Genomic DNA, 72,089 nt, shown 5'->3' with positions numbered 1-72,089 from the left:
CAGGCAGAAAGCACATCACCAGATGCTTTGTATGTCAACTCTCACGCCATGCTGGACTGCTCTGGAGATCTATATTCCATGGTATAGCAGATCTGGAAGACGTGAGGTGGTAGCACCAGTCTCTACCTGGAAGTTTAATTAGGTAATTCAGCACTAGTGATGTGTATAATATAGTGTTTGTTATAACACTAGCAGAAATTAGCAGCAACCAATTAACGAGGAAAGATATGACCCAGTTGGCAAACAGTGCTCTATTACTGGGTCAGACAATCCAGGAATCAGAGTGGCAGGTGGGTGCAAAGCAAGGCTGCTGCTTTTGATGCTTTCTCTTCGCAAACCATCCAGGAACACTCCATTCCTCACTGGATCCCAAATGGCCACACAAATGCCTGGGTTGTTTAACCCAAGAACTGATGCTGCATGGGAAACAGCTCACTTGGAGAAGCTGACCGTTGTCCCAACAAAGGTGCAAGTCTGGGTATGTTATGGGGCATGGTTTCTGTGGAGTCGTAGCTGCTGGCCCCTTTGTTAGGTCATGTATCTTAGTAGCTCCCTGTTGAGATAAGGAGCGAGAGGCTATACGCTGCTGCTGCTATAATACCAAGGACCATGTCCATGATGTTACAGAGTGCAGAGTACAGGAAGACACTTCCCTGCCTCAAGGACCTTGCAGTTTCAAATCTGACAGAGGGAAAGGGGAGCATAAACAGAGAAGCAATATGCAAATTTTCAAATGTGCATCTTCTTTCCAACCTACGTTATAGTAGGTTAACTTTCTTCAATCTGACGTGCTCTCAGTCTGTTGGGCTGCAACTTGCATCAGGAATGGGATGCGTCTGGAATGCCCCAAGTTGGGAAGGACTACACTAGCACACGGGAAATAGGCTGTGCCAAAAGCTTCACAGAAAAGGTGGTTTAAGAGGGATTTGGTCTGCTTTTCACAGTCTCAGGCCAAAGGGGGAGTGTGGATGCCTACCACCGAATTCGTAAAGCCTATTGCTGAACAAACCCTCAACATCTGCCTTAAAGGACTTCTTCCCCACAAGCTTACACAGAGCCCATTTCTGTCTTGGCCCTTTTAGATAAAAAGAAATTTTAAGTTATCCATTGTGGTTTTGAACTGTCACTTCCAATTGATTCTGCTCAAGGTAACAGGAGGGAGAGCCCTGCAACTCGAGAGAGAGAGAGAGAGAGAGAGAGAGAGAGAGAATGTCATAATTCATTTGGAGCTGCTCCCATTGTCCAGTCTTGGTTATGGCTTAGTGGCAGTTCAGCATCTGCAAAAATTCCATGATGGCCCATATTCTGTCCCATCTCCCAAACTGGATCTAGTTGAAACCTTGATAAGGTCAGACTGAAACTGTACCATTTTGATACTCTGAGTCAAACAATAAACTCCAGTCATGTTGAACTTCAGGGCTCAGGGTACAGCCGACTCCCGTCAGGGCTGTTGCTTTGTAAAGCTCAGCAGGTTCTTCACCACGCCCTTCACTGGCATCCCCAGCATTCGCACTCCACTGCTGCAGGGCCAGCTCAAGGTTTGGAAAGACCCTTCTCTAGGATGCTCGATTCTCCCCCTTGTTACTGCCAGATGCTGCCCCCCCCCCCACAAAATCGCCTGTCAACTTTCTAGAGGCAATAGCAGGTGAGCAAGTGTAAGGTGGCTGCCATTTGTGGTTTGGTTGTCTATTTTTTCCCAAATAGACTGAACAACAGTGAAGTGGTGCACTTCACTAGAAAATAAATATGAAAAACTGTCATACATCCTGTGCGGTCATTAGATGATGTTCTCGAACAGGGTTGGTGTCAAAAGTAGGCATGGGCGGACACCTGCCAGGGGCTTGCACTCCAGTGGGGCCCACAGGTGTCCCCCTGGGTTGCCATTCCTTTTCCCATCTGCAACCTGCTTGTTTTCCTGCCTCTTGTTGGGGCTGAGACAAGAAAGCAAGTGGGAGCCATGAGAACAAAGGGGGTGCAGCTGGTGGCAATGGCGGTGGGAAGGCCAGCTCCCTGAGGAATGGGCCCATAAGGGCTGGGCTTGCCAGGGCCCTCCAAAACCTGGATCTAGCATGACTCTTGAGCATTGCGAGGAGATCCCATTTCTACAGAATGAGACTGAGCAAAATGTTGCAGAGTGGAGTTCCTGTGAACGTAAGATTTGAAAGGGAAGCAACACCACAATGTATATGAAACCCTTCAGCATTTTGCTTTTCTGCAAACATAACGCTGACTTTGGGCACTGAGATGTAAAAAACGCTATTTTTTAGCCATCAGAATGTGCAAGTGCTCTCAGAAGGAGAGAGTCAAAGCAGAAGGGCTTTGGCTGAGCCAATGAGGGATGGTGGGAGAGTGCCACAGACTGCATAATTTAGTTGCTGGAACTATAAGAAATTGTACCTGATGTGTGAAAGGGGATTACACTGCAATCCTATAGGTGTCTTCTAAGGTGTAAGTCCCAGTGGGACTTATTGCCAGAGAAGTGTGTAGAAATGGGTGTCAAACTTCAGTTTAGAGACATTTGCAGGAGGGATTCCAGCAGAAGGAGAGGCCAGAGGCAAAAGGGGTGAGGCCAAAATAAAATACAGGTATACTTAAACATTTCATGCCAGTAACTAAGCTTTATTTACTGGAGGGATGAGAAAGCTTTTAGGAGGGACAGAGAGTCAGAAAAGCTGGAAAAGCATGGGTGGGCAAATGGGGTGTATCCATCTGGGGAATCCACATTTGGTCCATGTGCCCAAACCTTAACACCCTAGGGCACTGGGTTTCAGCCTTGAAATTCTGCAGTGTTTTGTACATCTTATATCTTACACTACCTATGTTGACTCCACTAGCCTCCTAACACAGTCCCCTTTGCATGCACTGAAACAGCACCCTTCCCACCCCCAAATCTTCCTTCTAAAATCTGTTGGTCTAAAGAAGATGATCTCAGCACCTGCTGCACACCCAGTGTTCAGTGATTTCCATGGGCAAAACAGAAATGACAGTATAAAGGGGAACCAAATACAGTCAAAACATTCAAATGGAATATGTAACTAATGGAAATTTTAATGGGAAATAGAAAGCCATTAAATGTCTTTTTAGAGTTTTCAACATAAAGTTTATTGATTGATGTGGTTGGGGCAGGAGAGATAGTTTTTTGCCCATGTATAGCAGAAGGACTACCCAGCTGCTTCTTGTTATAAAGCATTCTTCATTTACTTGCCCACGAAGCTCAATGCCTGTAAAAGTCAGGCTTCCATTAAGCTTCACTGGAGATTTTTCATACCAAGATTTTTCATACCATTTCATTCCCAATCATTAAGTGCAGATATAAAAGCTGGACAGTGAAAAAAATTCTGACAAGAAGAAAACTGATGCATGTGAAACATGGTGGTCTGTGAAAACCCTGGAATAACAGAAAGATGAACAAGTGGGTCCTTAGCTCAAGTGAAGCTGGAGCTTTCCCTGAAGGCAAAAATTATGAAACTGAAATTGTTGAACTTTGGGCACTGGAGAAGGCAATAATGCTTGGGAATGTTTGAAGCCAGAGGAAGACCCACTGTGAGATGGATCGATTGAGTAAAGGAAGCCACCGCCTGGAGTTCACAAGAGCTGAGCAGGGCTGTCAAGAACAGGACACTTAGAAGGACATTCATTCATAGGGTTGCCATAAGTCAGAGATGACTTGATAGTAATTATATAAAGGAACAAAAACCCTCAATGGGATTCCATTTTTTCATTGAGCCAGATACCACAAAGCTCTGTGTAGGGTGGGGCTTGACCAGTTTTCCTACAGGGCTGGAATATAAGAAGCTGCGTGTTACTGCCATGGAATGGCTAGGATAGGTGCTGGAAAGCCATAGCCCACCAGAAGCTGCTGGACTACAAATCCTGTTATGACTGATGACTGGCCATGCAGGCTAGGATTGAAGTCAAATGCCATCCAGGGAGTTACAGGATCTCCACTCCTATGCATGGAACTTGCGTCAGATTCATACTCCACTCAACCACTGTGGACTTGCTGTCCAGTTCCTATCTCTCAGCCTGACCTACCCCACAAGGGCATTGTGAAACTAAGAAAACCAGACGTTGACCACAAGGATCAGGGGGGATTCATGAGCATCGACCCCTCTGTTTGTAAGCATTGAGTTGACTAGCTCATGCAGGAAACAGAATGCTGAACCAAAGGGACATTTTGATTCTTCTAACAAGGTGATTCCAGTGGAATGAGAAATTACAGAAGCACTAGCAGCAGCAGCAAAGACAAGTTTCTAATAAGAATACACAAGCTGCAAAAATATGCAATTAAATCTGTAGGTTACAAGGGACACCTACAGGACACATACTGGTGACCCCTATTTTGCATTCATCTCGGAAGTACTAGCACATTTATTATTTGGAACTAGTTGCACCAAATGGCTAATGTGGCCTGTTGGGCTATAAATGCCAAGAACATCCTGTGTAGCTACAGTATCCAATTGTTATTTGAACTCCAATTTTTGAAACAGAAAGACCTCTTGAATTCCCCTCAATGCTTTTCTAGTCAGGTTTCTACAGAAACTTGCATCATAATAAACTAGTTTTGGTAGCAGTGTCTTTGGGCTACTTGAAGTAGCCACTTGCATCATCTAACACTAAGGGCAGCCCTTCCCCTAATAGCAAACTCTTCTCCCTCCCCCCTTTATTTTTTAAAAATACATACACATTTTACTATATCCATAGCAATGCACACATATACACAGGCAGCAACAAATGCAGACCAGAAAGCCAAAGAAGTATCCATTTGATGGTGGCATCTTTTTGCTATCAATTCAATGTTGAAAACATTATAAGGTCTCAATCCATTGCATTATAGGTATTTATCCTTCCAACATTTTAATACCATTTTTTCAACTGCCAAGAAGGTATGGCAAATCCATTTATACTGATCATTCACTAATTTCCATGAAGCAAGCATATAATTTTAAAGAATGCATGTATCAGTGAATATTAAAGACTATTGCAATATATCTGTTATCTGTAACCTTCCCTGCAAAAGAGGCAATGACTGGACATTGCCACAATGAGTAGACAATGCCAAAACGATGTTTAAAGAAGTATTTGCACCACCAGCAATTCACTGGATCCCTTATTAAATAGATGTTTCAGTGTTAAATAGCTATGAAACAAAAACTATTGCTAAATAAGACACAACCTAAGATCTATAGATGTGATAGGTATGGATGCTAAATCCAATCCACTGCTTAGCATGGGAAATCCCATTCCCTATTCCATTCCTGCTTAAAACCCTACATATCATATTTATCCACTGCTAACAAGTATTTATAGACATGGGTTGTGGGTTGCTTTGCCTGATCAGCTTCCATAAGCACTTCCAGTCATGACAGAGACTCTGATACTTTAACTCTTTTTCCATTTGAGAAGCATATGCAATTATTTGGCCCCAAGTAAAGGCTTCAGAGACCTCCACCGCAAGGCTGCAAGAGCTTGCTTTCCGCTCATTGATAGCAGCATGCAGTATTCAGGAGCTGAGTGCTCACAGAGGACCACCAAGAAGCAAGGAGCTGTGCTCAGGGGAACTGCTAGACTTACAAAACGAATATATATTCTGCCTTGTTGCCAGCATCTACCGCTGTTGTGAAAACTGGGCCCCACCTACACGACATGTTGCATTTCAGAACAAGCGAATGCCTGCCTGGAACCTGAGCTCTCAGTCCTTGAGACACCTAGTGCAGCTCAGTGGCCTGGAGTAGCACTGGCTGTTGCACAAGCGGGGAGGTTGTGCTGCCCTACATTCTTTGAACGTTTAATAAAGGAGTAAGTGTTCTCAGGACATTCCAGTTACAGAGGTGAAATTCTCTCCTCTGGCCCCTTTGTGGGGCATCTCACCGGCCTTTAAGGCCCACAGGAAAATTTAAATCATCAGAAGGAGGGGAACCAGGACAGGGAAGCAAGGAAGGGCCTCACCTTTTAGAGGGCAGTACACGTTAATTGGCTTTCAACTCACTACTATCACTTAACTTGGTCAGTAAGGACCGTCCTTTTCCTGCCAGCCCATTTTGCTTCATCTCTTGAATCCTTGCACACTTGCACCCCCTTGTGGTTGATATGCATGTTTGTTAAGCTTTATAGAAGTGCTGCTGCTGAGGCTTCACAGTGCTCTGCTTACCTGCTTCTTCATTCCTTCCCAATCGCTTAGGCAGGGCAATTTCTCAGCAATTAATCATGCTGCCACTATTCTGATGCTATTTTTCTTCACACCTAGTTGTGGGTATAAAAGCCTCAAAATCATACATCTTCTCTAGCAGGCTATTTAGCAAAACCCCCAACATTCTGGGACATGGGGGTAGCATTAGCATGCCCAATGCCTAAAGAGGAGCACATCTTAAATCAAAATGTAACAAAATTACCTACTGACATAGATCAAAAGAGAACATTCAGAAGTCATTGAATAACCCTATGTTAACTTGAATGTAATCCATTTTGGAAAAGTATTTTACTGTGGAATCCTTTTATCTAGCTACACATCACATGCTTACCTAGTCAGTGTGATTTTTGTGGCTATTTTCTGTTAGCCAAGGCATTGATGACCAAGTCAAGGTTTGTGGCAGTTGCCCTTAAAAGGTAATGATGTTCATCTGTAAGTCTTGACCTACACTTGGATTTCACAGTTTTCATTTTGGAAAAAGTTTGTTCACAGATGTATGTGATGCCATGACTGTGAACATGCCTACAGCAAATGTCTTTAGGTTGATAAATTTATCAGGTAGACCACAAGAGAAATCTAACAGACTAGTTTCTTTGTAAATGTCTTCTCCTTACACGCATATATACCCTTCAACATGGTAATGCATGGCAAGGGAGTGGTACAGGTACCTGAGTTCTACTGGCTAGCAAAGCATCCAGAATGGCTAAAATGCTAGTATGGAGGATAAGGCCAAGAAGGAACCATGGAGACCAGAAGAAAGAAATACAGTTGCTATTATGTGTGAGAGAGGGTTTGTTTGTTTTTAGAAAGGGACAGGAAAAACAGCAGTAGATGGTGCTGCATGAGGCAGGAAGAACAGTGTAGGTCTGAGAGAAAATGCCTCGAGGGTGACAGCAGTAAACAAGCAGGTTGGAGGACCACACAGAAAGAGCTCCGGGACTGCAGGTTGGGAGCCCCTGGTCTGGAAGCAAAGGCTGGGAGACTGCTGCTTCAGCCCCTGGTCTTTGGCCTCTGGCATGCATCTTACAACTGCTCCCTCATGCTGCGTAACATCTACATGAAAGCTTTGGGAGGGCTCACACACCATAGCAACCCTTTCTTATGATTTATCGTGTTGGTTGGTTGTTCCTCAAAGCATGACAAACCCACCAGATGTTCAGATTCATCATGCATGCTTTGCTCTCTCTTTCCCTCTAGGTTTGCTCCAGAAGAACCCCAGGGACACCAAGGGAGGAAGGAGTTCCCTTTTCCTTGCTGCTGTGAAACCAAGCCTTTTTCAGCTGGCCACAGTTGTTTTCTTCCAGGGGGAGATAGTATGCCTAGCTTGACAGCCAGCTTCCCATCTTCAGAGTGCCACAGTAGCATCATGGAGGGGCTGCCCAGGAATTTTTAATTACTATGTGCTATTGGGGTTCAGTGTCAGCAATGCAGTGGGACTTCTATTTCATGGCTAGTGCCAACAACCTTCAATTGCTGCCTGGGCATTTTGGGGACAGTGGATATAGGGTAGGGCTAGCTTGGAAAGAGCAGCAAGTGGCTGAGTGGCTTGCTAGAAGTTGGGAGTGACCCACAATGGGACAACCCATTGAGGGAAAAATTCTAGAACAACCCACTGATTCCTACTGTAAGTAGTCTGAAGAAAACTACCTATCCTGGGTTTCACATGACAACAAGCTGCTGTGACAGTTGGTTGTCCTGTGATGTGGACCCAGGCTAGGAATGGGGCTAGCCAGAGAGTTATATACACTCAGCTTCACTTCATTTTTAGCAGCTTTGGGTGCTGTGCAGCTGCATCCATACCATGGTCTTTCACACCCATTATGTCCAGGTTGGGATTAGTGCAACTGTATCTACAGGGAGCTGCCTCTGAAAAAGGTGTGCAACTCTCACAACAAAGGTACTCTGAATAGTGCAAGGTGTTCTGGTCACATCATCCCAGGGTTAGCTACCAATTAACTGTTGTTCTTAAGCTTTAATACCCTAAACTTAGATCTCCAGTAATTTTGAGTAGGTGGGTATTTTGACTGTGTGTCATGGACATTGCCACAAAATAGCTGCTGTGGAAAAGGGCTTTGTAACTATCACAAAACCTCTATTTCTTAGAAGTAAAACAACTCACTCAAGAGTCTATGAACAAGTGGAAAGTGAGCCCACACACAGGACTACCTATACCGCATGTCATTCCCAAAGAGAAAAGGCAAGCAAAACATATGCCACACCAAGCATTTCCCCTCACACACAATGACAGAAACGCTGGACCAAAACAAACCCACACTATACCAAAATAGGCAATCACATCACACACCCCTCCAAAGAGAGATTAAAACCACCACTCCGTAAGTAAAACAACTCCTCTCACTCCATGCCAACCCATCTACTACCCCAAATGCATCTTTTGCTTTTCTCTGGGCAGAATTCAAAACAAAGTGCTTGGCTGCCACCACTTAGCATTTTTGTTTTCTAAGAATGCCTCCAGCATGGGAGCCAATTTGCTTTTCGGAGAGCCTGCTTCCCATTAAATGCTGTTGCTATTGTTTGAAAAATAAAATCAAGCAGGAAGCCTCTATATTGGGGACCAGATGCCAGCCCTGAATGGCCTGATTGCAGCATCAAAATGACCTCTCTCCCTTGTTGGTCTCCTGCCTGAATTTATAGTTTTTTTAACTACCCAGAGAGACCTTTTGATTGAAAAACAGAAGTGTGTTCTTCAATAAAAGCTATGAATTAATTTGATTTCCTGAGCATGAAAAATGTAAAAAAAGAACATTCCTTTTCATAACATTGCTGTATTATAAGCTTTGGTGACCTCTTCCTAGAAAGGCAGGCAGAATAGCAATAGTCAAATGAATATAACAAATCAAAGATACCTTCCAGAGCAGAAAAGGATTCAGAAGTCAGTGTTTGTTTTGGTTTGTAAAATGGGGACCATTGAACTTAGATGGTGCTAAAATGCTTCAGCAAAATGAATCCTTGTTGCTCTCTCCAATCAGAATGTTTTCAAAATGAAGACTTGCATTTCCCCTTGGATTCCCTGCAATAAAACTCTAGTCCAAGCATTCCACAGTATTTGTTTTCTCTTTGGGATTAATTACATGGTAGCTGGTGCAATAGGGTGGACTTGCAGATACACTGTTGTGCAATAGGCATATCATTCCAAAGAAATGTCAGCTGTGCTCAGAGACTTGCAAAGAAAAGGTTTCCAAATCAGATCAAAATGGCAGTATTTCCTGGTCATCTGGAAAACAAACTGGTTGTAAAGGCAGGTTGCCTTCAAATTGCCACTTGGTGGACTGCAGGAAAATTGCACAGATGTAGTAGTTTCCACTGTGGCAGCTTGTATTTGTTTTGCTGCTACATTCAGCATAGCCCTATCTAGATTTCCTCAGAGAGTGAGGGGAGGAGAGTGTGGGAAGGAGGTATAAAAGATTGTAGGAGGAAGCTATCAAAATGCATTTTACAAATCATACTTTATATTGGTATTTACATTGCATACTGGTCTGACATAGTGGTTGAGAGGCTGAGCTGTGAGGCAGCTGCCAATACACTTTCAGTCTCAGTTCAAGGTGTTAGTGATGTTTAAAATCCTATAGAGATTAGGGCTTTGCTATCTGAGGAAGCACCCCTCCCTTGGGGAGAACTGCTGAAGGAGCTCTCAGGCACTCTGCTGTTAAGAGCTGTACAAGAAATGCAAAGGCATTCTCAGCTGCAGTGCCCCAGTTACAGAACGGCCTCATTTAAGATCCAGCTATTCAAACCAGCTTTGGGATCTTATTGACTGAGGCTTGGTTGCTTGGCCTGTTGATGATTATAATGGATATGCTTTAAGCTGAATGGCTTTATTATTGTACCTAACCCTAAATTAAAGTGAAACAGGGCAGGTTAGCAACATTTTAATAAATCTGTATCATTCACCCATCCACCCTCTTTTCTAAAATATTAGTACCATTGTAGGACTTCACACTGAAGTGTTACACCAAGTGGTTTCTTCATTAGCTCTAGACAGCTCATCTTGCACAACTATCTTGCTTTCTCCTTTCAAGGATGGCAGGCAGCCTACAGATTTAAGGTCACTGCAAATTTAAGTTGTTCCTCACCCCCACAATGTTTGTGATAGGGCAGATTTTTTTGCTGGATTTCTTTAGCACTCTTCTGAGAAATTTCTCCAGCACCTGTCTACACCAAGCATCACTTTTCTAATTCAACATGAAACAAGCAAAACATTTCTGAGCTCAAGTTAATTGGGAATGCCAATGAACTAGGGGTCATGATCAGTAACTTGGAAGTGTGGGTGTTGGGAGTTTATCACCACATAAAAGATATGGCCTGTCATTCCATCATAATTGGAAAGAGGTATTTAGAAATATGCAGGACAGAGTCTGCAAAGGATGACAAAGCAAAGAATGGTCCTGAACAGCTTCCATTTAGGTGCTGAGGCTTCATCTTACTTGTATCTCTTTCCTATCATTCTCAATTCCCACTGTCCCTGCCTACCTGTTTGTTTCTCCATTACTTCTCTCTCCTTTCATGCTTTTCAACTCTAGTCCACCCTGGAATTGTTAACATTTTATGAAAACTTCAAAGAAATTATCAAAAGTTACTGACAATGCAGATATGCAAAGTGTTCTAGGTATAGATTTGGGGTAGGCTGTTACAGTGTTTGGCTGCTCACTGCTAATATTGAGCAGAAAATACATGCTGCAACAAGGCTAACCAGTTTCATATGAATACACTTTGATAGGCCGTCTCCATTTCTGTCAGAAAAAAATAGTACTAACCTTACAACCTCTGACAGAGCTAAGAATAATAGACAAAATGACTAAGCATAAATACTAAGTAATATCAAGAACTTTCTCAAACACTTCCTTTTGCTCTATGTGGAGTTAGTACTGCATAAGCTTTCTAGCATATAGATTTGGTTTTTTTTGCATGTTTTATGGTTGATTATAGTTTTTAGCCACAAGATTCAATCAAATCAATACTAAAACCTCTTTACATGGGACAGAATTTCTTATTTATCTTATTCTATTTTATACTGCCTAACAGCCAAAACTCTCTGGGCAGTAGAGGATATTCATCTTGCACAATGCAGTCCAGAGTTTCCCAAGACATATTTTAATTAACATTTGATACAGTAATAAAAATAGCCATTATATTTTTTGGCTTGTATGCATTTCCAGATATCACCTGAAAATCTGAGTCAAAATCAGTTCCAATGAGCAAACATTAAACAAGTGCTCAATGCCATATAAACTCACATTATTTTAAGACTGAATTATTTAATATTTTAAGCAAGTCAGCTGGAAGTAGAGGCTTGAATTTACTGTTAATCTATTTCAAATGATGAAGTGAATGCATATTGACAAGAAGTTAGAGCACATTAATCTTCTCCGTATTGATGTACCAGCAGCTATAAGGGTTATAGCTATGGAGAGAGGACAGATCACCCACAATTGTTTACCCAAGCAGCTAAATAAAAATCCATGGTGAGTAAGATTAGTAACAGAGCAGCTGCACTTCATTCTGGACTCCTTGGCACCCACTCCACAGCTTATGCCATTGGAACACAAACTCTCAATGAATTCTTTGGAGGGAGCATCATGGTGCTTCCAGAACCAAAGGTCAAATTGAAGAAACTCGATAGAGTTGTCAAGAGTTTTGGTTTTCTCAGCCACACTAAGAAATTGATATCTTATATATGTGGCAGGCACCCTCTTGGGCCATGATAATCCTGTGGAAGTATCTCTTAGGCTTAGGCTTCTTGCAAGTGTGACAGATTTAGACAGTAGGGGGAAAAACCCTCAAGCCACTTCCCAATGAAGCCTACCTTAGTGGGCCTGTGAACAAAAAGCTTGGCAGCCAGGTGCCAACTTCTAAATGCTAACATTGTCTGAAGATATTGATCATGCAGCAACTCATGAGGGTATATATTAATAGGTTAAAGAAGGATCCCACTCATATCCAGCATTTTCATTCCCCAAACTCCCCAGGTTTCTTATCATCAATGATCAAATTAATTTAAAAAATTAGGAACTGAGCAAATAATTGACATATGAATGGCTTAATTTTAGAAAATGGTTCCCCTTCTTCCTAATTTTTTCTCTACATGTAGCAATGTTTTCTTTTCTCTGATATAACTGAAGACAGAAGTTTATGTTAAACACTGAGGCAGGATCTATCCTAACACATATAGACTGTCATACAGACAATGCTGATTTGACAAAAAATGAGCCAAGTTATGTCTGCAGGTTGAAGAATAAGTTTAGAAACTTTCCCTCTTGTAAGAATTACTTGGCTATAAAAACTCAATGAAACAATCAACTTAACACACTATTATATAGCAAATTCTAATAGTACCTACTATCTCTGCATACTTTGACAAACACATCCTGCCTGCCATTGGTTTGAATTCTATTGAGAGCCATTTTGTTTTACTTCTTCAAGAAACTAAGGAGATGTCATAGAAATCTGAAGGATCTGGTGAAATTCTGTCCAACCAACCCTCTTCCTGCCTATGTCTCCCTAATGTTAATGCGACTTAGATGTGTCTAACTAAAGCTTAGATTGGTTTAAGGCACTGGAAAGCCACATTCTTCAACACTTACTTTATATGCAGCCACGGTCAAAACTTTTCAACAAAAAACCAGTAATGCTCAGTATATTCCACGGCCTTTGGAAAATAACAGGCGAGAACCCCTTCCCTCCCCAACAAAGTCTGAAACTCAGAAGCACACCAGCAAACATCCTTTTTATTACATTTGTTCAATAATTCAGATTATAAGTGTAAGACTCAATGTTTCAATGAGCATAAAGATCAGTACAAAAGTATTATTTTAAGAGTAGATCAACCTGGGAAACAAAGGAGGTGTTACCTTTTAAACTTCAAATGTTACACAATTGGTTCCTCAAATAAAAACCAAACAGAATTAAAATTCTTTTCAAGTTCTCCTCATTGCACTTGTTGCCACCAGAATTACATGGAGGACATTACAATACAAAATTACAACAGGGGCATAATTTACTAGAACAAAAACAGACATGGGCTATATGGAAACCTTGCAAAACTGTGGCCACACTAGCACAGGAACACTAGTACTACCTCTAGTCAGCTCACAAGACAGGTGCCTAATGAACCTGAAAAACAAAAACCTAGTTTCCTAAGTGGGGAGGGGTTTCTTCTATGCATAAGACCAACACAGCATGTGACTTGTTAAGACGGGGGTGGGCAACTCTGGCATTCTGAGGGCTAATTTCCTCCCCCACAAATTCAACAAGCACAGCACTACCCCTGCCACCACTGAAACTACCACTGAATTGCTGATTTCGCTGCCAAAATTCAGCAGGGTGGGAGCAGACTCCCACCCTAAAACAAGATATACATGCAGCACATGCCTTCTTGGGAAGTAAAGCCATGCTCCCAGTGCTCCTTGCTTTAAAGAAAAGCACATTTTTCCCAAGACCACAGCAAAGTCAACTGTGACAACGGTTGCATGTGGCCCATGTGTTGCCTGTACCTGTTTTAAGATGCCCATTAATATCTAGTTACACCAAAAGTATTCCTTATAACTGAATGGATAAATCCTTACATTTAAACAGCCATTCATTGACTAAGCAGCAGTATATTATGCACAAATTAAATAAGATTCATGTGACCTCCTTCATACCGATCATCGTGAGGCAGAGTTCCTTTACTTATTTTATATGCTAAAAATTACCTCACTTGCTGAGCTTTCAAAGATCCATTTATACAGTTGCTCTTTTTTTGGCTTGGGTGAAAGTATCCATTGTTTTTGAGAACATTAGTGTCCTTGTAGCAACAAGGCAAAGGCAGGCTTGTTTTACCATTCAAGTATCATGACAAAAGGGAGCCAAGGTCTGTGCATTGTGCTTTAACCAGCAGCATTTCTGAGATTTTTTGGGGAGATGATGGCAAGAGGAGGGCTAGTATTTTAGCTTATATTCACTTCAAAACAAAAGAAAAGGCGTATTTCAAAACAAATTTCCAAAACTGACAACTGATTTAAGACTGTGTTATATTATTAGCAATAATGTAGTGCTACATGTAAGGAGAAATCCACCCCATTGGGTTTGGAATGCAAAACAGGTTCCTATGTCAACTGTATCTGTAGAGAAGATGTTCATAACACAAACACCATTTCTGTTGGATGGTGAAAGACAGCCAGTACAGACTGGAGACACCTGACAGACGTTAACTGTAGCCTTTTAGCATTTAATGCCTGACTGTTACCCCTTGCAGTTGCCTGCATATATCCTCACTTTATTTAGTGCAATGTAAACTCCAGGAGTAACAAGACTGTTCTGTGGGATTATATGATACACTCTGCTGCCTAGTACAACTGGGGTCGAAGACTCAAGGAAGCATAACCTTGGAAGAGCAGAAAGCAGCTCATAGGCAGAAGTATAAGGCAATGAATACACAACTTTGGTGGATTAACTATTTTCTACTTGCTTTAGACTTTCTTTGCTCTATTTGGCTAACAGACAGCAAAATTAAAGATGAACTGAAAAGTATTTGGTATCAATAGAATGTATTATAAAACTAGCAGGCTGTTTCAGTGTAATGCACCTTTGCTTTGAGACATAGGCAGCTAGATCCAGGAACTCCCAGGGCTGTTGCAATGGTATAATGTGCAAGTTATGCAGTTTTTTTTCTCATGCTTCAATAGCAACCCTCCACTTACTTTGTTGATGTGTATCCTAATTGGTGAATCAATCAGGACGACAGGAAAATTGCCTCCACAGTTCAAGGTAATTCCAGCAAAAAATAACAAACTATTTTTCTCAGTGCACATATTTATTCCATGAAATATGTTTGTGATACCCCAGATAGGAATAGGTTTCCAAAATTGGGGCCACTGGATTCCCTTTGCATTTGTTTCCACCTCCCCATTCTTCTCTGTGTAAGAGGACACAAACAGTTATAACACACTTAAAGTGGAGGTTCCCTTGTGGGAAGAGCATTGCTTCTAATGTTAGTTGTAAACACTTTCCACAAAAGAGATTAGGTGGCACCTTTTCCAACAGGATTCTCACACATGAGAAAACATTGACAATTGAAAAACTAGGGAGGGTTAAGTTTTCAAGTCAGGAAAAATAACCCTCATAAGCCCTTAATTCATTACTTGAGTTCAAAGTTTTTTCTCTCTTTGTTTATTCCCACTGTGCTCATCTGCACGTGCAGAATGTCCATCACCATTGCTTAAACACTTGTCCTTTCCATATTTATGTTCTTGCTTTTGCCTTCTTATTTCTTTATACCGTAAAGTGATGTCACTAGAAATAAAACAAATACATATTTATTTAGTTAAAACACCGTTCTAAGTTCTTAAGTGACAGTTCTGTAGCTACTATAACAGCCTTCCATATACTCAGTGCTGGAAGACTACTCTCCCCTTCACTTGCTTGAGTCTTTTCCATAACACCAGGAAAGAGCTGTTGTTATCATACACATTCCACTCTTCAACTCACAAAAGACACAGAAGAGCAGCTACAATGATTAATTCAAGGTGTGATAAAACCTTCAAGCACTGATGTCAAAATCCAGGTATTCATGTATTTGACCATTTCTGTGATATGTTTTTCATGGAAACCTTTTAAATCTAAGTTCCCTTTAAATCAGGAAGACATCTACAGGATTAGACCAAAGATCCATCCAAGGCAGCTAGAAATGCAGGTTTCCCTTACCGGATGAAGAAGCGCCACACTGTCCAGGTAAGCACAAGCATTATTCCAAGGATCCAGCACTGGGTAATGTAGAAAGGAAGTGACAGTGTTAGAGTGTAGGGATCATATTTTACCACAATAAGGAACTCTGTAGCTGTAATAGCAGCAACCAACCAAGCCTGCTGACCCAACTTCTTATGGAACTTCCTGCAATAAAAAAAGCATTGGTATTAGTATACAACCATTTCTTTATTGAACATGGTATTTGTAAAGCAAAATTAACAGATGCATTATGGTTTTGAAAATCAGACTGAAGTACTCTGATAAATATGAGCCAATGTTATCAAACTTGTTTTCAGAAATTATTGTACACTTCAGTGCGGATCCTAATAATGACTTCTGAAACAACTGCCTTAGGGATCTACATCATGGTGTTGAGGAATCCTGTTCAGAGTGATCTGCAGCATACCATGAAGAAGTACAATTTTTAAAACCTGGATATACCTCACGATGCATACAAATGAACTTCAGCATTAGTTCTCAACATTTGCCTTTCAATCTCAATGGATCTCAAATGAGTTCTAGCCCATCATAAAATAAATTTATTGTATCCATGGTGCCAGTGATGGTCAGGGTCTGCAAAAGTTGGTCAAATAGTCCAAAATTCTCTGTTAATGAGACCAATTTTCGCATAAATTCTCTAATACCAGTAATCTAACTAAAGGAAGCCACAGTATCATTTTAACAGCTTTCCTTTTCATTTCTAGATTGAAAAGAATATAGCAATTCTGTGTGACCTGTGTGCAAATACATAGCTATGCAAATTATCTTAGTGTGCTATGTCCCCTTATTTACAAAGTTAAATAATGTTGTTCAATACTATGACAATTCTAGTGAACTCTGAAATAATAAAGAAGTTGTAACAGAGTAAGTGGCTTATTCAAGACTTCCTTGTGTTCTACTATGGAAAATAAAAACTCACACCCAGTGTTTGTGGCTTTAAACAAACACACTTCCTGAAAAAAAAATCTACAAAAGCAATTCTGAAAGCAAGAGACACAGTTACAACAATGATTCAAGACCTCCACTAGCATTAACATTTGTCAAATGAGAGGGAAAGGAAGCATGGAGATTTCCTGCCCCCTCCCCCTCCCCCCACACACAATACCCACTCCATGAATGGCATAGCTTTCGATAAAGCAACAGCAGTGCCAGAAGTGTTTTTTCCAAACTTCACTTCATTGTGTGTTTCCATTAACCAAATATTGCTTCCAGGTCATTGTGGCGGGATGGGGAGTCGTCTGGAGGAAACTTTCTCCCACTCCCAATGCAGCTGCTACATTCAAAAGGGATGTTTATTTCCTTCGCTCCTCTTGAATCCATCGAGGTGAGGTTAAAACATTAAAAACATATTACCCTTATGTTGCCTCTCTCTCCAACCCCAAATTGGACACTCTTTTAGTGGTGACCAGGCCAGCCAGAGTCAGAGATGGTAAATTAACCCCATTCAAGCTATATCAGAAATAGGGGAACCTCCAGTCAGTAAGACTAGTCTGGCCTGCTGGGGTTCCCAGCCTGGTACATTACAGTGCCCAGGACAGGCATGTTCCTTCTCAATATTAACACTAGAGAAGGCTAGCAATAGCACTGGTAAGAAAAAGCTCACCCTGGTTATCAATCAGTATTACATATTCATATATAGATAGGAATGATCACCAGTTGTTCCCAGTTATTAGTTGTTTCAGAATTAGTTGTTTCACAAAGTGCAAAAGGAATTCAACCATTGTTTCAAGTTCTTGCAAATCTAAACCTCCACTCATTTAAAATGTTCCTCACTTGCATCCATTATAGGATTTCCAAGATGGCTTACAACCTACTATTTAAGAACAATTTTAAAAAATCCTCACAGGCAATTTTCCATGAAAAAACTTGTTTTACACAGGACACTGGAAAATACTGAGTTTTAATAAGAAAAAGTGGGCCAGTGACATCACAATGCACATGCGCCTGAACAGCACAGGGAGTACAGATTGAAAGTTTTCAAGATTTTAGGAATCACCACCCAAACTGGAGAAGTGGCCTGTCTCACTGTTCTGTCAAACCTTGATAAAGAAAGACTACGGCCAACATTGTGTAGCTATTCTTTATACATCTGCAACTGGATGTTCTAACCAACTTTTATATATGAGCACTATCCATTTGCATCAATATCTAGGGAGTGGGAAGAGAAATACGTCATAACCAAGTGGCAGAATATAGTCTTTGCATGCATAAGGTCTTAAGTTCAACCCCTAGTTCTCTAACTGAATGGATCACAAGGTCTGAGAAAAAAACTTTATCTGCCAATCAGATTAGAAAGTATTACAGTAGATACTTTCTAATAGACTGCCTCAGTATAAAGTCCATCCATATGCAGTTGACATCATGTACAACATGGAATCGCTGAATTGGAAGGCACTACAAAGACGTTCAAACCAAGTCCCACCCTTCACTGTAAGCTATAAAGCAGGATTATCCATGCATGATCTCTTTACAGATCATTTTATAGAATTCACACTGGAAAATGTCACACACAGAGAAGGAGCAACAAATTGCACTGCTGTAAAATAGGCTGATAAGATGATAAATCCAAAAGGCTCGAGATGGGTAAGCCACACACTGCAGGAAATGACTTAAGCCAAGAATAAGACAACCAAGTGGAGCCCACATGTGAGAAAACTCCAGCCATTTGTTCTGCATCCCATGCCATTCAAAGCACTCGGTGCCCCAAAGGAAGAAAGAAACTCCCTAAATTGCTGGATCATCTCCTTGCCCAATCCTACAATGGATTTGATTTAAATCAAATCAATTTAAATCATGATTTAAATCACTAGTCAGAAAGACTAGATTTAAATTATGGTTTTCTATGTAATTTGCACACATGCCTGCCTTACCCATAGGTAGAGGAACTTCATTAAAGTATTCCCAAACTGGGCCTCTTTTACAGCCTGCTGCCATTATAGGTTTTCTCTTCCAGGAAAATAATAATATGGTAAACCTTGGGCTATGCACAAAAAGATCCAAAGACTAGCGGAGCATTCTGCTCAAAAGGTTTCACATTCATTTTTACTGCTTGCCCCTCCCCGTTATGCTTAGTTCCTTGTGCAAATCTATTCCACTCCCAACAATCATCTTTTAGTCAATGAATTGTTTGAAACTGAGCACTTAAGAGGTAAATTCTGTGTACATAGATTTGCAAAGCAACAATGGGATTAAGGTCTTTTTCTCAACTTTGTATGCTTCTTTTACAACATTTTTGGTGTGAAGAAGAGGCATGTGATCTCTGTAGACACAAATTCACAGTTTCTAGAACTCTAAAACCAAGCATCTGTGATAATATCTTCTAGACAGAAATATTACCCAATAATCTTACAGAAACCACTGGAAGAGCATGACATTCTGAATGGATTAATGGAATTCATTTACCAACAAATGTAAACATTGCATGAATATCCAGCTTCATGCTACATAATTAAAAAACTAATGCTTATTTCATGATGAATAACCTTTGGAAATAATGTTTCTTGAATGGACAACTATCTTTACATAGATTTTTCCTCAAAAGCACTTTATTTTAAAAATCCAATTTAAATTAAAAAATCTTTATCTTTTTAAAAAATTGATTTCTATACATCCTGCTTAAACCTAGAATCTCATTTTCTGCTGTCCTCTCACTCAGAACTACAAATTGATTATTTCTCAAAGCATGAATAAAATACAAAGGCAGGTTGCTTACCTTAACTGTCGTTATTCGAGTGGTCATCTGTGCATTCACATATAATGGGTGCTGCGCCTGCACAGTGCCTGTTGCCGGGTAGAATACAAAAGCTTTAACGGATTTTGGCAGGAACTCCGCACCACTCCCCAGCAGTGCTATAAAGGGTGGAGCGCCCACCATTTCCCCCAGTCTATGGAGACCATCAGATCAACCCCTAGCGGAGAGCATGGATGACTCGAGGAGTCGCTAGGGAGAGTCTCCTGTCCTGTCCTCCGACACCGAATGGGGCCAGCAGGCGGGTTGTGTGAATGCACAGATGACCACTCGAAGAATGACAGTTACAGGTAAGCAACCTGCCTTTCTTCTTCGTGGTCTCTGTGCATCACGCATAATGGGTGATTAGAAAGCTTACCAACCAGAGGTGGGTCGGTGTCGTCAGAGGAGAATCAAAGAGAGGATGGCATGGCCGAAGGAACAGTCTGGCCCGAACATCGAGTCTATAATGTCTGGTGAAAGGGCAAGGAGTCGTCCATGTTGCTGCCTTGCAAATGTCTGGTAGCGGGACGCCCGCTGAAAAAGCCGAGGAGGCAGCCACAGCTCTGGTGGAATGTCCCTTGGGGGCAACCAGGAGGTCCAGCTTGGCTAACTGGTATGCCAGTTTGATAGTCTGAACGATCCACTTTGAAAGCCTTTGGGAGGAGATGGCAGCACCTCTGTTGGATTCGGAGTATTTAACGAAGAGGCACTTGGTCTTTCTGAAACTCTCGGTACGGGACCAATAAAAGGCTAGGCATGGGCGTACATTGAGAGACTGGAGGGATTTCTCTATCGGGGTCAAGGGAGTGGGGAAGAATGCTGGGAGGACAATGTCCTGATTGACATGAAAGGCTGTAGCGGCCTTAGGTAGGGACGCTGGCTCAGTACGTAGGATAACCTTTTCCTTATGAAAATTAAGGTAGGGTGGGTCTACGTGGAGAGCAATAGTTCACTTGCTCTCCCGGTGGAAGTAATGGTGACCAGGAAGGCAGTCTTCCATGATAACAGTCTTAGGTCATTCATCACCAATGGTTCGAAGGGGGCTCTGGTGAGGGCCTGAAGTACCACCAACAGACTCCAGGTTGGGACCGAGGGATGGGTTGGTGGCTGGAGATTCTGCAATCCCTTGAGGAAGCGACGCATGAGCATGTAAGAAAACACCAAGAATCCAGATAAAAGGCCCCGAAAGTGGGAATCGCTGTGATGTACACTCTAATTGAGGTGGGTTTAAGGCCATCTTGCTGTAGGGAGAGCAGAAAGGAGAGGATATTTTTGATGGAAGCGGAATGAGGAGGAAACTGGTTGGTCTCCGTGAAGCGTTTCCACTTAGCCTCATATGACCAGCGGGTGGATGGTTGTAGGGCGGATTGCAGTATGAAGGTAATCTCCTGCTGTAGAGAAGTCAGAACGGAAATGGTTTGAAGAGGTTCGGTCAGTATCGACCATGGTTCCAGTACCAACGGACGAGTAGTGGCCCTCAGGACCGATGAGTTTTCTGGGACAGAAGGTAGGTGACAGGGAGCAGTCAGTGAAGGAACCACGAGGTGAGGTTGAGGGAATCGAGATCAGGATGGAGGATCACCCCCATGTCCTGCGTGATCAGGTGAGGGACCCGCGGTAGATGGAAAAACGTTCAGTGGGAGAGGTTGAGGATGGTTGGGAACCAAGGCTGGCATGGCCACCACGGTGTGATAAGAATGCCCTGTGCCCTGTCGTGGGCAGCCTTCTCTAGGGTCCGTGTAATTAACGGAATCAGAGGGAATACACAGAGGAACGAATCCAACCAAATCACCATCATGGTGGGCGCTCTGCCCTTTATAGCACCACGGGGGAAGGGTGTGGAGTTCCCACCAAAATCCTTTAAAGCTTTTGTATTCTACCCGGCAACAGGCACTGCACAGGCACAGCCCCCATTATGTGTGATGCACAGAGACTACAAAGAAGAAAGGATAGGTCTCTCACTTTTCATATTAGTTCCCTCACAAAATAATAATCTTACTTTGTGTTAAGTACTGTGTTTAGCACTGGAGCTAACAGGATTTGTTCTTTATACCCCCACTGTCTTTAGATTTTAGCTTATCCTGATCTGTCCTCAGTCCATGCTTTTGCAGAATGGGTGTGTGACCCTTTCAGGCAGTGGAATTTCTATGGGTCCCAGCTTTTCATCACAGACCTTGCCAAAAGTGTTTCTGAGATAACAAAAGACCAAACAGCTCCAATGCTCTCTCCTTAGCAACATACCTGTTAGAGGTAAAACAGAGTCTGACCAAGTTTGCATATACGAGAACAAACTGCCAGCAGGAATTGCTAAACAAATTACAAACATTTGTCTATGGTCTATTTAGTGTATCTTCTAAACGTAAATCTTAGGCTTGTCTCTCCCTGCTGACAAGCAGAAAAATGGGTTAATTCTCCTGCTTACCTGGGGAGAAACAAGCCACAGAAATAACCCAAACCATGTTTAGCCAACCATAAACTGGACATTTACAAGGAACCATGGCTTCTCTTGATCCTCCCTAGCTGCTTTGATCCCACCCCCTCCTGTCTTTACTTTTTAAAAGTTGTCTTCTTAACAGAACATTATTGATACATTCTGATACTAGTACTTTCCCCTATCATCTCAATCCAAGTTTCCATCTATTTACAAGCATTCAGCATATCACAAACTGAAAAGTGAAACTTAATCATGGTAGCCATAGTTAAGAGCATGAGAGAACTATAGGGGAAGGAATAAAAAGCAGCATGGTGTTGAAAAGGAACTAAAAATCTATTTAAGACTGAAGGGATGATAATGAACATGTCTGTATGACTGGCTGAAAAAAAATAAAGAGACCGAACAGCAATACAGAACAACTGGGTCTTCACTTTCCTGCTCTATTCACAGGGGCAGGGGAGAAAATCACAGAGAAGCAGGTAAGTCAAAGGAATGTTTGCTTTTCTTAGCTACACAGGTTGATGCAGAAGTTCCTCCAATTATATCTAGAAGCTTCTTCTAGGAGCAAGTCAAAAACCTGACTAGAGAATACTTGATGGGCTATTAAAGTTGAAGATGTCTATTTGGTTCACCCTAGAAATGGCAAGATGGTCTGGAGCCAGGGTTTGCTTGTCATCAACTTTTCTTCTTTGCCTCTCCAGGCTTTCTTGGGCTGAACTGAGAAGTACTGGAATGAATATGATGGAAATTCTTTGGCAAATTCAGAAACATCACATTTATCATATTTCCCTGGATCTGTTCCTACAATACTGATAAGCTGGTTATGGAGATGGAGCAGCAGAAGTTTCTCATGTTCCTCTCCTCCAAAGCATGCAGTCAATAAGGAAAGCACTAATTCAAGAAGCGGCAGCGGAAGGCTTTCTGCTGAAAAGCTCCTTTAAGGGAAGGGATTATTAGAAATCCATATACTGAACATACGGATGAGACTTATTCAACCAGAGCTGATTACTTGTACGGCATCTATTTTTATTTATTATTGAAATGCCATTCTTAAAGAGTTACACATGACATAAATGCCAGTGCTCATATTCCATAAAGCTTTCCTAACATCAGAATTAATCAATTAATCAGGGCATATACTTATGTTGACTTGATGTGCTTGAGAATAGTCTCTGTTGCAGGCAACTTCAAAACTTCAAAGATAAAAACTGTTTTATTTTTGACTGTACCAAAGATTAAGAAGTTTAATGATCCTAAAATGAATTCAGAAGTACTACATTTGCTGAAACTTTCAGAGAAGCAAGAAACTACTGATTAGATTATTTCTGTAGAGTTACTTTCTTCTGAAAAGTAGTAGGAATAAAAAAGCAGCATGGGACTACCATACAACCAAGGAAGATCTAAACATTTTGCAAGATTCAACTACAAGTTGTAAAAATCTTCAAAGAAAATCAGAGATTAAATATACAATTCTATACTAGCATCCTATTTTTAATTTCTCCAGAAAGTTCAATGTTCAGTTCTACGTGCTTCTTCACTATCTTGGCCTTTGTCAGTCAGCAAGTCCCCCAGCTCTTAGTGAAACTTCCTCCCAGTTGCTAAGTGCTGCTCTCACTGCTATCATCATCTTATTGTTCAGAGTACAGTTAGCTTGTCAGACATAATGATGTAGGCAGGCAAAACCTTTAGCTTTAAGTACACCTGTTTTACCATTTTCACAGGAAGTTTTGCTTATAGTTGTAAGGCATCTAGAGCTTCCTAGCAGAAACATATACACAAGCAGGAACCTTTTCCAGAAAGCAATGTTGCTCAAGTTTCACTGCCACTTCTGCCTTTCTGGCAATGGCTTTGGGCAGGAAGAAAAGGTAGGCTGTTACTGGCCACAAAGGGTGCTTTCTTGGTTTATTAGAAACATCACAGTCCATTTGTTATGCCTTAAACTGAACAACCTTTCTTGGCAGAATCGGGATAGCTCAAGAAAAGCCTTATCCATGTGAGCAGGACAGTGATCTGTCTCATCAATTATAGGCAACTGTCCATGGCCAACCACCCAACCCATGCAACTGACTCTCTAGGAAAAATTAAAACATTTTTTGTTAAGTAGCTCTGAAGTAGAAAGACCTCAGAGAAAAAAGACTTGTGAATATAAGATGAGTAAAAGGAAAAACAGAATGCAAAGCTAACTGCTCAGTCACATGACAATATGTGCAACAGATACTTATCAACTAGGAAGGTAGGGAAGAAGTATTCCCACTTGTGTTTACGTTCAGGAAGATTGTGCCCAGACACTCCCAAATAAGCCTGCAGATGGAAAATGAGTGAGAACTACAGGTTGTACATAAGCATAGACCTAAATAATACAGAAAGTAGAACTTTAGTGGAACTGGGAAGCAGTGACAGCAGTCACTTTACCCACAAGAAAGCAAGAAATAAGTGATAAATGAACAGTTTCCTATGATGGATCTGTTTGTTGGATGAAGTTTTCAGTTTCTGCATCTTGCATTAGCAAAGAATGGCAACACAGCGAATCAATGAGGCACCGGTGACTGATGATGCTCCCCTGTTCCAATGTTATGCCATGTGGTTGAACAGAGGGCAAAGGAATAAAATACAGATGTTTTTTCAACTCAAACACAAGGACCAGAAGATGGGCCAGGGTTCTGAGGAGAGGAGCTCACTAATGAGAAACAGACCTCTTCTTACCTTGAAGCAGGAAGTACATCCCAAATCATTGGTCCAGCACGAGGGGGCAGGGGATGGCCTGTCACTGCTGAATGTCCTGAAAGTCGACTAAGTTATCAGGTTTGCCCCTTCTTCCCAGTTCTAGAAGTCAAAGACTTGCAAGTGAAACTGATCTTCATAAAGTATTGGAACCCTAGATACTGAACACAGATGCTTTTTGTGCTGGTGAGTGGAGAGACAAAAAGCTTAAAGTTGTGGGGTCAGCCCATTTGTTCCATTATCACTAAGCCAAAAACAAAAAACACAAACAAAACCAATTCTGGGGATCTGGGTGCTACTGTTTGCTAAACAATGAAGCAGAAAGAACAAATTGTAATCAGGCAGGTGTTTAGTGCATGCATTGCTGTGTGAGGGCAGACGTTTGCAAAATTCTAAGCATGTACAGGAAGTTAGCAGCAAACATTAAAGAGATCCATTGGAAGATATCAAGGAACATGATTTTTAAAGGGTCATGGCTAGACCCTTCAGTCTTAACTACTTCCTCAAGCTATAGCATTCAGTCCCATCTAAAAGTCAATGCATGGCTGGCTGTTCTGTGCAAAGGCTAACTGCATTCAAATGAAACTGAATCATACAGATTGTTGTGCAATACTCCACGTCTGAGGACAGCACACAGCAAAGTGACATTGCAATTCAAAGCATATGTATTTGTAAATACTGTATTCTTTGAGTCTGAAATTTAAAAATGCAAGTAGTTATGACTATGGTTTCTTTGCAGCAGCAGACTGATCCATTCATTATCCAGTTATTTTACCACCAAGTTGCATCCATCTCACCATTTCTTTAAATAAAGCAGCTGAGCTCAAATAAAACAACTTACGGATCATCCATGAAGTCATAGATTTCTCTCATGGCTACACCTCCTACATTCACGTAAAAAACAAGTCGCAGGAGGACCAAATAGTGTTCTGGTGGCATCCACAGGACGAATTTCAAGTAAAACGTGTTCAGCTCTGCCAATAAAAACTGACACATATGGGCCACTCAGTCATTTAATTCCAGATTCTGGCTTATTCAAATCGAAAATGTGCCATAATTCCTGAAAGTATAGGAATCTGCATGTATCTGTTGCACCCTGTACACACACTTCACCCAAATTTAACTAGAGAGTGTTTTTCACTCTACAAAACTACATTTACATCCATTGTTCATATACATATTCTGCTCCCTTCTGCATGCTGAAATCCCCCTATATAAATGTATAAGGGAATGGAAGTTCATTACAACTACCCTAGTACTCCTATATCCAGTTCCTGAATCATGGGCCACAATTTAAATAATGAAGGGTTTTTAGTAGAAAGGGCCAAAACACATTGTCAAATGCTTTTTCAGCCTCTAAAAACATAAATGCAGCTTTCTGCTGCTTTCATTCTCTTACTCCTTCTGCCTTTATTGATGTAAAAAGTTTGTAATCCACATTCAGAACATTTGGAATCTATAAAGAAGTAGGTCTATAGAACTGTGGAAAATGTGATCATTGCCTTCTTTATATATCAGTGTTATATAAGCTTCTTGCCATGGTGAAGGCAATGATTCATTTTTATTAATTCATTACTTTCTGAAGTAGTATCTTTAATTTTTCTTCTTAGTATTTGTAATACATGTTGTAAAACTATCTGGGCCAGGTGCTTTATCTTTTTAAATTTTCTTTATAACATGATACAGTTATTGGACGTGCCATTATTTACAGTGTCATTCAATGTATCTCTATGTTCAGATGTTAATTTTTCAGTATGTGCTTCTTCTATATATGGCTCAATTCAATCTCAACTACTCTAGTACTTCAAAGTTCCACCGCCACTCTCAGGTGCCTCTTGAAAGAACCTCTGAGTTACTGAACCCTTGAAAAGCAGGAAGTTTCTTCCATCACCAGTTGGAGTCTACAATGTCTCCAGTAATGTCTACCCACATTCTGTAACCAGAAGTGCCATGTTCACATAACATGCTAAGCCATCCTGCAAATAAAAGTATGCAGTATGGATTATTTGCAGAAAAACCCACAGTGAACCTGACAAGCAATAAGGCTCATTGTGGCTTGTTCTCCCTCTCCTTCCCCGGGTCCTCTAGCTCAGTGGTTCTCAAGCTTTCCACAACTGGGGACCAGTGAAAACAGGAAAACTACCTTGCGGACTGCTGAGGCAGAAACAAAAAGTATCATACATATAATACAGTATTCTGTGTATTGGTTGTCAAACACAATACCAAAAAAGAGGAGGAGGAGGAGGAGGAGGATTCTTCAAAACCAGAAATTGAGCAACAAAAAATGGCAACAAAAGAACAAAATACTGAAATCAGCACAGCGTAGCTCCCAGCCAGGTCCCAAAAAGCCATCCCTCCCCTCTCTGGCCCCCCTGGAGGCACTGGCGCGCACCCCCCCCCCATTAATGTGATGCCAATCAAGGAAGAAGTGGTGGAGCAGGGCCAGCTTCTGCACCAATCCATGGTGAGCGGGATGTGCCCCCTCCAAGGACCAGCAGGAAATCTCGTGCTTACTGGCACCCAGCCATGGACAGGTGGTTGAAAACCACTGCTCTAGTTGATTTCTCAGCATAACCAGTCTTATCTCCAGCTTCCTGCTCCAATCGCTGCCCTTTTAGTTTACCACTGGTGTTATTGTTTTCTGGCACTTTAAAAATAGTTTAACTGAGTTCAGGTTATTTTCAGTTCCTGCAAGTTGTGCATCAATGTTCATAATTGTATTGTTGTTGGTCTTTTGGAGATGCAGAAGTGTGTATGTATCTGATATGTGTAATCTTGCCTTGTAAGCTGTCAAAGGAAAATGGGAGTAGCTAACAATGGAGGGACTGCATATAGGCTAAAGGGGGAAAAATAACAAAACGTAGTGGATCAAAAGAGGTTGGCAATATTATCACCCACCTAGCAATGTAATCCTCTAAATGTGGAACTGATAGTTCTCAGGACCTTCTACCTTTCAGAACTTCCCCAAGTCTCCAGCTGCTCCAGAAAAAGGAGTTAGTATCTCCTACACCATTTCAAGGCTCCTTTTCACAGCTGCAGTTACTGTGGTTCTCTTGCTATTCTAAAAAATACACATTTGAGGGGACTTGAAAACAAATCCAAATTTAACAGCTGGATAGAAAATGGAAAGGTAATTTACACATCTGAAATAACTCCTGCATAACTCACCTCCATTCACTGCCCTATCTTGAAATCCAGCAATGTTTTCCCCCCAGCTATTATATTTGTGCATATTTTCCAGTTCTCCAAAGTGTGCAAATATCCAAAACAGTTAAAAAAAATGGAGATGGCAGAATACGATAGAACAAATGAAGCGTAAGCACCAACTGTACTTACACCTGCCCCTCCAGTGAAAACCATTCACTCAGCCCCATTTTGCTGTATCACCAGGCTTTTTAAAAATAATTTAAAAAACAAAAAGCCAGATGATTATATTCTAAGAGAGTGTATTGCTGCTACCACTTTATGGTGTACTGATTATTGCTACTTTTCAGTTGACAGCAAGGAAAGTGACAGTTGGCAAATGAGTGTAAATTAGCTTACATGCAGTGTTGTCATGCAATTTTCCATGTATGTTACCCAGTCCACTTTCCTGTTCTGTTTGACAGCTGAAACATAAAAAGTGATTGACAAGGCAAGAGTACACATATCAGATAGTCCTAAACTTAAACTTGTGCACCTCTGAAAATCTGACAAAAGCAACTGTAGTTAAAAAAAAACAAAAACAAAAAACCTTAGTGAACACAGTTGCACAATTTTCAAGCCAAAAAACCCCCAGGTTAAAAGAAAGGGAAAATGAAAAGTAAAACAGTGAATGAAATTTTTAAAAAAGAAAAAAGAAAGAAGGTGTCAGACCAGTGACGCTCACTCCAAAGTGCTGTCACTGCAGCAGCAAGGGCAAGATCACAAAGTGGCAGGGTGTTTTGCTGTTCCTGCCAAGCAGCTCAAGAGCCAGTTCCTGTAATTAACTTGTGATGGAACTGGTCTCCCGGAGTAGGGATTGGGGCCACTTTTCCCCTTATGCAGCCATTAAAGGTTGTTGACTCTGATTATGATACAGAAGTAAGAGAAATAGGGTTGGAATTCATGGCTGAAGTGCCAAGGCCATTACACCCAGAGACAGAGCAGGCCAGGTGGGGGGGGGGGCAATTCTTGGGGGCAAACTGACATTTTGCTTACTTACAAACTTAACATTATCAAGCAAATTATATAGTAACAGGTTAAAAGGGTGAACCAATTGAGAAACACCAGAAATAAGATGACAAGAACCATTTTAGAATAGCTATGTCCATTTGTTGCACCTGTAAGAAAGAAAGTGTTCCTTACTATAAAAATAATACCACAGACTGCTAGCCATCTGCGAAGGCTGGATGCTGGCTTCCATTCAAATTTAACCCAGCTGTATGGTGTAAATTGAAAGGCAATCCTCTTCATTTTACCTCTAGGGGAGAAAAACATAAGTACCTCATGTTGTTGCTGTGGTGTGAACTCTGTGCATGCCAAATTATCATTTACATTTCAGTATCTATTTAAATTGTCAAGAGTCTGTGCTGTAACCCCAAAGAAATCTCTGACTGAGGGATGCTGAGGATACATTTGGGAATTTGGTTAAATACTAAGCTATGAGTTAGGTAGAAAGGCTGAAGTTAATAGATCGTCTATGGAGTTATGAAAAATGAGCATCAGTCAGAGTTGTGAACATTTATGCTCATCTGCACATTTATGTGTGACTCCTTGCATTACAACAGTAGTATACACATAATGCCAAAAGCATTAAGTTTGGAGATCCTCTGGCCACAGGCCTGACAAGGCCTTCCCCATCCTCTCAGCAGTGTCTTCTGATCCCATCCACTCAGTCATCAGGAAAAAGCTCTAACTGCCATTTAGCAACTAACTGGAGATAAATGTTTTTCCTTGTTTAGGGATCCCCCTCTCCCCAATTCCCCTGCCACCTCCATTCAGTGCTTAGCAGGAAAAAGCACTTGTTATCTCTAATCTGGTGCTGAATAGAGAGAATAACTTTTCCCTGAGGGTCAGAGGGGATGGGGCCAAGGTACAAAGCTACTGATTCAGTCCTGCTTCCTTCTAAGCTTTATTCTGCTTACTTCTGAGTAGACATGATAGTCACAGTTACTTCTGATTAGCCAGTCAGAGGGGTGCTGTTAATATGCTGTTTAAAAAAGCTGCTGAGTGATTTCATCTTGCTTACATCTAATTAGTCATGCAGGGAATTATTCTGAATAAGCAAGCTAATCTTGCTTTCTCCTGAGCAAACAAATTTCCTATTATAACCTGGAATCAGTGGTTCCGGGAGGGCTGAATTTTGCTTTGACCCCAACTCAGCTATGAAGTGTGGCCTCTGTTAACAGCTAATAAACCAGAGTCAATGATATTGTCACACCTGATGCATGAATTTGTTTAGAACTGAGTATGAGCTATGCCAGTTCCTATGTAAGAAATGGAATCACTAGTAATACTGTTTATTCTGTAAATGGTTAATATGGAAACTTGGTCCTTGGAAGCAGTGTTGCCTCAAAACACACACCTGTAATGACTTCTGAATTAGCACATGGGAAATGTTAAAGATTTCTAAGAAAGCATTTAGATTAAAATCACCAGAACTGACTTGGTTAAGCTTTTATACCTCATGCTAAAATTTGGTTCTTAGCAAAGCAGAGATGTTTGCTTGAAACACTGCATTTCAAGATGCACTTAATATAAACTTGAAAGCAACAGTTTTGTTCAAGGAAAATATATTCTATGTCATGCTCAGTTTTTATAGCCCAGCATAACATAAAAGACAAGCAAACACTGCCTCTCCCTCTTCTCCCATACATAGAAGTCAACTGATACAATTTTATCAACATCCATAGAGAAGTTAAATATTTATCTTATATATTTCTAGTGTTATGGATTTTTTTAAAAAAACTTGTTTTTACAAATATTGCAATTATTATGCATTTATCCTAGCTTAATTCTAGTCTACATCAGAATGAATTGCTTTTATCTCCCACAAATTAGGTTTCGGACATATCTGCTTATGTAGAAGTAAAAGCTCTTGAGAGTTACATTTTTCTGTTTCAGGTATGAAATCTTGCAACATACAAGATGTAACATACTTGTATGTGGGAATGTTCCAAAGTCCTTGCCATTTATATGTTTTCAAGGAAAGCCACCCTAAAGTCTTCATTCCACAGTAAATGCCAAGTCCATTGCATATGATTACATCCATAATCCACTGAAAAAAGCAAGAAAGACAAATTTAAGCAACCAGCACAGATCTTTGTATCATAGTAACAATGCATATTTCTATACATATAATCAGGGCTTTTTTTTTGTCATAGAATGCATCGGAACGGCGTTCCAGCACCTTTTTTTCCAATGGATTTTACGAAGTGATTTTGAATCGTTTGTCGGAATAGCAGGTCAGCAGCAAACATCATTAACATAGTGCCTGCAGGCGGCGTTTGTGTCCACGCTGCCCGGCTTGGGATTGGTGTGTCTGGTTGCGCGCGGAGTGCTTACTGCTGGCGGCGATGTGAGTTCCGGCACCTTTTTTTTTTTTTACAAAAAAAGCACTGCATATAATTTATATATGCTTCCATTATCCAGGAATTCTAAAATACCCCAAAGATCTCTGAGGTGTGCTTCTAAATGATTTCAATACATAATAAATCTTTAGACAAGACAGAATGTTTTTATGAATGATTCTCAGTTCATAAAATTCAAGAAATGATTTCATCTATAAAATTAGTATGTTACTTCTTCATAAATATTAATAATTTACTCTACCCCATTCAATATTCTGATAATTCCCTATTTGTTCAACTTATATTGCAAGGCATTTTGCTGTGACATTAAGGGGTTCCTCTGATGATCAATTTGTTACTTCCTATACTATGATATGTCTACCAAATTTAAAGTGTGAAGCTTGTGGCCAGCTGACTCTTTGTTATGAATACTTCCTTCTGTCAAGATGTATCTATTCTTTCTCCCTAGGCTTGAAACTTTCACTTCATCTTCGATTCCTTCTTTGATGGCCTTCCCTGTTCTGCCATATCTCCATTGTTCAATCCTCAAATGTATCATTAAAAAAACAAGCCTTTTTTTAAACATCTATTTTCCAATATTTAGTTAACATAGCACTCCCCTACCTTTCCTCTGTCTACAGATTGTGGTTTGAATTGTAGTATCCTTGTATGAAGTTGACCTGGTATTGTTTTTTTTTAATTGAATACTTAATACATGTATACTTTTATATTCCTGTCGCAGACAGGAAGTTAAGATGTTTTTGCTTTTGGTGTTGGTTAACCAGTTTTGAGTTATGTCAGAATAAACTGTGGACAATTATTACTACAATGTATTGAAACAAACCAGCTTTGGAAACCAGTCTTTGAAGTTGGCTTCTTTTGTTAATCACAGTTAAGACTAACCACAGTTTGTCAGAGCTTCAATGAATCTTGTCAAAGTTACCAAAAAAAAAAAAGGAAAGCAAGAGCTTTTCATCTCCTCTTTGCTCATGGTACATCGCAGAACTGAGTACAACAGAACTTAGCAGACAGTTTTGAGTGCAGATGGAGGAAAATTCCCAGCAAATGTAACAGCAACCTGGTGTGTGCCTACAGTTGGGTATGTTTTGAGGCAGTGAGAGTGGCAAAGAAACACTATCCCACTGTCCTAAATTCATTCTTCCCTCCAGCCCCAAGTGGAACTTTTCAAGGTTGTCTGTACCTTATTACATTCTGACCCCAGAGTTATCTTGGAACCATCTCAGGCCCACTGTAATGTCCTTGCTGTGTACTTCCAAGAAAAAATTGCTTGCATCTGTCAGGACTTGGACTCTAGTGTTAAAGCTGCTGAATCTGTAGAGGTATCCAGAGCACAGCCTGCTCTGGTTTTATTGGACAAGATTCACTTGATACAGCTCAAGGATGTGGACAAGGTGCTTGGACAGGTTCATGCAACCATTTCTGTACTGGATCCTTGCCCCTCCTATAAGCCAGCAAGGAAAGAATATCTGGCTGGACCAGAAAGGTGATTAATGCCTCATTGTGCGAGGGAGTGATCTCATATTGCCTTAAAGAGGTGGTGGTGAGACTACTTCTGAAGAAATTTCCCCTTGACCTGGAAGAGCTGAATAACTGTAGGCCAGCAGTAAATTCCTTTCCTGGGCAGGTTTCTTGAGAGGATGGTTGCCAATCAAATCCAGGCACTCTCAGATGAGACTGATTATCTGGATCTGTTTCAGTCGGGTTCCAGGTCTGGTTTTGGCATGGAAACAGCCTTGATCACCCTGTATGATGACCTATGTCAGGACAAAGACAGGAAGTATGACCCTGTTGATACTGCTGGATCCCTCATGGTATTCTTCTGGGACAACTGAGTTGGGAGTGGGAGGCAATATATTGCAGTGATTCTGCTCCTACTTGGAGGGCTTTCTCCAGAAGGTGGTCCTTGGGCAATATTGTTCAGTCCTGTGGATTCTCCAGAATGAAGTTCCTCAGAGGTCTGTCCTGACCATGCTATTTAGCATCTACATCAGACCACTGAATGGGATCATTCAGAGTTTGGAGTGCACTGCCGTCAGTATGTTTTGGGTAGTGGCTCAGCTACACCCCTATCTGGACAGAGATAGCCCAGCTTCAGAAATCTACACTCTGGTAATCTCTAAATTAGATAACTGCAATCTACTCTACATGAGACTGTCCTTTGAAGATGGTTCAGAAGCTGTAGCTGAAGGAGAATGCAACAGCCAAATTAATAACTGGGACCTGCAGGTCTAAACACACATGACCAGTTCTGGCCTGCTTGCGCTGCCTGCCTGTATATTTCTAGTCCCAATTCTAAGTGCTGCTTTTAACCTGTAAAAACTGACACAGCTTAAGACCAAACTGCCTCTCCTAACCACAATCTACCTAGATACTACAGTCAATTTCAGGGGGTTTCCTCTGAGTGCCAACTCCAAGGGAAGCATGGAGAGTGGCAACAAGGGAAAGGGCCTTCTCTGTGGTGGCTTGCTACTTATGCAAGAACCTCCCATAACTGTTGCCCAACTGGTGCCAAATCTGTCATCCTTATGGCAGCAGGCTAACACAGTCCTCTATGTTAAGGCTTTTAAAGACATATCTAGGTACCAGAGTCCTGACAGGATTGCCCATCCTGAGTGTTTTACTGAGTCTTTCTTTGTTGTTTGTTGGTTCTAGCTAATTTAAACTTTAATGTATTTCTGATTTTATGTATTTTATTGTATTTTGTCTGTTGGAAACTGCCCAGAGAGCTACAACAGTATAGAAAAAAACAAACAAAAAACATTGACCATAGAATTGGGCCCTAACAATTTATTGGCAGAGGAATCTGGTACACTGACATCTTAAAACATTTTATTTCTTTAAAGACTGGTACTTACATGGTCCCACCAACATTCACTGAAGTTTGGAAGCTGATGCTCTAGACTGTACTCCAGAAATTCAAACATTACACTGATAATCATGCACATCCACCAATCACGAATCATGAGTGTCTGAACAAGTTGTAAAAAACAAAAGAAAGTTAATCTTGAAGATTATTCCGAATCTTAGCTACTCATCATCAAAACCTGTTGAAAGAGTGTTATCCAATGTATTCCACAAAGGGCTCAGAACAGTCCCTGAAGCTGAAATCCAGACTTAAAAAGTGACAAAGGCTTGTAGGCATACAGTAGGGATGGACTAATTTGTTTGTTTTGATTTCTATATCATTCATTCCTGTTCAAGAACACATTGATTCCAATTTCTGCCACGGTCTGCAAAAACATTTTTAGGTCCACACAAAAATGTATATGCATTTTCATACACACAAACATGCATATGCAATTATGTATATGTTTTCCCTAATACACCTATTTCGGCAAACATTTTCCCCTAGTGAATATGTTCTTACACAAGAAAATGTTAATTTCTATATGCAATTGTTTAATGCATGCAATTTTTTAAGAGAAGAGCATCACAAAATTCAGAGATGTAAGAAATCAAAAACATTGTGTCTTAGCTTGCATATTAGTTTAGAATGCATAAACTATGTCTGTTTGTATTAAAATGTGAATGCTGCACTGTAGAATGCAATACAGATTTCTTTGTTTATCCAGTAACAGCTCTGTATCCAGGAAGTGAATGACCAACTCCTACAACTGCATTCCAGCCCAGGGCTGTGCTGCAACAGATAGGGCTAATTGCTCATTAAGTGGATAATTGATTGGAGTCCATCATTTAATTTTATTTTGCTTCACTATTTACCTTAAACTGTATATCAGAATTATCCCAATACTTTCCTCCTATCTTTCTCATTAATTAAATAAATCTTTAGCAGTGGATTTTTAAAATGCTGAAAAACAAATTAAAAATGCTAGAAATTTCATAGTAGTGATTTCTTGGACAGGTAAAATTGAACAGCAAAGTTATACATAACTGGACAACATGTCTTCATAATGTTTTAGGAAGAACTGGTAACTTTTCCAAGGAGCACAATCCTATGCAAGCCCCAGTGAATACACACAGATGTATTTCTGTGTAAACAAGAGTAGCAGCAGTACTTTTATGAGATTGATTAAATTAAAGAGACAACCAAAAACCACTTACTGCAGATGCAAAAATTACTCTTTGTTAATCAAGAAGTTTGAATACTGCAGCAGCAATGTAAGGATTACAGTATTCTGTCACATGTTCTTCTAGGTGAAGGAATGCCCTTTGGTAGACAAAATGATACTGGGATATCATCCAGAAACCCCTGTAAGAGCACATGTACACTCCATTATGTGTGAATAACCATACATGCGTACAGATCAGCAATCTGTGTACACATGTACACACACTGAATGTAACGTGTGACTACCCCTCATATTAAGTTCTTTATGTTAAGAAAGCATTTTCCCAAAGTTGCAATGATGTTAAAGTTGTTAAAGTCAAGGATGTTAAATTATAACCTCTCAAGTCAGTTGTTGTCAGGAAAAACATGTTGCCAATAACAATATGCAAAGTTTTTGCAACAGATGGTACAGTACAATCCTGTACTGTGAAATGTATTTAAATATGGTAACTAATCCATGGCTCAAAGACATAAAACAGCTTCCTTATACCAATATGAAATTAAAGTTCCAAACAAATTTTGCAAAGAATGTAAGATGCTAGCAATTCAGAGTTGAATAAACTCTGCCCTAAATTCTAACAAAATGGTGCTCTTCCATTATTTTATGGAAAATCATAGGAAGGAATTTAGCTTTCAGATACTGATATTTATGGTATCAAGAGGCTAATATTTGTTATGACTGATAGGCATGAATGTCTGCTCTACATAACTGCATTTACAGTGACCTGGCTCACTTGTAATGATAAGCTGTCCACTTAAAATAAAAATGGGTTCTGTTGTGCCTGTAGTGCTCCTGCCTCTTCCATTTCATGGGCAACTCATGATTAGCTACTTTGTAGGCTGCACAGAGTGGCATGCAAATCTGCACTGCTGGATTATTTAGGGCCTTAAATGCCCAGTGGTTAACCCATGGTTTGTTGTTACGTTGCCCTTAAGTCCCTGAAGAACCTGGAATCTGAGTCTCCTACACTACACTGTACAACCTATAAAGGAGCCAACTGGGAGTTTTACAGTAAAACAAGATAAGCATCTACTTATACATGACAATTTTATCAGTTTTAAAGTGATGGGTTGTCATTACATGTGAACAGAATGTGTGTGTACATTATTTAAAATATTTTAAAAGAAGGGCAAATGTTTTTTTTAGCATGCATCTGCAGAGGCTTCTGGGGATTAAATGTGGTAATTTAGTGCAAACACCACCTACAAAGGCACAAAGATCCAAACTGGGCTTCCAACCACTCTGCACAGCAGAGGCAGCAAAATATGGTGCTGAAGTTATCAGTCAGCAGAAGTTTTCTTTTCAGATGAGTGGCAAGAGTTTAGTCATTGATGACTAGAAAAATTAAATGCAAGTCACACTATATATAATCACAAGAAATTAATTCTGGCTTTAACACTTGCAGAGGAAACCTTAAAATTATGCCTGATGTGCTTCCTAAGCAACATGTACAAAGTGAAATCACTGTGGTGGCATGATGAAATGAAATATGATTATTACATTTCTATACTGCCCATAGCTGAAGCTCTCTGGGCAGTTTACAAAAGGCGTATTAGGCAGAGCTGCATTTTTATTTACACTGTATGCATGTCTGAACATGTGTGTGTGTTAGCTTCATCACAGCCTAGAAACAAGCAATTTTTATAAGTCACATAAGGAGAACAATGCTGGATCAGAGCAAATGTCTATCTAGCCCAACATTCTGACATTCATACAGTAGCCAACTGATTGCCTGTGGGAAACTCACAAGTAGGGCATGAGTGAAATAACACCCTCCCATTCATGTTTCTCAGTAACTGGTATACATAGGCACACTGCTTCTGATACTGGAGGAAGCATTTAGCCATCAGGATTAATAGCCATTTATAGCCATATCCTCCATGCAGTTGTCTAATTCCCTTTTTTAGCAACTCGTGTTGGTGGCTATCACTATATTTTGTGGTAGTGAATGCCATAGTTTAATTATGTATTATGTGAAGTACTTCTATGCTGAATCTCCCACCAATCGCTTAAATGGAATTGGCTGGGTTCTAGTATTATGAGAAAAATGTCTCCCAATCCTTTCTCTATACCATGGATAACTCCATCATGTCTCTCCTGTCTCACTGTTCTTCTAAGCTAAATAGTCTCAGCTTTTTAATCTTTCCCCACAGAAGAGGTTCCAGCTCCTTTATTATTTTTGCTGCCCTTTCCCCAGCTATATAATATCCTTTTCTAGGTGTGGAACTAAATGAAGTATTCCTGCTGTGGTCACACCATAGATTTATTCAAAGGCATTATGATATTAGCAGTTTTATTTTAGGCCAAGCATGGAATCTGCTTTTTTCACTGAGGTGACATTTTCACAGAACTGTCCACCACAACCTCAAGATCTAGCTAGCTCAGCTGGAATTCCCCCCTCCCCCAGCCCCAAACATACATTACTTTAGACTTGCTTACACTGAACCACAATCGCCATTTGATACCTGTTCTCCCAGTTTAGAGAGCTCTTCATAATCCTAAATAATTTGATGTCATCAGTAAACTTGGCCACCTCACTGCTCATTCCCAACTCCATATCATTTATGAACACATTGGAAAAACACTAGTCCCTGTGCACATCCCTGTGAGAACCTCACTGGTTATATCCCTCCACTGGAAGACTTTACCATTTATTCCTACCCTGTGCTTTCTGTTATTTAACCAGTTACTGATCCATTGGTGGGTGTCTTCTCTTATTCCATGATTGCTAAATTTGCTCAGGAATCTTTGGAGAAAACTATTAGAAATTTAGGAAACAATGTCTACTCAATCAGATTGCTGCACATATTTAATGACACTTTCAAAGTACTCTAAAAGGTTAGTTAGATAAGACTTACCTTTGTGGAAGCCAATATTATTCTTTTTCAGAAGGGCTTGTCCTTTTATATTTTAATCTATATTTTACTTAATGTTTTCAATCAATTCAGCCAGACAGATCTTAAGCTAACTAACCCGTAATTTCTCAGATGTCCCTTGGATCCTTTCTGAAACATGGATGCTACACTAGCAATTCTCCAGTCTTCTGGTAAAGAGGCTGATCTTATGGATATGTTATATATTTTAGTTAGAAGAGCAGCATTTTCAAATTTGAGTACTTTAAGAATTCCAGGTTGGATACCATGTTGACTTGAAGATTTATTTGCTTTCATTTTGTAAACAAGAGAACTTCATCTTTTGTCACCAACATTTGCCTTGGTTCCTCAGACTTCCTTGCTGCAAGTTTCAGTTCAGGCACACTTATTTCTCCTACATCATCTGCAATTACTACAGATTAAGGGCACAATCCTGTGGCCTTTCAACTTGGTAGGGGAGGAAAAGAAGGAGACTGGGGCCAAAGGTTTACACCATTTACAGATGGCCTTCAATCTTCCCTGCCCTCACTCTGCACTGCTTCATCTAGACAGCAAAAAAACCCAGCCATTTTGATGAAATGTACTAAATGAGGCACATGGCAGCAACAGAGATTGCTCTCAGCATACCTCACTTCATGCATCAGATGCACATTAACCTCCAAGGTCAGGAGCTAAAGAACATCAATTGGGGCACAGCACTGTACCCTAAGATAACTCAGCAGTCTCATCATAAAAAAGTACTCCTTTAAACTTGGTCATCCAATTGTCCAACTGCCTCCCTACCTAGTTTCCAGTTTCTGATATATTTAAACAATTGTTTATTGTTGGCCTTGTTGTTAATAAAATGCTCCTCGAAAAGTTTTTTGTATCTCACATCCTGTCTGCTTGCATTAACTTTGTGCAATTATGTATTTCTTTTTGTTCTCATTTAAGCAAGTTTTCCATTTTCTGAAGGAAGCCTTCTTTTCTCTAGTAACTTTCATGACTGTGTCTATGTCTATTAACAATGCAGGTAACCTGCTGGACTTGGTGCTACCTTCCCTAATGTGTGGAATAGATTCTAGCTGAGTTTCTGAAAACATTTTGCAGGGATTTGTTTACCCTCTTGATTTACCCCTTCAACTTTCTACAAGTTTCTCAACTGCTGCTAATGATTGGAACACTACCATTATGTCCCCACTTCATCAAGCTCTCTGTTTTGGTCTACCCCTCTAAGTCAATAACCTTGGCTTTAAGCAAATTAATTTGTTCCTTAACAGTCAGGAATCCATAATACCAAGCTGTCCAGACAGTCATACATATGGCATTCAGTGCAATATTCTGGATAGTCCTCATGTACTTGCAAGCTTTTCAACCTTCATAGCTGATTGTTATTATTGGGTTTATTTACCTGGAAAACTAAATTAATTACTAAGAGAAGGCAGGAAATTAAGTTTTATTTATCAGGAAAGGAAGGGGAGATTCAACTACCCTAGCCTCATCACACTGCTGAACTTGCTCAGGTACTTCACACTAAGGACACTGAGCTCCTTTGCAAGCCTGTCTCCTTACACAGCTCTAGCTAGATTGCCCCAACTGTTGTTGCAGCCAATCAGATTAGAGGCTCTCATTTAAAAAGCAGGGGGGCATGTAGCTCACCTACCATTCTACAATAGATTCCAATGAGCACAAATCTAGGGAATGGAAATCTGCTATTCAGGTTAGGGTATAGCTGACAACAAGCCACTAGAGAGGGCAATAGACAATGGGTAGGTGATTAAGAAAAGGAAGTAGTTTGAATTCCCCTGGGAATGCAAGTGGCTGAGTCACTGACCTTGCCTCAGTGTACACTTTCCACCACTTTGTTTTGCTTTTGTTTGCTTAAAATGAATGAAAAGATGCAACTCTCAACTTAAGGTGGGTCTATTTCTGAACTTGAATGTATGAGTTGCTGCACAAGACCTTGCCTATGCTGAGCTTGAGTTGAAGCTATATTGCATATTTTGTTTACAAGCGGCTCTTCCACTAGTTAGGTCTATACAGTAGCCTTGCCTATTTAAAACTATATATTAATTTTACTGTCCGTTTCCAAACTTTGGTTTCATTTTAATTACGTGATGTTCTTTGAAACCACTCAGGAATCATTTGAAGAAAATTGTAGGACGTGTAAGTTCATATTGGATTCTACTGGACTTCCCTAAGACTTAGTTCCCAACTGTATGTTTGTGAACAGTTACCCTTCTAGAATTTAGTTCCTTTGCCATGCCCTTCTTTTAGCATCAGATGATGATTTATGCATTATTACCTGAGCTAATTTAGTAACAACTTTATTTCTTCTTGGTTGCTTAACTCACCTGCTCAAAAAGACTTTTTATTTTGATACTTTGTTGTGAAGCTAGGATAACTAGAACTCCTCATGCTCACTGCACTTGGTGAATCTTATATGGAAATAATTTATGCTATGCACATCTGCTCAGAAGTACATCCCACTGAGAACAATGGAACATTCTCCCAGGTAATTGTTCACAGGAATGCAGCCTACTTGTGTATGCATTAAAATACTAAAAGGAGTTGGAAAAATTATTTGAGTTTATATATCTAAAGGTATAAAATGACTATCTGTAAACAGATTGGCATTTAAGACGGAATGCAGATAAAGCTATTTCCTATCATGTTTGGTTAAATTGGACACACATGATTTAAACTTTTTCACAGATGGCAGAATTATATAATTGATTTTGTGCATTGCAACATGGAAAGAAGCACTGAAGTTTCAAATGCTAACAGCAACTGAACCAAAAAGTACCAATTCTTACCTTTATATACCAGCCAAGGAAATGAGCAGGAACAAATCCATCTAGTTTGTCCTGTAATTCAAGCAGAATAATAAGTTACACAGATATGACCCATTTTCCTTGTAAATATAATGAATCAAGATAAGTAACCACAATCACTACTGCCAGATGGATTACTGTGGTTCTAACTTGGAATATTTCCCTTGAAGTTTCTAAGATGTTCCAGACATATTAGTCCTTTTTAAAATAAAGTTTTTATTTTTTACATGTAAATTTTAAAAAGCAAGACAAATCTTCCTACTGTTATTCTGATACACAATAATGCTAACTCAAGATATATTTGATATTCTAATACCATTCTTGGGAAACAAATTATTTAAGCCCAAATTCTGTTTATATTTCATTTCAATGAGGCTGCAATGTGCTTAATTTATCTAAAATTAATGCTGTATCTAGCCATATAATTTAAGTGTTTTTGTTAGATTATTACCCCACCCCATTTTTGCCTCCAAAAATGCCAAACCTACAGTACAACCAGAGAAACTGCAATTATTTGCATCTTGCTTTTCAAAAAATGGACTAACTAAAAAGCCACATCCTTTGATCCAAGCTGTCTGGAAATAGAGTAACAGTTCTAAATCTACTGGTAGTTCCTGAATGTTATGCCAGTCTTGTGAATTACAAAGTAAATTCCAAGCTTTCTGAAACCCAGAACACACAGAAGCTTGAATCAAAACCTTGCACTTCTATAGCCTTAGTTTCAGCAGGCAAAAGACTCTAGCTCTGAAACACTAAAGCAGGAATAGAAAAGAATGGATATTATTGCTTTCAAGTATATTTTGAAGGTAAACACCAAATAAGACAATGATCCTATTGTATCTGGAAAAATGTTTCAGCACTCCTAAGTCATGTCACAGTCTCCTTCATGAAGCTGTAGGCACTCCTACAATTTCAGAAGGGAGACAGAATATGTCTCTCAAATAAGGGAGAAACGGAAGTTCCCCATTATTACACCATGCCTCCTTGAAACACTGGCAATTTCCTTCTCAAAAGTTTTATTCTCCTCTTCTCCTTGACTGGAGTGGTGGGTAGTAGTCTCCAACAACCATGTTCCTTTTATTCTTTGCTCCATCTAGACACTCCTGATAGGGCTACTAAGCACATCCTTCCATTATTTCTGTGCTGACTTATGTATCTTTGACATATATTGCAACTTAACCTCCCTTACTGTTCTGTGTGTTCCTCTTGAACAAGCTCTAACTTTCAATTGTGTAATTCCAGTCATGGGAATCATCCCACCAATTCTGAGTTATACCTATACAGTAATAGTCACTCTCCTGTATTAAGAGTTTAAGTCTGTGCTGTTTTTTCCCATACTCTGGACATAAGTAGTCAGATATCAAAGACCACATGCTTTATACTCTAGCTTTCTTCATACATTTTTTGGAAGACTATTACTGGGAAGTATTAGCATTGCTCTCCCTGTCGTGGTGCATAAACCTTTGTCCAAAGTTGGCCCAAGTTTACTTCTCTCCCCTGTAGAGTTCAGTTTAAAGTCCTTTTGATCAATTTCTTGATTCTGAGACATAACATTCTTCCCAGTTCTTGTGAGATGAAACCTATCCCTTGCCAGCAGCCCATCTTCAAGGAAGTATAGCTCACAGTCCCAGAATCCAAATTTCTCACAGCAGCACTACCTTCATAGCCAGGCATTCACCTGGAGCATTTTTCTTTTCCTTTCTATTCCTCTTATAAGTATTGAAAGGATGGATGAGAAAGCCATCTGGGCCCCCAAAGTTCTTGAGCTTCCTTTCCAAAGCTTCCAAGTCTTCAAATTTCTCTGCTGTTTTGCTCCTACATGGTTGAGAAGAAAGGGACATGTATCAGTGGGCTTTATGAGTGCTGGAAACCCTTCAGTCACATTGATAATTCGTTCTTCAGAGACAGAGCATATCTGGAGAGTCCATGAGTCTTCACAACAGCAGGTAATTTCCTACAACAGCAACTCTTCTTTTTGTTGTAGACCTTGGTTTCATTACTTCTGCTTGGCTGACCTTCAGGCTCATGCGTGCTCCTGCATGGGATGCCCCATAGCTTTTCCTCTACAGGCTGTTCCCCAGTCTCATCCTCAGGTAGCTGAAAGGAGTTTCACAGTTCCACTGCTTCCACTGGGGCAGAGTGTCTTCCAGTTCTGCTCCTAACTATCCCCCCGACTAACAAATTTTCCATATGTCACTTTCCCTTGCTTCAGGATTCTCCTCTTCTACCTTAGCTTGTTGTTGTTCTTCTAGATCCTGTACTACACACTGCTGTTGTAGTTCTACTGCTCTGTCTCTCTAAGAACCATTCATCTTCTTGTATTCCCTTGAGAGTGAACACATCCTGCATTCTCACCACTTCTCTTCCAGCTTGTATCTGTTGCACATATAGGCCATACTGATATCAGGCAAGAAACCAAAAGTGGTACTGACTTTGCAGGTCACCACTACTAAAGAACCTTTTCCATCCAGAGTCTCTATTCCCTTTTTACATTGGAATGGCCTGTCCTTTGCCTTGTCTTCTCTGAAGGTTAACAACACAGCCCTCCCAGTATGTAAGCATACGTCACAAGAAAAAAAAAATGTTAAGAATCTATTCATTTCACCAAATACTCAGAAGGCTGTGAAATTAAACCTTCCATCTAGTGGGTGATAATCCCACAGAATTACCCCCCCCCCCCACTTCTAAAGTGCACAATTAGTAGATAGCATGGTTTTGTCAATGCAGAGCTTAGTTGGAGCATATAAGCAGAATATGTATACTCTGTGTTATCTAAAAGAATAAAACAAAAATCCTGCACCAAGAATCCAAGAACTGTATAAATCAAGAAATTAGTAGGACTTGCATCATTTTGCATATTTTACACAATTTTTGCTGCTTTTCCCCTAGGAAAAGGCAAATAGCTATGCAGGCCGCTGAAGCCTCAACACCTGAGCATCAAAAAGCACAATCAGCCACTATTCTGACTTCTACTATTTCACTAGACATTCACTTTCAAGCCTATCATACCAGAGAAACGGGTTGGGAACTCATATTTTTTTTAAAAAAGCTTGAAATTTTCAAAAAGCTGTATGAATTTCACTGTTGTTGTTATGTGCCATCAAGTCTTCTCCAACTTAAGATGTCCCTATATATGAAAGCCCTCTAAAATGTCCTATCCATGACAGGACATGGGAGTGCTCAGCTCTTGTAAATTCAAGTCTGTGGCCTCCCTTATGGAGTCAATCCATCTTATATTTGGTCTTCCTGTTTGTTTTCTGCCTTCAAATTTCCCTCGCATGACTGTCCTCTTCAAGGAGTTTTGCCTTTTCACATATAGAATTACAGAACACATATTCCAGATGATGTTGGATTAAGCACCAATAGCCATGCACATGTAGTAGCATGGGGTGAAAAATGGTCCAAAATAGAAAATTTTCTGATGCTATTATTTTTTTTCTAGGAAAAATTTCCACACCATGTAGGGTAAATATATCCATAATTGTCTGGGCTGTTGTACTGCAAATCAATGTTAGATGTCTTATCATGTGATAGGATATGAACTTCTATATTTTTCTAAGGCAAGCACTGTTGCATTCCAATGCTCACTTGTCCATGACAGAACTGAAAAATAAAGTATGAGAACTTCTTCCAGTGGACAACAGAGTTGGCTCCAAACTGGGTTTGGACCATATTTATATATCGTATATTTGTCCTTTGTTGCTAACACACTTGAATAACAAACTGAAGGAAAATTGAAACTAAAATGAAGACTGTGATTGTTGTCTATTTCACTTTCCTCAGAAAAGTGCCTTACTCCTTCTCTTGAACTCAGGAAGTTAGAAGTGTTTTCATAAGATCCTTTAGCCATCTAGTGCTTGTAGTTACTTTGAGCTAAGTCATAATGCTGAAACACAAAAAGTCTTGTGCATGGCATCACTAAGGAAGAAAACAGAAGAAGGAAAGCTAGTTGGCAAATGTAAAAGTGGGCAGGAGTATGTTAACAATGCAACAAGAACAGAGAAGCATTTAGGCAGAAACTGACCTGAAAAAATACAAGACACATGGAGGAACTCCTACAAAGAAATGCTGGAAATCACTATTTAGAGGACTGGAAAAATTTCTAGTTCTACTTTTTCTGGAAAACCCACATCAATGTGCACATGATAACCATACAAACACAAACTATTAGGGTATAAATGTATTGTCAACTATGTAAGATTTCTCCAGTCAGTATCTCACCCAAACATTGTGAAAGGCATCTGTCCCATTGTCTGGATCATAAATAAGGCAATTACCACCATAGTCTCTTTCTGGCAAGGGAACCCCCAAATTAGGATCAATGAATTTCATAAACTGTCTTCCATCATGAACAGTCTGCAGAATTAAACATATTTATTAGAAATAGTTAAGACAGGCTCTAAAATACAACAGAATGTGAAAGTCTTTTCAAAAAGTTATTATTAACATTTGTTAAGGTGAAAGTACAGAGGAAATGGTCAAGTGCTTTTAATGGAGTAAAAAGAATGTACACATTTGGCTTGATAACCTGTGAGACAAAACTGAAGAAATTTAGGTATCCATTCACTGCTTTAAAATAAAAGTTATATAATAGAAGGTGTATAATCTCTACCACAGGTAAGCAATGTCGTGCCGATGGCCCTTGGACACAGTGATTGGTGCTCAATGAAGAATTCTACCCCCAACTTTTCTTATTGGCAGCTATATTTCCTTCAAATCAAACTGAGGGCCTCTGACAGATGCCATCTTCATTTCCTAAGAACACTTCAGGGTTATGCAGTGACTAGCCTTTGTAAGCACCAAGCTTCCCTTAACAGCCATTTTGTGGTGATGCCCTGGATCTTCCCACATTTCCAAATGTGCCCACAGATCCACAAAGGTTGCCTACCCTGATCTAAACTGATACGACTCACGGAAAGTAATTTTATCAATCAGTCCCCACATTTGGCTGCCTTCTAACTCTGCGTATGTAGCACCCCATGCCTACACCTCCTTTATATTTCCATCCTTCTCCAGAGCAGGCACTTACTGAAAATATACATTGTTTCTGCTCAAAACACAGAACCAAGCTAATTATGATCCTCTTGCATTTGAGATAAAGGTGAAGAACTGGCACTTTGCCATCAAGGAACAGTAATGCACAATTTAACAGCAACATGTCAGAAAAACAGATTTTTTCCTGTGTAATAGGGCCACTGTTAACAAAGGGTTGCATTAGAAAAGTTGTGCTTTCTTGGAGAGTCTTTAAAAATATTCTTACCTGAAAGAGTATGAAAATGAGGAAAAGCTCATAAACAACACTGACACACAGCCAAAATCTCCAGTAGGCTTGAGACAAAGGAAGAAAATTAGAGTATATGAATTTCAGTTGTTGGGTGTATTTCTTACAGATTATGTTTAACTCAAGTTAAATATCTCTTTAACACTTCACAGGACTAGACTGTGATTGGGTTCACACAATGCAACAATCCATCATGTGCAGGAATCTATAATGGGTTGTCATGTTGTTCAAACCCAGATGGATTTCTCCAGTGCATCTTTTTAACAGGCAACACACCACCTGAACAGCCTATGCTATTGTTCTAGGTGTTGTTCTACCCATGATGATTGTGCTACTTGAATCAAGACAAGCACGAATCTGGCTTCCTCCTTTTACTCTAACTCCCAGGGATAGGGAAGAGAAGAAAATCCTCTTTCAGGTATAAAGTGTAGAACAAATGACTGATGATGACTTGATTCAAACATAATGACTACAAATTGTGGACTGATTAATCTACAATTTGCTGCAGCACATGCTGGGTACATTCCACAGCCATTCTGAAAATGCAGTTCCTGGCTGGGCCAGTCAGGATTTTCCACATAATGTCTGAACTACAGATTAACTACAGGTTAATTATGGGTTAAACAACACACAGGTAATCTTAAATTAGTAAGGCTAACTGTGGCTTTTTAACCCATAATTAACCTATAATACTTGGGTTCAGATATCACAAAGCAACTCTAATCAGTCCACAGACATCACAGTAAACTGTTTGTTAATTAATCTAGAATTTCTTGCCATTATGTGCAAACAATACCAATGCGTCATAAAATTCTACTGAGTTCAATGAGACCTACTTCTACAATGAGCACAGAATTCCACATGTTGTCTTAAAAGTGACCACACATATAATTTCAGGTGATGCCCTTCAACATTTAGCTATAGTCTGTAAATGAAACAAGTAGCTTTTACCCAGTGGACATATGCCATGTAATAGAAGTTACTACTTTCAAAATTTATCTATAATTTTAGGAGTTATTTTATCAGAAATTTTGAATGCGGTGTACAATTTTGATTACCTGGATGAGGTCTTGAAAATGGCCCATCTTTAGCTTGTGTAACTCCAAAACACAAGAAAACTAAAATGCTGGCAACAATACCTCTGGGAAAAAATCAAGAAGAAAACAAACTTCAGCGTTTGAGCATTAATAAAAAGACAAATTGTTGACATTTATTAAGCAAGTCCTTTTAAAATATTCATACAACATTTACAATACAACAGTTATTTTTTTAAGGAGGCTAACCTTGATTGGACTCAAGAATTATAAAGTCTAGCTCATACTACACTAATAAGCCGACTGATTTAAATACATTTCAGCAATTAGAAGCATATAGTGAAGAAGAGCACTAACTCTGCCTGGCTCATCACAGAATTCAATTATAGCATATTAAAATCCACACTCAAAATAAAAAATAAAACAAAAAGAAAAACCTTCACAACAAAAATATTAATTTCTCAACAAAAATATTAATTTCTCAGACATACTTATACATTTTGCTTTGAAGGATATCCTGGATGAGGAATGTTTTGGCAGCAACTGACTTCCTTCCTGGCAGTGTTTCCATGAAGAGTGTACTGGTCTAAATGTGTTTGGACAACAATAGTACTGAATAGAGCAAATGTTCTAAAGCTGGGATTCAAGAGAGTTGCAGAACTGAGCAAGGTTTCACCATTTAGGATAGATTTACATGGTCACCTTCATCAAGTAACATCACCTTTAGGCAACATGACATGCTTTTATTTGCTTCAATCCATAAAAAACTACCTGACTCTTTAAAAGATTCTGAAAGACAAATACAGTAAAGTATGAATCCTTAGAATATGCAGCAAAAAGAACAGACCAGAGCCACAGAAAAGTGCAATACTATGACAAGGCTAAAGTCCACAACTATTATATAAAACGGTTCTTCAAATGCACGGAACTGTTTTAATTACAGGGGAGCACTGAAAATACAGTCCAACTGGAAGCTGTAGGTCAGGTCAAACAGGGTGTACATCTAGTCTGCTAGCTTTTTTTCTCAGGTCCTCTCCCAACCTGAGATCTTATCTTGATCAGCAGCTGATCAGAGATAAGAATCTTTCTTTGCTGAGCACTCCCTTTCTAAATGCTGAGCAAAGAAAAAATTCTTATCCCTGTAATGCAGCAGAGAACTTTTTTCTGGCAGGGCAGAATCAGGGGAGGAAGCTGATTCAAAACTGTCTTCTTTTGAGTATGGTCCTGCATGTACTGCCATATGATTCCTTCCTTGTTACTTCTGAGTAGAAGCTTGTCTTTAAGCCTTAAACAGGTTTAAAATTGGTACAAATCACATTTAGTACAAGTCTATTTAGCATGACTTTAAGATCACCAGCAAAAAGCACACAAAGCACTGATACTAGAAAGGTTTTAGTAACTGAAGGCAGAAATCTATTAAAGTCAATTCTGTTACTGAGCTACAATGCCGAAACCCAATGAAAAGATTAATGTCTGATAATGTTCTTTTTAAGGCAGACTTTAAATACTGAACTATTGAATTTATGATAGGTCATCATGTTCAGCCAAGGTTCTGATCTCTTGCAGAGGTACACTGCCTCTATTTTTTAACTGTCCTAGTTGACGAAATTACTAGTAAAAGCCTGACAATTTAATTGGCTCAAACTATCAAGGGTTAAGAATGAATAGTCAAGAACTGCTACTCTGCTGAATAGAACTGAATGCCCTCAAGTTTCCATGTATTGAAAACCGGCATAACAAGCTAGAGACAAATTTTCAGAAGTGAGAAACAACAGGAATCCAACCCTATGAAAAGGTTGTGATTTGACCATATGTGTGTCTAGGGGAGCAAGGTACAACATTTCATACCTTGAGGGCCACAGGAGTACTTCAACATGGAACCCAGGGGCCACACAATGAATTATATTTCCATATTGTAAATTTAAGTGTTTACAGTATATTATTTAATTTAATATACACAATTAATATATTTCATTAGCCATTAAACAAGGAAGAAAACTGGTATAAGGTCTTAAGAGTTGATTTTAGAACTAATTGAATGGAAAAGCATGCTCCTTCTCCGAGCCCAGCCCAAGCACAATGATCACTCTTCTGGGGTGCTCCACCCCTTTCTTCCCTGTTTCTCCTACCCAGAAACCCTCCCATGTGACTCCCTGGGCCCTTCTTTCTTCTTGGAATTGGTACGCTGAGCCTTTTGTACTTGCACTGACAAACTCTCACCAGCAGGTCTCATCAGCTCCTGCAATGGCACTCAGGAGCACTTGTCACTTTGCACTTGTCAGCTGGAGAAGCGCAGGAAATATACAAAATATATGGAAAAGTTTCAATGGGAAACTTGATTTCAACTCAATCTTTTTCTTGCAGATTTGTATCACTGGTTTAAATTGCCTTGATTTATATCAATCCACCCTGGGGAGAAGGGGAAGGTCAACAATTTTATATAGAGTAAGTATAGTCACACTTGGCAGGATGCAGGAAAGGTGCTGAATGAACATATACAGTATCAGATGTAGCATAACCAGACAGTTCAGATTAATGGACAGTTCACAGAGTCTAGTAACTCTGTACAGTCTAGTAACTCTGTATAGGGAATCCAATTCACATAGATTATTTATAAAACTATCTAGTCATGGAAAATTTAAAGAACTAAATTAAGGACTCACACAACAAAACCAAAGCACCAATATTTTCAATTGCAAATTTCAAGCCTTAAAGAGCTGGAAATGTACATTCAAAGATCTCTTAAGGAAGTTGATAAACCTGGCTACAAGTAAGCCTAAAATTGCATTTGGACACAATGCTGGTTTACTGTTACAAGATGACACCTCAAGTTGACGCATTGGGACTTGCACATTTTCCACTCCCTTGGTATGCAAATAGAAACATGGAAACATAGAAACAGAGTGAGTCAGAACAGGCCTCCTGGGCCATCTAGTCTGACCCCTGGCTCCAGCCTACTCCACTCATGACATGCCTACCATGTGCATGTTCATCCTATCCTTGAACACCCTCACCAAGGGGGCTTCAACCACCTCCCACGGAAGCCCATTCCATACCCTCGGGGTCCTAACTGTCAGGAAGTACTTCCTTTGCTCTATTGGAACTCGCTCTGCCCTCCTCTGCAGGTTGTAGTGTGCAGTACTTTCTGCTCAAGAGCCTAGCTACTCTGTTCCGTTTGCCTGCCTCACCTCAAGGTTTTCACTTTCTCCCCATTGCTGCAACAATCACCTTTGTGTGGCTATTTAGCACAATCAGTCCTCACTGGACTATACTGAGGTTTCTTTCCCCAGACACAGTTCAGCAAATCTTGGGAGTTCACCCACATCTGATACCTTTCACCTTGTGTGTGGATGGTGTTGTTTGGCTACATAAGGACCAACACAATTGACATTACTATTTTTATACACAAATGGGGCCCTACAACAAAATATTCTTAGCATGCCATGCCAGGGAAACCTTCAGCGCTCCCCATTCTGAGTCAGGATATTGTCCAGAGTGGGTGAAAAAGCAAGCAATTGCTGGCAAGGGCATGAGTGAACTAGATAGTACATTTTTATCTATGTAGCTCTTCCTCTTTTTCCAGCCACTTTATTCCATCTCCCTCACCCTTAGATTTTCAGAGGGTTTTTTTTTTAAATCTCAGCATTCCTTGGGAACTGGGCATGCTCAGTTTTGGGGATATTTTCCACAAACTCCAAGGTTATACTGCATCTGTTGGTAACTCCCTCTTGTGTTGCCATGGACATTTTGAATCTATAACAATGGCATGCAGAGAACTGAATTAGACTCTAATGTGAAAATGGTTTTAAGTCAACTTATTTCAGCTAACAATAGCTAAAATAAGCATTTCCCAAACTGGTGCCATCCAGATATGTTGAATGACAACTCCCATCAACCTGCAAGAGCCAGCAGAGTGGAAAAGGCCATTAACATGGCTTAACATTATGTACATGACTTAACATTACATATGAATAAATCCTAAGAGTTATTAACCAAAATGCTTTTGAAGCTTTAGGGAGGACATTAAGAGGTCCTCCCTAAAGAAGCTGGGCAATTGCTAAAGGAAGGAGCAGCCCAAAGTATGATGGGGGGAAAGGGGGGGCAAAATTAAAGAAAAATATAAGTCGCTCAAAATCAGACAAGCAAAAGGAACAGAGATGTGTACCCCCCCCAAAAAAAGCCCTTTCTGAAAGCAAAGAAAATTGTTATTTTATTCTTGTCTCTACCTACATGCACACTGTACCAAGAGGTCTATGAAAAGCTTATATTTGCAGGGAATTTTGACATGTCTCAGATCATTTCCCCCCTTATATGGTAGAGGTAAGCAACCTTTCTTCTATCTTTCATGGATAATTTGTCAGGGGCTGCATATTGACAATCAGTAGGCCAAAGGCAGTGGTGGACAGGGTCAGAGCCAAAAGCATGAGGTGTTGCTTCCTTTCATTTTTCATTTTGTGCCACTTCTTTTTCCTTCTTCTTCCCCATGTAGTAGGCCTCCAAGAAAAGCACAGATAGCTCTTGCTAGAAGTCTGGACTGACCATATGTGGAAGGCTTCTGAAAATCAGGGTGAGACCCACATGAAATTAGGCTGAGGGCCATTAGTTTTCCTCATACTTTACAAATATAATGGCCACATACAGGCCGTATTTCTTCAGCAAAACAATGGTAGTACTGCAGAGCTGTCACTGTCCATGGCACCCATACTAATTTGCTAGCTTCCACAGCACTTCAAACCATCTAACAAAACACTGTGACCAACTCTCACTAACACATCCAACACTGCTGCCACAGACACATGTAAAATAGGGTCTAACTGCTCCATCACAAGTCTTGCACATAGAAACAGCATCCACTGAACAGTTTTGAACCAGATTTTGTACTTTAAAATATTACTAGACAGCACAAAGATTTACCTACACATACAGCCCATTTTCAAGATGATGTAGGGTAAGGAAGTAGAAACTAGAGATAAAAATGGAAAGTAATTGCCCCCATTCCCAATAGTGCTCTAGCATTCTCTAACATTTTCAGATTAAGAGTAAAATTGGTAAGTCTAAAGGCTCTCTGTGGTCAGTATTACTACTCCATTAGCTGGTATGGGAATTTAATAAAATATTACTTTATTATAATAAGAGGTTCCCTCCAACTTACCAATGCTGGATTAAGTACAGCATTGCCAGAGTGTTAAGAAAAATACTGTAAAGGAATTGCAAAATGTGTTTGGTAAAGTACATGTATGAATCCTTGGGTGCGTACTGGCTAATAGTTTTGCTCAGCCGATGATTCAGATATACATTCTTTTCTAATCACATGTTCAGTTCTCTCTGTTTTGGTGTTTTTGTTCAGCTCATATGGTTTGTGTCCCTGCACAACCTCATGAATAGTAAAACAGCTTTCTTTAGGAAGTTGTGCACGAATGAGATTAAAATAGGGATACAGAGTTGAACAAAAGAAATACAAGCAGAAAATAAGGGATCCGAAAAAATGCCTATTGCTAACAACATTAAGTCCAATTGTAGCAAAACCTGGCAGATAAAACAGTACTAAGCAAGGATAAGCCAACTGCAGAAAAGCTAAATTAATTCTTCACATCTTCCCTCATTTTGGAGAATACAGGACAGATACCCATGACTGAACTGATATTTTCAGGAAAAGTTTGAGGATCTAAGTAGTGACACAAGATGGAAGTTATAGATCTTATTTACTAATTCAAACAAACAAATCACCAGGTCCAGATAGCATCCATCTAAGTGTTTTAAAAGAATTCTGTACCAAAAGATTGGAAAGTGGTTAATTTAATAATCTTTTAAACAGGATCCAGGGAACAAACAATTGGGCTACTTCAACATTTCCAGAAATATCTACTTCAGGACTCAACCTGAAACTCTTCCATAGACAGCATTATGAGTATACCACTAACTAAATTTGCAAGATCCAATAGTTCTCACACTTGGAGAGATGGCTGAAGCTTGTAACAGAGCTCAGGGCTTACACACAATCACAATGTGAGCAAAATTTCTGGCATTTAAAGAGAGTGTATATCAGGACGAGACAAGACCCCTGCCTTAAGACTACTGACAATTGGGTGATATTGGGCAGGACTGGCCACTTACCTGACTCTGCAAAGGCTTGACAATTGCTAGTTTATTGCTCAGCCTCATTCAGCTTATATTTTAACAGTAATTCATGGCACAACTACCACTGAATTCTAGAAATGAAAACGAGGATATTTCAATTATCTTGAATGCATAGTTATCAATTAATTCTTTACATGCTTATATAGCACTGTCAGCATGCATGGGGCCTTGCAAACAAGATAAGTCTCTGCCTTGAGGAGTTTACAGTCTAGAAATTAATACAAGGACCTCTTTAAATCCAGCAAGTTAACACCCTGTATTATTTTCTCCCTTTTCAATCGCAGCTGTTACTTCAAAGATCTAAAAATATTAAATGACTTATTTCCTAAGTTCACATTGGAAAGTATTTTCCCATTTATGAATGAGTGCAGGAACACAAACTGATAAGCCACTTGTGGTACATGCAGTCAATCTCTGAAGAATTCACAAACTTGACTGAAGGCATATCAGGAGGACCAAGATTCTTATCAGTATATTTCTGGTAGTTTAAATGTGGGAAAATCTATCACAGTTTATAACCAACAGCTATACATAGATAGAAGATAATAATGGATTATTAACAGACAACGTTAAGAACATGCAGCCAATGATCTACAGTGAGATTATACTGAATTAAAGTTCAATGCTCAACTGAGAATATTTATTTGAAATGCTTCACTGTACTGAGTTGGCATTTACCAGAGAGCTGATACAGTTATGCAATTTGTGGAGCAACAGATAGATTGCATTTGGATGGTCTTCTTTAATGAGAAGAGATTAATTTATTTTATTTAGGATTTGAAGTAATGTTGTAAGCCGTCCAGAGATGACTGTGATGGATGGCCTACACATTTTCTAAATAAATAAATGAGCCTCCCAAGGTAATTGGTTCCATTGTCATACTGCTCTAACAGGCAGGAAATTTTTCCTGATAACTCGCTAGAATCTGGCTTTCCATAACTTGAGCCATTATTCCATGTCTAGGATTACTGATATCTTGCCCATCCTCTTTGGGATAGCCTTTCAAGTACTTGTAGAGTGCTATCCTTTCTCCCTTCAGTCTTCTCGAAGCTGCCCAGTTCTTTCATTCTCTCCTCATAGGAGGAGGGGAGATCCAGTCCCTGGATCATCCCTGTTAACTTCCTCCGAACCCTTTCCAGCTTGTCTGCATCATTCTTCCACTGTGGTGCCCAGAAATGGATGCAGTACTCTGGATGCGGTCTGACTAGTGTTGAGTAAAGGGGAACTAGTACTTCATGTAATTAGGAAGTGATAGTTCTATTAATGCAGCCCAAAATAGCATTGGTCCTTTTTGCAGCTACATCATATCACTGACTATTATCCAGCTTATGATCTACAACAATTCCATGATGCTTCTCACTTGCAGTACTGCTGGTGCCAAGTATTCCCCATATTGTAAGAATGCATTTGGTTTTTTTTTCCTAGGTGCAAGTACAGAAGATACAGACTAGGGAGGTTGTAGGCTCTCCCACACTAGAGGCATTCAAGATTCCTCTCAAGTTTTAAGAGAGATAGTTTAACTTGGAGTCCTGTACTGCAAAGGCATTGGACCCAATGGGCATCTGGCCCCTTCCAATTCTACTATTGTATAATTGTACATAACATTTGCCACACATGTAGAGATGCCATCCTTACCATTTAGACAGAACAATGTCCTGCAATTCCAAGTATTCCCTTGCTGGCTGTGGAATGCTGAGAATTGCAGGACTTTTCTTGGCTCAATTTGCATAGGATTGTGCTCCTAGTTTATCAATATTACAGCGGTGACTGATTTAAACCAAGTTAACTTAGAGCACACTTCCCAATGAAACCTTTTCATATATTTCCAGAACAATATTGCAATTGAGCCACTAAACCATGTAAATTTACAGCTACATAGAATATTATTTACCTTAATTCTTTGTATCTCCTGCCACACATACATATTTTGCATTCTTTTCTTTTTATCAATATAGGGAATATCTCTAAAATATTCTCATATAGGATATTTGTTATGAGCAGCACCCATGACAGTTAGAACTTAAAAGCAAATCACATACACACAGAAAAAAATAACTGAGTTCAATTGGGCTTACTCCCAGTTAAGTGGGTACAGGATTGCAGCCTTAGCATAAAAAAATAGGAAGACAGACACTTCATAAATTTATCTCTTTTTCTTTCTAATGCCACTTCTTTCTCCTTCAATCTGTCTTGGCCCAGCCTTGCCTTCACAAGAAAACAACAAAAATGAAATGCCCATGATAAATACATTAAAGCAAGGTGTGAAAGTTTTTGGGCAGAAAAAAACAAATTTTTGAAAATCCAATTATGGAAACTTATTTTAAAGCATCTATTTGTATTCACCCTGTTTGTTATTTATTACCTTTCTGCCTTGCTTGGTGTATCTTCACCACATAAACAAAGAACGACTACCCTGTATTTGTACATGTGACTTTCATCAGAGAAAATCCAGAACTTTTAAGAAACATGTATTGATAGGCTAGACAGAGCCATTTGCATGCAATGAAAACAGAAATTGACTGGTAGATAAATTCAAATTTCATGGGACTATAAGTGCAGGTTTAGCATGTTTATAATAAGATTAGTTATATCATTTTTAAGTTGGAAAAACTAGCAATTTGATATTTTTTTAAATCCTAAACAAAGAATCTGGTTTCTCTATTTTTAAACAATTCACAGGTTTTTATATATTGGGTTTCAACAAAAGAGCTTATGCAGTAAAATGGGGCAGCAGCTAAAAACATTCTAAAATTTGTTGACTCCTGAATCACACCATTCCACAATTCACTTGGGCCACAGTCAATTAACTTTATTGTAATTCTGTGATCTTACCATTACAATACTGAAAATGATTTGAGTCTAGGTAACATTTGATGTCATGGGGCAGGATGGTATGGCAGCCTGTTGTAATGTGGCTGAGAAAGTCACTAGACTTTTCATGGTTTATATTCCTTCTTAACACTATTTTGCTAGTCATAAATAGCAGGCTCAACTTATCAGCCACCAACATATCAGTAGCTCAGTAGTAAAGCATATACTTTGTACGCTAAGTGTCCCAGGTTCATCTAGTATTGCATGAAAAATTCTTGCCTGAAATCCTACCATTAACCTAAACAATATTGGCACGATGGATCAACAGTCTGACTTTGTATAAAATGGCTTCCTATGCTTCTATTCAAGAAGAAGGGGACAGCAGAGAATGAGGAGGCTAGATGGAGTCACTGAAACAGTCAGTGTGAGCTTAAGTGGACTCCGGGGGATGGTGGAGGACAGGAAGGCCTGGAGGACTGTTGTCCATGGGGTCCCAATGAGTCGGATGTGACTTCGCAACTAACAACAACAACAACGCTTCTATTCAGCAGCTTTGTGTATATGAAGGATATCTACATGTAGTTCTAATATATAGTCCAAAATTTCAATATAATAAGTATAGCTTCCAATATAAAAGCATTTTATATCATTGAAACTTATGCAGCTTTGATTTTGATTCAAGTCAAATTAACAATATGTTCTCCCTTGTATATACAAGCACATACTTATAGAAATATAGAAATGATTCAGAGTGCAATTCTATCTCTGTCTCACAAAAGTCGTGTTAATCAGATTTACTAAACCTGTATGGGACTACAATCCCAATCTGAAATGCTTTCAGCATAAGCGGAAATACAATATTCTTTATCTGAGTAGTCTTTGGGACTATCAAATAATCATTTAACTAACAATTTAAATCAATAAGCAATTATTGGTTTAAAAGGAAAGCTGTTTTCCCCTTAAACAACAACAAAAGTTAATATTTTAGGATAAAGTAGAACAAAATTATCTAATATGGAAAACTTAAATATTTACATATTTTAGAAAAAAGCTCTTTTTAAAATTAAGACTAAGAAATCATTGCCAAATATACAATGTACTGATACTGTGACCAAATCCAAAGTTTGAAAGAAATGTAACAGAAAAAATGATAATATAAAATGTAGTGCAATACTTCTGTGAACTCTCATTACCTCTTTGTGTTGTAGGCTGTATCCTGCGGGGTTTCTTCAAGCAGGGTCACATATCCCAGAGTACAGGTAAGGATGAACAGGACTGTTAAGGTATGTGCTTGCCTGTTACACAGGAAAGAAACAATTCAACAAAGGCTATTTTTCAGTACTACTTACAGGTGTTTTGGTATTTTCACAAGGCTAAATAGTTATATACTACTGCTGCTGACTCAAAACTGATTACATAAAATTACATTAAATTATATAGCCCTTAATATTCAACTGTTGGGCATGTTGATTCAGAGGAAATGCCTCTTTAGAATGATGAAGGCCTGCGGTGGGGACCTGAAAAAAAAATCGATGAGAAGAGGGTGTTTTCCCCCAAAATTGGGAAAATTCAGAAGCATGCTATGACAACAAAAATACAAATGAGAAAAATTAAACTTGTCTTGAGATTGTTCCAAAGGTAATACTGGAAATTCTTTGAAACAACGTGCATTATTAAGTGTTACTGTTTTGAACCTCTCAAACTCAATTTTTGCCTGCTCGGATACTAGAATACAGTCATGCTACAAATAGAGAGGCAACTAAGGTCCCTGTGCCCCCTGTGTCACTGTTATATCCCTTTGTAATCATCTGGCATTATAGGCCCTGCACAAGTACTCGCAATATAGGTCATGGAAAGAAAAGGGTTTAAACCGTTTATGCAACTTGTTCCCAGGGGAAGGCTGATTACTACAGCAACTTTAGAACAGTTTTTCTCAGGGGAAGTGTTGAAGTAGATAAGATGATCCAGTTAGGCTTGTTCACAAAAAGTTGTCTGCTTAAAATGGGGTCTTAAAGGACAGTCACCTTTTGTAAAGATCTTTGTGTCGGTAGTAATGCTACTTTGAAAGGAGTGGCATTGTCTCTGAATGTTTAGGTATTACAGTATAATTATAGTAGCTCACATGGTCTGAAAATCCAATGAGAAATGGAGTTTGATACACAGCTGATGGGACTCCTATGGAAACAGCTTTGGATATCCTAAAGACTTGTTAAGACTTATATTGGCAGCTGCTCATTTGGAAGGCAGGCTCCTCCAAACACTCAGTGCAAATTCTAGAGGAACATACTATAACATGATTCTAAAATTGCATTATATGCATTTTAAATGAATGTGGATGACAACTTTACAATGTAAAAGTAACCCAGACTTTGGTAAACTGCTATTTTTAAATTCTCATGTTAATTATAAGGAATTGTACATGTTTTCTTTATCTAAAATAATCTGTTGACCCCAGTGGGCCATTTCACAAAATAAACACCAAGAATGGAGGGTGGAGCAATATTTCTTTAAAACTGAGAAGAGGAATAAATAGGGTGATGAACAATTTATCAAAAACTTCAGTAACAAGCATGTAACTTTTGGTTAACAAAAAGTTAACATATATGGTTAACAAGCATGTAACTTTGGAGATAGCAGCAATCAGGATGGGAAGAGATTTGAGTCATTATCAACTCTTTGAGCACCATTTTTTTCAGCAGAAAGACAAAATAAAAAATAAAACATATTTTAATATAATTATCAAGTAAAAGCAGCTCTGGTATTTTTATACATAGGTAGTATCTGTCCAAAGACTGTCAAGTTATGTTTCATATTGCAGGGGAAAAGTGGTCTCTGCATTACGCTTTGCCCCGATTTATGCTGGCTAACAGCTACCTGATAATATTCTAAGTATGAAACAAAGGGCAGAGTGACTCTCTCCCATTCTTTTCCCAGAAATCTGATGGAAGTCCAACAATTTGTGGATAAAAGTAAATAGCTGTAATTTGCATAGACTTTAAATGAACTGCTGATTTGGTAACTTTAACTAAAACCCCACTAAGCCATCCCAATCCTTTATATTCAAGCAAGGCATGAATATAAGTGCAAAGAAAGGGAAAAGATTCCAGTAAACAGACAAGAGGGAATCAGTTTAAAGGAAAATCAGCAATAGGACAACTAGTTTTAGATAAACATGATGATTTCCCAGTGCTTTCCAGAAATACTTATGAGAACCTAGGTCATATAATACAACTTGTAAGCCGCCCTGAGGCTTAGGCGAATGGGGCGGCATATAAGTCTGCTAAATAAATAAATAAAATAAACTTTATTATTCTATAATAAAATGACCTCTGGTGCAACCTACCACAATTCCTTCCATATTTAAGGAATCCCTAAACTACCCTTCAACAGATTTCAAGGCAGTACACAATAAAATATATTATAAATGTGGTATGTTGTATCACACGGTCCTTCATAATACTAACAGAATAATTAAAATGCATATGAAGGCAATAAAACCAATTTAAAATACCTCATCATGTACAACTGACCACAAAGGTATTCCAAAGCTGGGGTACCACTACAGACACCTGTGCCTTTGTACATACATAATACTTCACCAACTGATGGTTTTCTAATATGGGCTTCCCCTGAAGGTATTAACCCACAGACATAATGGCTACTGTCAAGTTTTCATAAACCTTCATAAGCTCCCGAAGTCACTCCTCAGGGTCAAATCTGAAGTGATTATAGCAGATCCATGTAAAAGCGATCAGTCACTATAAATCTAGTGAAAGCTTTAATGCACAGCATTAGCTGAAGAAGCAGAACCATATCCCTGACTTCTGTTCCCATTTCACAAGAGCTTTTTAAAAAGCTATTTCAGTGGAGCTCCATGACCAGAAGTGACCTCCATGGGAGAACCTCACAAAAGAAACTGTTTGTTTACATATGAGTTTTGCTTAGCAATGCCATGAACTAAAGGAATGCTTATAAAAACCCGTTCCACTTGTACCAGACTCACTGTACACACCTTCCCAACCCCATCCCCAACAACCATGCATGTACAACTGTAAATGTACAACCTGTCCTTCCTGATGCATGTAGGTTGATCAAGTTACCACTGGATACTAAGAAATGCATCAAAATTCTGACCGTCTGCTCTCAATTTCCCTTTTGGACATTTACCAAAGTTAGGGTACAACAGAGTATCATCAGACCCAACAGTACTCACCAGAAATGGTATATTTGTAGAATAAATGAAAAGATCTAATCAAAAGAGCAGAATCAAACACTGGCAAAATGAATTTAAGCCTTTAATCTAAAAAGGGTCTCAAGACAAGTTTATTGTCCAAGAATGATGAACCATGTCATCAACTGGGATGAAAATACTAAATCTCAGCAATAAGATGCATTATTTTAAACAAATAGCATTAAGGAATTCATCAAGTGACAATTTTACCAGCTTTCCATTTAAAGTAGGCTATGCCAAAATGCCAGCAAGATCTTATTACTTGATTACTCTTTCTGCCAACCCAGGCTGTTCCCAGGATGTTCTCTGTGACACTTCCCTGAGCATTGATGAAATATGGTGTTTCCTAAACAGTTGAACTTAGGAAACTGCAGCTCTTTGCTCTTAGATATTATGTTGGAATGCAACAACCTCTACAACCTCTTCGACTGGCACACTCTAAGCTTACAGAATTGTCACTGAATATCAGTGGAGCTGTCAAGGTCAACACATTCCTATTTCCATTACAGCCAAGACTAGACAGGTCAGAGCCAAGCTCTTGTCAAGACAGGTTAGATTCACAGTCCAGGCTTTTCCTATGTCTTTTGCAGAGCCAGAAAAGCTAAGCTCTCTACTATCTTTGAAAAGGCACTTTTTTTAACAGTAGGTTAAAGCTAACTATTCTCTTTTTTTTGTAAGCAAAGTGTGTAGCAAAAGTAAGAAGACAACTGAAATCCATAAAGCTTAACAGAAGATGAAGCATTTATGAGGTTTTTTTTTCCAAAACTTGTATGAATTTCTCCTCTCCCAGTAGGATTTGACTGAGTGGAATTCCATCTGGGAAACACTGGATGGCTGGAAGTTTGTTGATCCATTTCCGCCTGCAGCCCCATCATCACCACCTATGTTGTTCCAGAGAATTCCCAAACCCTTCAGAGTGGATGGGGCTGGGAGGCTAGGGGATGAGGGGGGGCAGGGGAACTATTCTCCAATTCCATCATTGAAATGTTTTGCCAAGTGGAAAGGGCCTTTCTGAGGCTTGTGTTTAATATCAGATAGCATTTACAAGATTTACTACTCTCTACATTACCAGTTTCTGTATAAGAAACACATGGGTTTTACCCATTGTGGGTGTGACAGTGTAACTGCTTTACCAGATATAATATTCTAGGTAAGAATGACTTAGTTACAATGGTAAGAAAATAACACTGTAAGGATTTTTTTTAAAAATTCACCTAAAATATATCAATGAATTGAGAGAAAAAGAATTATTGCTCATGTAATTACTAGGCTTAATTTTTTACTATTCTGCTAAACAACCTAAATTTTTGTATATGTTAGCAATCACTCATGTATTTCAGGATTAATTCAGTTTTTTCCCACTGAAGTTGTTGGGACTCTCCAGTTCTGCTCTGACTACTTCACACTAAGACATTCATGTATTTTTATGATGTATATATATATTCTCATACCTACTAGGGATAATCATTCAAATAACATTAATTACAACTTTGAAAGTTCCAAGTCTGCCTAACATCACATACGCAACTGGTATCTATTCACTGTTAATGAAGTCATAAAAAATGGAAATGTTTCGTGGAAAAATAAAGCAGAAACCCCTCTGCCCCACATCACTGATGAGGAATCACCAGTTAGTGTGCTTTTACAAATACTCTCTTCCATCTCTTCCTGAGGCTGCTTGTCTACAGCAGAATTTTATGACCTTCCCCAAAGGTCCCTGTAAGAAATCATTAATCCAGATGATCAACAGAAACTAAGTTAAAGCCAGAGTAGTAGAAGGAAATCTGAAGTACCAAGCAGATGCCATTAAACATGAACACTTAATTGGAGATGTGCTCTAACACTTCTCCATAAACAATGCAGGTAAATGTTCCGATCAATATGCTTCTGGAAGAAACTGATGCAAGCTTGGGACTTTGTTTTTCAACCAGTTTTGGTAGGCTGTTGCCTAGGAAAAGTCATTCCACAACAAATGTACAAATTATGTGCAGCCTAAAATATGTTTACACAGAAATCAAAGCTGATTGAATGCCAACTTAATATATTCCCAAGAATGATTAGGGATGCACTTTCTGTCCCTTTTTACTGCTACAGATTTACTGACTTTCAAAGATTTTACTATATTCTCAAATATTCCGTTAAGTTCGTGAATTCCACAAATAATTATAGAACATCAGAGCAGCAGATGCAGGATAGGAAGGGACCAGTAAGTAAGAAATATTGCATGTGCACGTGGAGGGAATAAACTAGAGAGCAATGCCAACCAGGTTTACTCAGAATTCAGTGGTATTTACCCTACAAGAACTGTTTATTAACTGTAATCTTAATTACATCCCTGAGGGACAGAGCTGGAGAATAGGGCGCGAGGCAGCACTAACTAGAGCGGGAATTCAGCAGGTGAGAACAGGCAGCAGTAATTCATAAAAGAGATTCAGCACGCATCGTGGAAAGCGCCATGCCTGCCCTTCAAGGGGCGGGAGTAAGCCAGCAAAGCTAGATCAGCCTGGCCTTCACAAATTTAAGTATCTGTAAACAAACGGAAAACCTGCCTGATTCCGGCATTTTCAGACTAATTTCCCACCTGTAACTTTCTGCTCGGTATTACCATCCTATATCTAGCCCTTGAGCATCCCAGCGTCTTTATTTTACGTACAGCGCTCGGCTAATGTAGACGTTTAACAATGTTCTTGCGGTGTTAAAATAAAATAATTTTCCGTACTGCGTCGATCCCGAAGTCTAGGCTCGTCCATTCAGTCAGGAGAGTAACGCCGAGGAAAAGGGACCCTCCCTCCCCTCCCCTCTCACCAGAAGAAGGTGTTAGTTCCGTCGTCATACACCTCCGACTCGGTGCTGCGCCGGTCGCCGCGAGGGACGGCAGCGGCGGCGCCTACGACTGCTTCGGCAGCCGGCGGCGGGTCTCTCCGATGCCCCGGCGAGCCCCCGAACACGGGCAAAGAAGCGCCGTCGGACGGCGGCGGCGGCGGCTCCTCCTCCAGAGCTGCCTTTCCATGACCTCTCCGCTCGCTACGCCTCATGACGAGCACGGAGGGAACGGTAGAAGTTCAAGCGACTCCCCGCGCAAACGAGGCGGGCCCCATCCGACTGAAGAGCAGAAAAGAGAGACCGGCTGCCCCGCGTCTCTCGCCGCCCCCTCTCCGCTCGCTCGCGACCCCACGTAGGACGGGGTCGAGAGGCGGGACTACACGGCTAACAGGCGTGGGTGGCTTGTAGGCAGCGCGCATGCGCCGGGCCGGAGTTTTCCCTCGCGTGCTCGGCGGTTGGCTGGGGCAGTTGTATCCGCGTGCGTGCAGGGTACAAACTGTTGTAGACATGGGGACTTGGCTTCTTCTCTAACAAGCTGATCTTAATCTTGCGAATGTAGGAGAAAGTCCCACTCAGTTAAAAATGGACGTTATTTTCTTTATAAGTGTTACACAGCAGCCTTAAACAAGAGGAAGAAAACATGGGTAACCATAGCAACAGTTCCTTGGGCAGAATAAGATGCATTAGAAAAGGGGTGGGCAATCTTCATCCGCATTTCAAAAGTGCAAAAGCGATCGGCAACTTACTGGGTGGGAAAGGCGAGTGTGAGAATGAAAGGCATGCAGAAAAAAATGGTGTGCTGCCAACCACATTTGACTGCAGCCATGGTTCTGGTTGTCTTCAAACTCCTTCACCATCAGCATGAGGACTCCTACAGAAATCTCCACTCAAGCAAGGATTACCCCTGGGGATGTGGTCTTACACGCTCACTTTGCCCCTCCCTTAGTGGTAATGTTCCTCTTGTGAGTTTGTGATACCTGTGTCATGAACAGATTTGTGAATACAGAAATTCAACTCATATTTTTTTTCCTTTCTAGCATCAAGATGCTCGAAAAAACTAATAAGTATATCTTGAGAAAACTAGTGCGTATACTATCTTGGTTATTAGTATTAGCAGTTTGACATTACTCTTCACCTAAAAGAGGTTCCTAAAGAGGTTTACAGAGATCAATAATAAGGCAGCACCTGCCTTCAGACTTATAATTGAAAAGACACTACACAAAATGAAAAGGGATTGGAAGGAAAGGAGAACACAGCCAATTCAGCCACTAGGTCTTAGTAATGAAGAATCCTAGTGACAGGAAGAAGGGAGCTCATCTCTGCAGGTGTTCCTGCTTTAGCAATGGAAGGGGTGAAGGGCTAGCCTTTCCCTTGCCACCACCATGCCCTTTCTGAAGGCAGGGGAACAGCCTCATAGTCCCCTGCTAGTTGACAGAGCCCAGAATGTGTGCAATGTGGTGGGGAAAGGTTCAACTGTTTAACTTTCTACCCATTTGGTAAAGGTATTTTAGTGGTCTTTCTGGTACCAGGTGAAGATATTTTTATTCCCCCAGATAGCTTAAGAACTACTTTTATTGCTTTTAGTACTTTGTTCTGCTACAATTTCTATCTGCTTGTTTGCTTGCACTCTATGTTTAGTATACCAGCCGGATAATTTTGATTGTTGGATACTTTAAATTATTAATTAAAGGAATGTACCAAGCTAATCAGGCTTAAAATGATTACAGCCCTAAGGCTGCAGCTCTGTCATATACTCTTCCCTGGGTGTAAATCTCATTGGATACAATGGGGCTTATTTTATGCAGGGAAGTCCCATAGAGAGAGGTTCATTCATTTATAGCAAAGGACTGTAAAAGTACCCACAGCAAAATGAATGCTCCATCAACTCACCATCAGAAAACATCTGACACTGGCATCTTTGGGCACCAAATTTAACACTGGCATCTTTGGGCACCAAATTTGGGAAGCCAACACCTCCCTGTAACAATAACAGTGAACCCAGACCTGGAGCAAGACATACTGCTAGCTGGACAAGTACATGGATCCATCTCAGGAAACATTCTCATTCCCAGGAAAACAACCAGTGTCCCCTCCATACCTGTTGACAACCCAGAATCACCTAGGGTATATAGGGAGTGGTGATAGTGGCATGGGAACTTGCTGACATGTATAGGTCAGGATAGGGTGGAATGAGTGGAGACTTTGAAATCAGCTTGAGAAAAATATTCCTGCTTAATTGAATTATTCAGAAAATGAATGCATCCAACTTTCTTCTGATAACTTTATTTATAATTTGTATTGAGGTGCTGTCTGACTAGATATCTACAGAAGTGTAATAATGAATCAGATTTATTGCTGCCTAACAACAAAAGCCTATGAATGTTTGCTGAGAAGAAAGTTCCACTGGATTAAGTGGAACTTAAATTTAGGTTTGATCAATACTACAGCCTAAATTTTGACTAAGTTTGGATAGATATTTAGCCAAGCTACATCTAATAGTGCAGCTGGAAATTCTATTTCATTTTCAAACAATTCTTCCAACTTTAATTCCTTATGGTATAACATTCAAGCCCCATCAAGTTACAGAATAGACCAGAAGTGTAGTTTGGATAACGTAACCTCTTCCCCATTTCCAATCTTGCTGCAATGGGGAAAAGTTAAAGATTCCTCATTGGCAGGATTGTTGGGATGAGGGGAGGCTTTAAACACCCCTATCCCAGCAATTTTGATCAAGACAACTGGGAGGAAGGCAAAGTTAAAAATTCTTCCTTCTCCAAGCAACCCAGTTTTCAGGATTGGGAAAGGAAATTTTGTGAGCATGTCTATGGATAAATGTGCATGTGCTGCTCCCCAATAATCACATAATGCCACATGTAAGTTGCTCACTTCTAATCTCAACAATGCTCTTTGATTAATACACTTAGCCATTTGTTGGTTCCATTCTAATAGTGCAAGCATACATGGAAATTTCCGTTGCTAAGATTGAACCAATGTTGACAAACATGGCTGCTGAATTTGACAACTGATGCTTAAGAACAAGCATTTCTTCCCAGGTAGAAGACCAAGATATGAGAGGAAAAATAAATAGTTGTATTTAGTTTTCCTCCCATCCATTGTTTGTTGTTATATTAATCCAAAAGAGATATGTCCAAATTTCTGTAACAATGCAGCGTAATGAAGCAAAAGATCTGGTGGTGTGTAAAAGACTAACAAATTATACTTGTATAAGCTGCCTTGGGCTAGACTTCCCAGAGCTGGCAGGTTTACCTCTTGGTCTTTCATACTCACACGCTTGCTCAGATTATTTGCAGTATGGCAATGTTCTAGTGCACAGTGATTGTGGGGGGAGGGGAAGAAAGAAGAGGCAAGGCCTTTCAGGGCCTGGGAAAGGTCCCTATTTCACTTCAGCATCAGTGCCTTGATATTCTGTGCTTTTGCTTAAAAATAGGGAAGATTACCGTACTAAGGAGTTAAATCAGTGAGATTCCTTCTGAATAAATATGCCTCAGATTGCACATTTGCATTGTAATCATATATTCACTTTTTGGAAGTAAATCCTACTGAACTCTGAGTTCTAAGTAGACATTTACAGATTTGCATGGTTAATGTCCAAATTGTGCCCGTTGTCTCTTTCACAGACAATTCATTTTAGCCACTGTAAGTGGCAGAAAGGCTTTGCTGGCACATAAGAAAGTAGGTAGGTCCTCAATGGAATGACTGTATTGAATCTTGTGATAATTTCAGTCAAGTAGTTTTGTAAACACAGATGACACTGATGTATCTCTGAGTCACCTATAGTTGCTTGTGGTTGATGGGGAAGCTATCTGTAAACCAAGACAGGCCTTTTCTCCCTATGCCTCTGTATGAGGGAAAAATCATTCTAGGATAAGCTGTAGATCCTTAATGATGTGTTGGAGAAGCTTTAGCTGGAGAATGGCAGTGGCCTGCTCCTGGGTACCCATCTGGTCTTGTTAATCTATTTCTTCACTGTCTCGGGTTGGCATTATACAGATGTAAACCCTACTGGGGTTTATTTCTGTTCAGTGAACAGGAGAACATGCAGTTATAGCTGGAATTCTCTGTAAGCAATGGATTAGATGCTGTGCTCTCCATGGTAGCTTGAAACAAGTAAATTTAGTGGTGGCTTTATTGATATACTGTGGCATGAAGAGGCCCTTCGTATAGTTGCAATGTAGTGTCTAGACCTGCTTAGTGGATTTCTGCAGGCTCAGATTGGTGATGGGCTGAAAATTAGTGTAGTTCTGGCAGAATTTTCCAGGGGCCTTCTTCCCATAAATGCAGATGTCATATCTCAGGCAAAAGAGAGGCTGTCAGGGTCAGGAGCTAAGATAGCATTGTAATGTGTTGGCATGTTGTTGGGCCATTTAAATACCCATAGAAATGCCACTGACCTGAAAATGCAAGCTGTCCCCAGATCTGGAACCACTGACAGTGTGGATACCCATGCTATAGCTTTTGAAGTGCATTCGGCATTGATGCAAATCTAAATTGATTACTGAAGCATTTGTGCCACAACAGCTGTTGGTATTAAAAGCACCCCCTACATATGGCATATATTTGAAAGCAACAGCTACTATATTGTATTTCAATGTATTTTATCATGTTGTAAGCCGCCCCGAGGTTTCGGCAAGGGGCGGCATAGAAATGTTATTATAATAATAATAATAATAATAATAATAATAATAATAATAATATATTAGTTTTTTAGCAGACCCCATAGAATCACCCGTTTATCTGTACATGCCAATATGATTGCTGGAATCTACCAAGGTTAGTAACATGTTCATTCAGCGCTTGCCTTCAGTCTTGATTATTTAGGCATACTACTGAATTCATTGCAATATGTCAGCCACACTGGGAATCACTGAACTGAAAGAAGGGTTTGAATATTTTCTAGGAGCCATCTCCAGTTAATTTCTCATTCTTAGAACCATGCATACCTGGAACTTTTCCAGCCCTTGATGTCCCATTAAAATTCACTATAAGCCTTGCAAACAGTACTCCCAATCAATAATTCTGTTCCAGCCAAGCTGGATTTTTGTAGAAGTTGTAAACATCCTTCAAATAACACTTCTTGCAAATGTAAGTTTGCATTCTACTGCAGAGCTCTTCTGACAATGGTATGGAATTTCCTAGAATGCAAAGCCATCTCCCCATACCCTATAGGTTTGCCTGATGCACTAGTATCAGTTTTCACACAGGTTTCATTTATACTGGTGCATAGGTATATATTTTAGCTACAACCCCCACCATGAGAGACCAATAGGTGCATCAACTCCCTAACATCCCTGCCTAGCCATTCTCCAGTTACTTCAGTGCACAAGTATATGTTTCTATGTCCAATATGTTTGCATGATGATCTCTCTTGAAATAATACATTCTGACTCTTCTGTTGTCTGTTTATCTCTCACTCAGCAATCTTACCTAAAACATATTGAAATCAATGAGATCTCCCACCAACTCTGGTTTTGGAGCTGGTCCTTTAAATGCATTAGCATCCAAATACAAGTACACTATTATGAACAGTCAATTACAGGGCTGAATTAATCATAATGCTAAGTACTCTGCAAAGCAGGTCCCCTGCCAAATGGGGTTCTTGTGATGCTCTAATTATCTGGGAGCTTTCCCAATATGAATAGTATACTCATCTTGATGCTTTCAGTGCAGTCTTTTAAAATTCCCTGTGGGTCACAACATGATGCCTATTATTTTATCACAAGAAAGGGTGCCAAGTATGGGGGAGGAGAAATGGAATATCAAGACCCTAGCTGGCACAAACAACTGCATACTTTGAACTGCAGCAGGCTCTGTGTCCCTGGTTATAGCAGTCTGCATCCTTTCTTCTGTGAATGTTGGCAATTTAGGAATCAGAGTTCAGGAATTTGGAATCCTAAATTATAGTGCAACTTTTCATCTAGTCAAGGCAGATTCCATTTTATAAGCAACAAGGCCTGTTTGTTTCCAGTGAAAAGCCAAGATGTTGCTCAACTATTCTGTACCTGGAAGGTGTCATTCAAAAAAAAACTACAGAGCTGATACATTCCAAATTAAATCCAGCAACCTTACATTTCAGAATCAAAGGTTTTCCCTCAGTAACGCAGTTCTTCTTGCAAGCCTAGTTCCAAACATATGGGATATTGTAAAAGCAGAGGATGTATAATCAGAGCAGCTGAGCCAATAGAACCAAAAGTGAAACACCTGGGCCTACATCAGATTACCTGGTATCAAAAATAACTTTATACATCTAGGACAAGATTACAGAAACTCAAGCTTGAAAGGCAATTCTACTCCTAGGAGTTCTAATCTGGTCCTTCAAAATTCTGCAAAAGACCACACCTATACTTGGACTCACTTCTTTTTCCTTAACCATAGATCATTTGGTGGTTTCTTAGGATGCATGCAGTTCTCCGCCCTGCTGCCCTCATTCTTTGAGGTTGAAATGCATTTCCTAAGGCTTAGCTTCTGGCAGTTTGTCCTTCAAGTTAAAATATACTGCTATATTAGGTATTTTTGTCCCTCCCCTTTTGCCTTCAGCCTCACCTGCTTGTAAAACCTCTGCTACCTTTGTACAATGCACTTGGCATTAACTCTCAAGGGATTCAGCCATCATCTCTTAGAACAACCTGCAGAAACTTAGAGGACAGAGTTGGTGGATGTATTTACACAGATGATTTCTGAAGGATTTTGTCCTATATTTATTTATTTATATTTATCCTTTATTTATTTAAAACATTTCTATGCTGCCCCCATTGCAACAAAGCCTCAGGATGGCTCACAACATCCAAAATAAACATAAAAATACAATCAATAATTTAAAAACTGGTACCATCTCGGCTATATATATTAAAATCTATAAATACAATAATAAATTAACAGTTAAAATAACTTTTAAATAAAAAGGTCTTCACCTGGCGCCGAAAAGCAAATAATGACGGCTCCAGGCGGACGTCTCTATATGCGCTGCAGTTTTACTTTGCTTTTCGGTAAATTACTGTTTCTCAAAGTAGCTCACATTAAGAAATGAGAGCGAAAAAGAGAGAGCCCCTAATTATAAACTAAAATGGTAAGAGGCACAAGGGAAGGAATGTAGAAGTTAAAGGAAGAGAAGGGGGATCAGTCTTTCAAGGCCTTGAGCTCTAAGCAGGCATTTAAATGCACTTCTGCTCAGACTGATCTGCCCTTGCTGGTATTTCTGCTTGAATAGCATTCAATGGCTCTTGTTGCTTAGGCCAATGGATGGAGCCAGAGTGATTTTCCCCGGAAGGAATGGGACTACAGAAGCTGGAGCCAAGTATTCTGACAGATATACAACAGCTTCCCCCAACCTTGTACCTTACAGACATGTTTGAATTGCAACACCCAGAATTCCCAGTCAACGGCTCTGTGGGATGGGAATTCTGGGAGTTGCTGTCCAAATGCCTCTGAAGTCCACCCGGTTGGGGAAGGCTGATATACAGGGAAGCAAACTGCCTGCAATGTCTTCCCTGGCCAAATGGGTGGGTCAGGTTGATCTCCGTCTTGTTTGATGTTAATTAATTAACTAATTACATTTCTGTACCATTCAGTAGACAGAGCTGATTGTTGTTCAGTAGACAACAATTATTCCTGAGAAGCAGGGCGTGTAGCATTTTAGTTGCTCTGGGTCTCCTGACTGATAGCAGAAGCCAGAGTCCTGTCTCCTTTCTGCTCTTCAGTCCCAAGACAACATATATGAACTGGGGGTGGGGGTGGGGCCATTTCCACTGTCATAGCAATGGAGGAAAAGTATATCCCAAATCACAGAATTTATGTGTTTTTCTCTCTAGACTCCTGTAGTTTACAGTAACTTTTCTCTGAATACATGGGCACATAAATGCACAAACACATGAGAAAAAAATGCATGTGCACTCAACTTCTTTGGTCGACCATGGTGAGGCCTGTTCTGAGTGGAACCTGTCCTGTTAAACTGCTGTATGGTCTTGGCCTCCATGCTGCAGCTCAGTTTCAGGGTCTTGGCAATCTTCTTATAGCCTAGGCTATCTTTATGTAGAGCAACAATTCTTTTTTTCAGATCCTCAGAGAGTTCTTTGCCATGAGGTGCCATGTTGAACCTCCAATGACCAATATGAGAGAGTGAGAGCAATAACACCAAATTTAATATACCTGCTCCCCATTCACACCTGAGACCTTGTAACACTAACGAGTCACATGACACCGGGGAGGGAAAATGGCTAATAATGCCCAATTTGGACAGTTTCACTTAGGGGTGTACTCACTTTTGTTGCCAGTGGTTTAGACATTAATGGCTGTGTGTTGAATTATTTTGAGGGGACAGCAAATTTACACTGTTATACAAGCTGTATACTTACTACTTTACATTGTAGCAAAGTGTCATTTCTTCAGTGTTGTCACATGAAAAGATATAATAAAATATTTACAAAATGTGAGCGGTGTACTCACTTCTGTGATATACTGTATATGATCCTCCCTCACACATACACACAGCATTACTTGAGATATAAAAGATAACCACAGAAAGCTGGAAAGGCAAGGGGAAAATATAATGGTGGTTCTAAAAAAGACACTGTAAAATGAAAAGAATGTGTGATGGCAGAAGATGAGAAAAAATAGTGTCTGCATCAGTT

General features: G+C 39.8%; 1 protein-coding gene across 3 annotated transcripts; it reads right to left on the bottom strand.

Annotated features, from left to right (window-relative positions):
• Nucleotides 1-12,915: 12,915 nt before the first annotated feature.
• Nucleotides 12,916-63,772, bottom strand: PTDSS2 (phosphatidylserine synthase 2). 3 transcript variants are annotated; one of them, XM_044425643.1, is made up of 12 exons: nt 63,427-63,772; nt 57,584-57,685; nt 47,466-47,548; nt 46,387-46,454; nt 45,348-45,482; nt 41,109-41,159; nt 34,226-34,339; nt 30,939-31,057; nt 29,146-29,260; nt 25,661-25,806; nt 15,893-16,078; nt 12,916-15,481 (listed from the first exon to the last, which is right to left on the bottom strand). In XM_044425643.1, the coding sequence occupies exons 1-12, from the start codon at nt 63,654-63,656 to the stop codon at nt 15,337-15,339; spliced, it is 1,494 nt and encodes a 497-aa protein (XP_044281578.1). In that variant the 5' UTR covers nt 63,657-63,772; the 3' UTR covers nt 12,916-15,336. The 3 variants fall into 3 exon arrangements, 2 of the variants coding, with proteins under 2 accessions (XP_044281578.1, XP_044281580.1); XR_006414263.1 differs by lacking the exon at nt 12,916-15,481 and adding an exon at nt 24,802-25,002 and having other exon boundaries at nt 15,978-16,078; XM_044425645.1 differs by lacking the exons at nt 12,916-15,481; nt 15,893-16,078 and adding an exon at nt 19,659-25,002.
• Nucleotides 63,773-72,089: the final 8,317 nt, after the last annotated feature.

This window comes from Varanus komodoensis, unplaced genomic scaffold, assembly GCF_004798865.1.
Source record: "Varanus komodoensis strain SLA01 unplaced genomic scaffold, ASM479886v1 scaffold16, whole genome shotgun sequence".
NCBI lineage: Eukaryota > Metazoa > Chordata > Lepidosauria > Squamata > Varanidae > Varanus > Varanus komodoensis.
The sequence above is the reverse complement of the archived record's forward strand: the minus strand, read 5'-3'. Positions and strand labels throughout refer to the sequence as shown.

Bases quoted from the DNA above. Each gene is read 5' to 3' on its own strand.
- PTDSS2 (XM_044425643.1), bottom strand. From the start codon at position 63,656: ATGAGGCGTAGCGAGCGGAGAGGTCATGGAAAGGCAGCTCTGGAGGAG. The intron at 57,686-63,426 runs GTGAGAGGGGAG...CCTGTGTAACAG, and splicing joins GGAACTAACACCTTCTTCTG to GCAAGCACATACCTTAACAG. The intron at 16,079-25,660 runs GTAAGTTGTTTT...TTTTTATTGCAG, and splicing joins TATGACTTCATGGATGATCC to GAAGTTCCATAAGAAGTTGG.